Genomic DNA, 72,089 nt, shown 5'->3' with positions numbered 1-72,089 from the left:
TGCGGGGTCACCTCCGGTGCGCAAGCCGAGTCCCCAGAACCAGCAGGCGAGGACACCACTGTGTCGTCCGATTCTTCTTCAGAGGCTTCCGGGGGCGATGACTCTCCGCCCATCTTGGCCGCCGCTTCTAGGGCCTCTCTTTTGCCAGTCTCACTCTGTGCCCGCGTGGGCGCCAGTCGCCGGCGGTCCCCGGGCCTTTTCCCCCTCGGGGCCCACGGGATCCGCCCGCCCCACGGTTCTCTGGTGCAGGCCGCGCCGGCCTTGACCCTGCTCTCTCGAGCCACTCCCATGCCTCCTCCGGAGTTTGGAAGAAAGTGGTTTTCCCCTCCGCAATCACTCGTAGTCTTGCTGGGTAGAGCAGTGAGTACTGTATCCCCTCATCTCGCAAAGTTCTTTTAACGGCTAAGAAGGAGGCGCGCTTGTTTTGAACCTCCAAGGTGAAGTCAGGGAATAGTGTCGCTTCGCCATTGGCTACTTTAAACGGGCCCGTTTCCCTGGCTTTCTGCAAGAGGATGTCTCTGTCTCTGTAGTGCAGGAGTTTAGCAATTACAGCCCGGGGTGGCCTGCCAGGAGCGAGTGGTCTAGCCGGTACCCGATGTGCTCGTTCCAATGAGTAAAAGGGGGTCAGACATCCTGGTGCCACAACTGTGCATAGCCATTTCTCCAGGAACTCCACCATATTCGTCCCCTCGGCTCCTTCGGGGAGGCCCACCACGCGAATATTGTTCCTCCTGTTGCTACCTTCTGCGTCCTCAGCTCGTTGTTCGAGCTTCGCCACTCTGCTGGCCAAGGAGGTCACCTCCTCTGATACTTCTACTTGTTTTGGGACGACTTCCGCTAGCGTTGCTTCCACTTCTTTTACTCTGTCAGTCAATTTGTGGTGATCATCTCTCAGAAGGCCCACCTCTATCGCCACCTGATTGATGTCACGCTGTAATGTGGATTTGGTGTCTTCAATGGCACCCAGTATCTTGTCTAGGGTGTCTTGTACTTTGATTTGTGACTGGCCTTGCATGGTCGGCTCATTGTCCCCCATTGATGTCGGTGTCAGGGGGTCCATGACTTTGTTCTTATGCCTGCCCTTGGGGGGCATTGGTCAGGCAGAGAGGAGCGTCTCAGTGAGTCTGGCGCGCTGTGCAAGTGCCTATGCTGCTTGCTGTTGGTTTGTCCACTAGTCCAGGGCTCTGTTGCCACGGTCTCAGGTTCTGGTCGCTTCAGGGGGAGTCACAGGCACCCCGCCAGCCACCCCCAGCACGATGGGCGGCGGCAAGCGGGCGCGCCGAGAATCTCCGCCAGTGTTGCGTAGTCCATCCTCGTCGAGGGTCCCCACCGGCGCCGCAGTCTGGCCCCAGTGGCACCCCTCGTTCGCGCGGGCCACCGCGTCTGTCCCTCGTTAGGGAGTCATCTGGTCCAGTGTGCTCATTCCCAGGTCCGCCGGCAGTCCACCACGGACCAACAGATCCTACATGTGCTGTGCTCAGTCCCCCGGTCGCGTCCCAGCTACTCCATAGCTGAGAAAAAATTGTCTTAGGTTAAACCGGGGTTGATGTTTTCCTTTAGAATTGCGTCGTTGTGTATGGAAAGGGTAGGTGCGACAGGCCTTCAGCTCGGCGTTGGTCGTGGCAGTGAGAGGGGGCCCCGCTCCTGGCAACAAGGGTACACGGCCTCCAACCCTGACAGACGATGGCGACCGGCACAGGGTGATTCCGCGTTGCCACGCCCCGCAGTGGACAATCAATGGTCATCCCGGGCTGCCTCGGACACAGAGGGTTTCATCATTGGCATCTGGGGGCTCCCGGGCAGCAATCACCGATGCTTCGGTTGTATGTTCCCCAGGGGGTGCATAAGAGGCAGGTTCCTCACCGGACAGCGTCAGGTGGCCCCTCGTCCCCTCGTCCCTTCAGTGTCAGTAGTCCTGCAGTCGGGAGGCACCAGGCCGGTGCTCCGGCCTTTCCCCCACTCTTCAGGGTGGGCCCGTGACTGGTTTCGGTGCTGGGCGCTGCGCGCCACCCGGTTCGGGGCCGCGGCCGCAGTCCGCCGATGACCTCCCGGGCCTCGATCCTCGCCGGGACGCCCGAGTCCGCTGGGGGCCGCCCCCCGGGGCAACGGTCTTGCGCTAGCGGCACCGCCTGTGATAGCCGCACACCTACCCTGCTGTTACGGCTCGGGGGGCCTCCCGATTCAGCGCGATCTGGCCCCGCCTATCGACAGGGCCGCAGCCTCCTCGCAGCCCAGAGCAGCTCCAGCCGCCCGTGCGCCCGCTCCGGGGGCGAGACCGCAACTCCGCTGTCCCCCCCCGTCCACAGCGGTCGTGTCACTCTTTTCTGAGTGCAATACCTCCCGCCTCAGCGCGTCCAGGCACAAGTTTGTAGTCGGCCCCTCCGGAGCCGAGCGGTTAAGCGTGCGCCATGCTCGGCTCCATGGCCACGTCCCTCACATTTGCTACAGAGTTCACAATGAAAACCCTCTTGACTGTATTTCTCAAGATCAAAGTCACCATGCAATGCCCCTTTTTTGAATTTGACACAGAGTTTGCATTAATAATCAAACTATCAGTTATCAGTAATGCAACCAGTTGTAGGTAGGCCAACACAATATCTGCCCAATAGGATTCCTGTAAATAAGATCAACAAAAAGGCATAACTAATGCTAACGCCCTTTTCTTTTTTCACTGTTTTTTAATTTGTTTCTAATTTCATGAGCATTAGTAAATAGCTAAACATGTCTCTAGCCTGTCTGTAAAAGAGCCCATATCTCAGTGTTTTGCAGTAGGGAAATGGCCCTGGGTTTGCAGTTGAAGGGGTAGACAAACACACAATAGGAGAAAATTACAGTAACTTAATAAGGACAAGCTAGGCTATTCACATCAATTTGAATTTGCAGATTAGACTGTAATACATTGAGGCACCCCTGCATGATATTATTACTTGGAGGTGGAGCAGATTTATTTTTGCTCAGTCTGTTTGGCATGACTACTTAGCAGCTTGATCCCACAGCAATTTATATGCTATGTAAATGTTTAACATATAATAATGATGACAAGGATTATAAGTAATCGAGTGCATTCAACTTGTATGCATAAATTCATCATGTATCTAATCCTATACAGCTGGTGTGAGAAAGTAGAGTATAGCTTAGTTGGATGGTAGTTCACCACAAGAAATGCTAATATCTATGTTAGGTCCAGTAAAGGTTTGAGTGTGGTAAACCTGAGCTCAGCTTCTGGTAGATATGACACAGAGCAGAAAGTCTTGACTTAAGAAAATGTGTAAAGCCTTTAGAAGTACCAAACATTTAAAAAGCCACAACAAAAATCCTACTTCAATTTATTAAAGTAAAGAATGATTTAATAAGCAAAAAGATATCAAAATGACAAAAACCCAAAAAGGAGGAACCATACATATGAATTTTTAAAGGTTTAAATGAAAATAGTGCTAAGAAGCATTATGCTTCAACCGCAGTGATCTGATTGCACTTGACCCGGGCCTATGCGCAATTCAAGGACTACCACAATGTAGCACATGTCAGATACACAATGGAGCATGGGTCATACACAGAAACCATGTTCATCCCATTAGGAAGTTTTACCTCAACACAGCAAGGCAGCTGTCTTTGACCGCAAAGGGCTCCACGAGGTGAATAGTTGTCAGGTGAGGCTCCGGTGAAGCCATTAACTTTTGGCAGGAAAGCTGAAAGTGGGAGGAATTCAAAACTCCCCCTCAAGGAAAGACACTTGCTGGCCGGATACTTTTGGCACCTTCACCACTGAAGGTTCCTAAGTTCGGTCTTAGTCACTTTTTTTGGAGCTCGAAATACTCCCGGGGGGTAGGCTGCACGCTGTAGTGAACAGGGCTCCACAAGGCCAGACACTTTCTCCATGCTAAAGCCAATTTGCTGCTGTGAAAACGCTCCAAGCAAGAGCAACCTGAATCTTTGGCCCAGCGACAGAACACCTTTGTCGGATTAACGTGGCAAGTTTGGCTCAGTCCTCGAAAGGTCTTTGGAGCCAAAACGTTTCTAAGACCCAGGTTTTTCAGGATGTTACCAAAGTCAAGCCGCAGCACTCAAACTTAGTCCCAATTAGTATTCTTTGTATATTCAGAGTTGCAGAAGTTCCAGGCAAGTCCTTCAAGGAAGATAAGTTCTTCTTTACAGTGATCATATCAGATAGTAATACTTTATCTATATTACGTTTGAACACATGTAGGAGGTGCAGTTTATGTACCTTTACTACCCTTTTTTTTTGCTTTTTCAGGATGTTAGTAGACGTACACTTTGATGCAGCTGAGGGTCATAGGACCTCAGGAACAGAACTTAGTTGTCAAAACTCCCTCCAGCAGCAGGGTTCATGGCTTTTCAGGATAGGGGCTTCTAGCAGCTTCTTTTGTATATTTTTGCTTAACAAGAGATCAGCCAACTGATTCTTGGAGTCTGTTTCTCTGTCCCAGGACAAGGTGGGAGCAGGTCCTCCTTTCAGGTGTCCTCATAGGTCTCAACAGCAGGTGCAGTCCTTCTTCTGTCTTCCACAATTCCAGTAGTGTTCTGAAGAGGGTGCCCAGGAGTGCCACATTTATGCATGTGTCTGTCATGTGGTTGAGGGTGACTCTTGACACCTGCCTAACCAATAGGAAAAAAAATCCCAGGGGTAATCCTTCACATGTTTGCAGCAGTTAATGTGTGCCCTACTACAAACAATCCCACAGTGACCGCCTCTACCTAAATCCAAAATGGCTGAATGTTTCTTCCCTTGTTCAAAGCTCCTGTGCCCACCCTAGAGGTGTGGCAGGCAAATGAGCAACCCCTTCTCTGTGGTCACTCAAAACTGGTTCTGGGAACAGCCCCTCGCTTGCTGAAATTAGTGCCTGATTAGAGAGATAACGGATGGAGCATGCCCAGGTAAAAGCTCCATCTACTTATGACAAGGGAGGCCTTTTGAAGGTAATTATGTTCTTGGGCACAGACCAGATAGTCATCCTGCCAGAGAAACAGAGCACCACCCCACACCCAAGGCCTTTGTCTCAGCTTTGGGTGCAACGTCACACCTCAAACAGGAGCCTATACTGCTCCTGGGTGATAGATGGAAGTTTGTGCAAAATGGCTACCAGAGGATTTATATACGTAAAATATTACTTTCTGAAAGTACCCTTTGCAAAATATTTATTAAAATCTGACTTTACCACTGAATTGGACTTGAAATAAATATTTTAAAAAGTCCAATAATTGACACTGTAGCTGATTTAGAGGTAGAGATAACATTGTTCATTTTAATATGGTATGTCAATACGTTCCTTTACAACCACTAATCCTGCTACATTCAAAATAGCTTCTCGATCCTTGTCACTGTAAGGACATGTTTACTGCTGAACTTCTTTTTACATGTCCTTCATTTAAATGGCCATCAGTTGAAAAATGGGGGAGATCATACAAAACAAGCATTTTCCTACAACTGGTAGAAAAGATGTGACTGTATTTGAAACAAAACAACGGGGTGAAATAGGGTAAACTGGATTAGGGGAAGGTTAATTACTGTGAAAAATCACATCGGGCTCAATACCTCACTGGTGATGATGATGCAAATGGTGGGTTTTGGCAACCTGCTGAACATTTTGTGATGCAACTGAAATACAAGTCTTTTGCATCACGAAATGTGGACTTGCAGGACATTACAAATCATCCTGCATAAAGAATATTAATTAGATAGAAGGAATTTGGTGAACCCCTAATGTAATGAAATGCCTCTTTTTGCATGGTTACCCCCAAATGTTTGGACTGATGCCCCTAGTGTTTTGACTCTGAAAGTGCATTGAGTCCTGCCAACCTAATTGTCAGTGTTCTGACCTATAAAATTGTATTTGCCTAATTGGCTTATACACATGTGGTATAAGTAAAATTACTTATAGGTCCCTAGTATATGGTACCAGAGGAATGTAAGGCCTATATGTTGTGGACTGCAGATCTTATTATGACGCCATGAGTGTGACAAAGCAAATCATGACCCTTAGCCACCCATTACAGGCTGGCAGATTGTTTTTTAAACTGAGTATTCAACTTTACCATTCTCACCAATGTCAAATGCACTAAACCTTCATTTTTAAAAATTATGTCACCCCTAAGGCAGACTTATTGAGCCCTAAAGTCAGGGTGCATTAAATTAAAAAGAAGGACATGTGGTTTATTAACTTTACATGTCCGGACTCTAAAAAAAAAAACTGCATTTGTTGGTTTTACTGGAGCAAGGCTAGTAGACCCATTGGCGAGTATGGTGTTACACCCTGACAACTCAGCAGTGTTAGCTTCCAAACGGGACTACTAAATATGTTACTTCAGGGTATAGAACAGATTATTGCTCAAGTCAAATTTAAAGTAACTATTTGACAAATGGCATCTTAAGAAAGGTGTCACTTTGCTGGCCAAAGTTTCCAGTAGCCATTTAAGGTTACACACAGGCTGCTGTCCTTGGGATGGCCTTCTGCCCTGCTGGGAAGAGGTGCAAATGACTCTCAGGAAGGGGAACGAAGGACCTGCTGAAGGTTGAGGTGTGACCTCCTCTTGGTAGGATGGCCAGAGTGGGTGTAAGCCGAAAAGGCTAGCTTTAAGGCAGAAGCTGCCTTTGAAGTGCAAATGGTAGTCACAAATAGAAAGGCCTACTCTTTTGTTTTTGCAGACAGGCTGGCATCTTGAGCAGAGAGGGAGAAGCCATTGTCAAGCTGAATTTTCAGGGGGAGTGTAGCCCCCAGGAAGCTACACCTCTGGTTTGGGTAAGGAGCTCCACACACTGACAGAAGGGTTCTGCATGTTCGGAGTGGGCAGAATAGTGGATTCTGCGCTACTTAGATACCACACTTCAGAGGAAGTCATCATCAAGTGGGAGGGGACTTGGTAGCCCATTGGCTAGTTAGTTGCCAAATCCCCCTGGGCTCATAACTTGCATAAAAGTGGCACCCTTGGCACCAAGCCCTCAGATCATACCTCTATTGGAGAGATGACGAAAGAAGGACTGCCCTGCTGTTCCCTTGACCCAGCAAAGAGAGACTTCACCGAAGACTGGACTGCACCTGCTCCATCGTGTACTAGCATAGATAGGACATCCTCGCTCATGGAAAAGTTCCCATGAGCCCCAGACAGAGAAGGTGGATTCGAGATAAAAGCTGAGAAGCCTGCATTCTTAAGAGTCCAGCACCAAGAAACATGACTGCCGCTGGACGTTGATGTGCATCCTAGGAGACCTAGTCCTGACCCGCACAAGTTGCACCCAAGCTTGCAGGACCCTGGAGAGTCATCAGAGTGCATTTTGGTCACCCAGCATGGAAGTTACTGCAAGTTAAAGGAAACTGCTGGTTTTACTGTAACCAGAGCCTAATAGACCAGTGGCAACTGGTTTTGTGCTGGACTTCACCTGGAGTTAATGTATATCGACCATTGAGCCCAAAGGCCCAAGCTTGGGACCCTGGCATCGGCTCAGCATAATTGAGCATCTTCAGCATCCTGTATCCCCTGCACTAGGACCACTGCATTTACTTCTATTGGACTCAGAACTGGACTAGAGACTGCTTAATCTGACAGGTAACTGTTCCCCTGGACCAGGCTGGTCCCCTGACTGGCTCCCTATCAGGGTCAGCACCACCAAGAGTGCACATGTAGCAGTTTTCAACTTGCAAGTTGTTGCTAACCCTAAGCCACAATTGTAGCCTATTCCAAAGTTGTATCATTGAAAATCAGTGATTTATTGTTTCCTTGAAAGTTCATAGCTCCGGACCTTCCAGTGGATTTTCGTTAATAAAGTGTCTTTTTAAAGATAGAAATGTATCTTCTTTTTATAAATTGGTGTTGGATTTTTAGTGTGCTGTATTTTCTTCTTATTCAACTTTTTTGGTACTTCTTAATGCTTTACATGTGTTCCCTTGATAAAGCCTGACTGCTCTGAGTCAGAGCTACCCAGGACTGAGCTAAGGTTTTACAGACCAACCAGACTGCCCCTGATACGGTTTGTGTCATTATTACACAGTGAGATCACAGAACCACACCGTATAATAGTCCACATTTCCTCATACCTTCAAGAGGAAGTCTGCAATACATAACAGACCTCCATTTCTGGGTTGGCCTTCCTGACAGGAAAACATTTTAAAAGTGCTCCTATTAGGAATGACATTGAGAGAGCATGTTCACCCCAGGAGCAATGACGATTTCCAAAAGAGAAGCTATCCATTTAGAACAACTTCCCTTTTGTAAATCAGATCCCAATCCACGCCTGTGTTGATGCCTGATCAAAGGTATGTGAACACAATTCTGGTCGCAACCCACTGATACATTTCATTGCAACTCTCAAATTGGAGGAGGCACCTCTTTCACGCCGACGTTATTTTAACTCATAAAATCTGTGTTTTGTGATTCTGAGGCTCTGTGACTGCAAAAGTGTTTGCACATGAAGCCCATTTACACATCAGATAAGTAATTTATATTAAGTTAGGCTGTTTTTTTTTCTTGTCCATTTTAAATGTTATTTTCATTTGCCTCGCTATCTAAAATCCGAATTAGATAACTGTGAGTGTAAATATGAAATTATGCATTGCCAGGTTGTTTGTGTATTTGATATGTTGTGTTCGATTCCCATTTCAGGAGTCTAAGGAAATTCTGTACCAATGTTTGCTCGCTTGTTTCGCTTTCAAGTTACTACACTTTAGCTCTCTCAACACACCATCTCATATCCGCAGCCTCTCCATCTCTCTCTTGCTCTCTCTCTTCATTACCCTGTCTTCTTGTTCTTGGAGAGAAACATATGTCGAACATTTGGAGCTTAATTTATTGTTGATGACTATAGATTTCAAGAATCTGATGGCATCCCATTCAGAAGCGTAACATTACAGAGAGAATCGATAATAAAATACATAAATTGATAAATTGCAATGAATAGGTCTGGTTCACAAACAAAAGCATCACTCTCGCAAAAAGGCTCAACAAACTCTGGAATTTTTGGAATCTTTCATGACAAAATAAAAATCCAATCTTGCATCGTTGTTGAGAGGTGTGTACTTTGTATGGCTCTTATGTAAAAGAAAGGTTACCTGTGTTGCAACTCGTCGGCTACAGACTAGCTGCTAAATACGGCAGGGAATTCTCCAAGAGAAGCCATTTGAGGAAAATCACATTTGCTCCTATTTCCTTCTAGTCTTGGTGTAATTTTCAATAGGCTCCTATTTCTTGATCAATTCCGATAGTGTTTTATTATTAATACCTGTGTTTCCCTAGTGTGATTACTACTAGTCTTGGGCCTTAGTCACATGGAAAGTGGGCAGAGAGCTCCAACACTGCCCACACAAATTGTCAAGTTGGTGCCACTCACGTGAATAACCAGGAAGTAAAGATATTCCTCTAACTCCCCGAGAGGCTGAATGCTCAACATACAGGTTAGACTATTGCATGTGACGAGGTTAGCCCCAGGTGAAAGCATGGAGATTAATTCACCGAAATGTCAGGGGTAGCAGAAGTGACATCGGGAAACATCCTGAACAACTAGGTCTAAACCACTACTTGCCTGAACCACTACTGCTAAACAACTAAAAAGTCTCTATAACTAAGTACTGAACAACTACTGTCTAAACAACAATTGTGCCTGAATAACAATTGCCTGAACAACTAATTTTAAGGTAAGGTTTTCCTTTTGGTTTTTATGGTTTATTAGTTGTTTAGAATATATATATATATTAGTTGTTCAGGCAATTGTTATTCAGACACAGTAGTTGTTCAGACAGTAGTTGTTCAGTACTTAGTTGTAGAGACTTTTTAGTTGTTTAGCAGTAGTGGTTTAGGCTATAGTTGTTTAGGACCTAGTTGTTCTGTCACATATTCGTGACATCACATGTCCTTTGACCTCTACTTTCTCCCCCACACACATACTTACACATTCGCACAAATTTACATTTACATACATTCTAACATAAACACACTCACCCACAAGCACGCAGACAGCATACATTTAGAAGCATGTTTTACTTACTTCAGCTGCTGTACTCCATTTTTATTACACTAATAGTGAATAATATATTATACACTATTGGTGTAATAAAAATTGAGAGAAAACAAAGAAAGTGGAGACCCAACCGATGTCCATAAGGACGAGCTGCTACTGTTTCCTGTCAATGAAAGGCAGTGACAGGGGTCGCAAAGGGCAGCTGTGACCCCGGCGACCCCTAAATGATGTTGATGTTCATGGGTTAAGGGTGTTGGGATGGGAGAGAAAGAGAGCAGGCTTCTTAATTGCCTCGAGTTACTTGGGGCCAGATGTACCAAAGGATTTTACCCATTCTGTGACTATGGGAAAAAGGTTTAGTACATATGGCCCTTGGTTCCTTGAAGAGAAATCGCATACGTTTTCCTCTGAGTTCTTCCTCAATTGCTAGGGGGTTTGCAATATCATAGGATAATTCCTGAAGAGAACAGACAAAATAAGTAACTACATGTGCACTGCTGTTCGAGTTCTCTTGGCGCAAATCTAATTCCTAAACCAAGCTTTTCCTGAATTATTACACTTAATAGGACATAGGACACAGGCTCAACTTCCTTCTTGTGTGATTGTCTCACGCAATTGATGATAATGTCTTTTTTCTGCCAAAAACGTTCTATCAAGCCTGAATATTTAAATCCTAATGCAGAGCATAAGAAATAAATCACCACAAATACTCTAATGTTGCCTCACATACAATTATCCTGTTCTTAGGTTAAGTTGACACATTTGACTTTACCTTCTATTATCTTAAAGTCTCATAACCGATCTGGTTTCTTCCTCAAGAGGATTCACAAAGGAGAATTATGACTTTTGCAGTACAAGATCTTTTAGGGCCTTTCCCAATCTTTTTTTATTTTTTAGGCCTTACACTGTCTCTTTTAAAGCAATCATCAGCTGTCCAACTTGTCTGTAAAAAATAGCTTTAAGTAAATTACTTCTTTGATTGGTCCATTAACATTTTATATTGTTGCTGGTGTTCTGGTTGTTTTTGGTATGCATGTGGTAATCAGTCTTTCTGTTGTTTTTCTCCTTCGTTGAGGTATTTTTGTAACATTTTCCTGTATTCTCCTGCAGGTGCAGCTCAAGCTGTTCAGGATTCGAGGTGAAGTGCTCCAGGAAGAAGATGGGTGCGGTCAATGGAAGGAAAGCAAGGATTCAGCTGATGAATGCAGGAACTGAGGACCTCTGGATGCTCAAAGCTAAGCAAAGGCTAGGTCCCGGGCAAAAGTATAATTATGCTAGCATAATTGGAGTAATTTTGGTAAATTTGTGTAACAGAATTACCAGGATTTTGCAATTACATCATAATTTTGGGGATACATTTTCAAATGCGATATGCCATTTGGGTAATTTTTGAATGCTAGAGGCATTTCAGGTAGATTTTTACCCTAGCGGACCACTCAGGTAATTTTTGAGTGCAAAACTATAGCCCACATTTAAGAAGGCTTAGCGCCATTCTAACGACACATTAGCGTAATTTTGTATGCTAATGTGGCGTTAGATGGCCACAAATGCTGTGCCATATTTACAAAGTGGCGCAATGCATGCATTGAAACACTTTGTAACCCTTAGGGTTACATTATGCCTGCATCGGGCATAATGTATGCAAAGGGGGTGTTCCCCCATTGGGGGGGGGGCAAAAAAATAGTGCAAAAAAATCTATGAGATTTTCAGCACTTCTAACGCCTGCTCCGAGTGTGTGAATGAATGTATGCATGCGTGGGTGAATGTGGGTATGAGTGTGTGTATGCGTGTGTATGTTGGTGCATGAATGTGCATGTATGTCGGGGGTTTGGGAGGGGGCGATGGGGAAGGACTCTGGGGAGGGGGCGGGGGAGAACCTATCCGTGTCAGGGAAAGAATTCCCTGGCACTGATAGTGCCTACCGCCATGGTTTTCGTGATGGTAAGATTGCCACGAACAACATGGCGTTAGGCGGGGGTCATTATCCCGTGGGTGGTACAGTGATGCCTAGCGGCTGTTACCGACCTGGCGGACAGAGTGGTACATTGGGTGTTTGGCTTGAGCCAAACCGCCAATGTCATATTTTGGGGAAAGGTACCGCCAGCCAGTTGGCAGTACCTTTCTCCAAAATACCGCCATCCACCAGGGTCATAATGAGGGCCTTTATGTTTAATGATGTTACCTTTGGAATCTCTGAATACATTAAGGCACCAGTAGTATGTGTAAGTATTCATTAAAGGACTGGATGCAGTAGTATGAATCACACACTATTAAAGTTGAAAGTTCAGGATCCATGTGTTCCAGTGCCAAAATTAGAGCCTTAAGCTCTGAAAATTGTGCTGTGCAGTCCCCTAGGGTCTGCGTATAGGTAGTAAGAGGATAGAAATCACCATCCCTCATTACTCCATTGACAGCTGTGCAAGACGTGGAGAATTGGTGCTTGGTACCTACAGCTGGTTTTGCTGACCCATCAGTATAAAACATGACTCTATATTGATCAAGAGGCAAGATGTTAGTGGACATGGGGTACTTAAGTTCATATTGAAGGAATTCTTGGGTCTAAAGTTTTGGGTCAAAAACAGAATCAACATCAGTGGCAGTCAGACAAGTTGCCAATTGAATTCAACGCAGATGTAATGCTTTTGCATTTGGAATGCTTGCTTTTATAACAGCCCTTAGGGCTGGTATCGGGTGATGACAATAATGCATTTCTCCTGGGTAAGTAGCCTCTCCTTAATGGCAGCCATTTAAACAGCAGTCAGTATATTTTCTGTTGGTGGAAAACGTTGTTCTGCATTGGAATACAAATGTGATTTGTATGCTATGGGTACCGTGTCACACTCATTAAATGTTACATAGGTGAACCCAATTGCACCAGGAGTTACACTGATTTCCAAGTTTTTTTTGTTGTCATGTGTGTATAAATGATTTGCTTCAAGCATGTCAATCTGTAATGCTCTAAGAATGTGTGTGTGTTGTGGTGTCCAATGTTTGCTTGAGAAGTCTGGATGTATTAAATTGTATAATGGTTTTATGCATTGGGCATATTCTTGATTGTAGGTTCTGCCAAAATTCCAGAAATCCAGCAATGACTGTAGTTTCTTAATAAGGTGACTCCAGTGTTATCCTATGGGAGTGGCGAGCCTGGCACTAGTGAAAAGCAAATACACTGCATCCTACCCTCCAGGCTGTTCAGAACTTGACCTAGTGATGACGTGTATCAAAAAGGCAGGTTTAGGCCTGTCAAAAGGTTTACTATGCCAGGTTGAAGTGGCAGTTTAACAGTGTACATACATGCTGCAATAGCAGGCCTCAGACATATCTGAAGGGCTACTTAAGTGGGTGCCACTATCAGTGCTGCAGGGCTACTAGTAGCATTTAATTTACAGGCCCTGGGTAAATGTAGTACCACTTTACTAGTGACTTACAAGTAAACTAAATGTGCTTATTAGGTGTGAGGCAATTTTACCATCAGCACAAGCACTTTAGCACTGGTTAGCAGTGGTAAAGTTTTCGGAGTCCTAAAGCCAGCAAAATCAAAGTCAGGCAAACAGGAGAGTTGAAGGTAAAAAGGTTAAGGGAGAACCATGCAGAGGACGCAAGTCTAACAGTATTCATTTATTCTCTAAATACCTGTCCTTGATCCTTAGGAGTTGGTCTGGAGCATCCACCCTCCTTCTTCTCAAATGCTATATTGTTTGGCAAAGAGATAGCACTACAGGCCTGCAGCTAAAATCTCAAAAGAGCCCTGTTCTGTACATGGGTGCTCCCACTCCACAAACACAAAGCAGGACCTAGGGCCATGGATCCGCTGACAATTCTTTGACATGTACGCCTTACCAAGAGGACTACACACTTGACTGAGAAGGAGCTACCATGCCTCGCCTGCCTTTTGGCCACCAGTTAAACCATTAAGGGCCCTGAGGGCTAAAGCAAAGGGGGATGCAATATCCAAATGCTCTCAACTTAATTTGAGCCATCAGGCCCCCATGAAGGCAGAGGGTGCACTCTGACCTGTCACACATTCTGTCAGTTGAGGTGCTTTCACACCATCTCAGTGTTTGTGTATGGACAGAGAGATCTCCAATTCCATTGCATGACTGTACAATATGAATTTTCTGTTGCATGTGTGTGCATGCCACTACTCTCTCAGCATGCACGCAAGCAGCAAAGACTGCGCTTAACTTGAGCTGGTGGAGGGGTACTAGCTCTTATTTTTGGGCATTGGTGCTTATTTCCCACAGAAGATATTTACTGAGTGCAAGAGAGGGAGAACCAAACAGATCGGAAAGATGGAGGAAGAGAAAGTCAGCAAAACCATAACAAAGAAGGAAAGCAGGAAACTGAAAGAGCGGGAAAATAGGACAGGGACAGTCCAATGCCAGCCTTGGTATTAGGAAGCCAGCATTTAATTGCACTGACCGGTGGCTTCTGAGCAGAGCCTCGGATACTGGTGCTCATTCTTTCTCAAATTAAGCACTGGGTAAAGTCCAGCATTTACATGAGAACAGGCACATTGCACATGCTAAAGAGGGAAATCTTTCTTGTCAATGAGCTCTTGTAGCAAAAGCACAGCACATTTCTTACTAACAAGGAGCCTTGCGTCCATAGGACCTCAGTCAGTGCATAGAGTCAGTTGTGGCATCCCTGATATTTATTTTGGGAAATTTGAATTTGCACTGACAATAAATTCCTCAGAAGTAATCCTGATGTCAATTAGTATCCTTTTAAGGCTGTCTGCTACACCTCAGTACTATTCTGGCAATGCCATGGGAAGGAGTAAGCCACTGCATTAGTGTTCGTTTTTATCAAGATTTATCAGGATTGATGTGTGCAGGAGTGAAGCATTTGAAATCGATAAGCTTGTGCAATTTATTCATTAAAACAGACTTTGTCAGTGTGCATACACTCTCCCCTTCATTTTTGAAATTCTTCAGCTGGATTGGTTTCACGTTTCTCCTTATTCATTCTGTATCTAATAACAGGAGCCAAAGGGTTACGGCTGCTAAGTCAAGTGCTGAGCTTCTGAAATAAGTGCAGTAGCTGGTTGAGGAAAATGTTTGAACTTTTCCATTTTACTTTAATGTTGTCCTGTAGCTTGATATGTTCGTTGTGAGCACAAGAATAAAAATACACTCGCCAGAACTACTCAAACTTCTTGTGTAGTTAAGTAGTATAATATAGTTGTGCATTTCCCTGATCTTGAAGTTGTAGTGACAACCAAGCCCACTCAAATGTGAGTCTGCTGGTGTACCCACTAACTCGTACACTGGGGTACATAGTCTGTAAATAAAACTTTGCCTCCCAATCCTTATTGACTCTCCAGGTAGATATGGATGAGCAATCAAGTAAGGGTCATAGGAGGTGGTCAGGTGTTGAATAAAACACAACTGTTATATTTACAATAAATATTTGAATGTCCTTGCCAGAGTTGTGAGTTTTTTCGTAGAGAGACAACACTTTAATAATATCTCAAAGCATATAAATATATATTTATAGTACAAATTTAAGTTGAATGGTAAAAAGTATAAAAACACTCAGATCCATATTTATACTTTTTTAGCGCTGCATTTGCACCACTTTTTGACGCAAAAACGGCACAAACTTACAAAATGCAATTGTTTTTCGTAAGTTTGCACCGTTTTTGCGTATAAATATGGGCCTCAATGCACAGTACAATGCAATGAAACACAGTCCAGTGATAAATCATGACAATGGCTATTTTTAGAAACGGGGTCAGTTAATCCCCTGCTCACACCCTTGGTAGTTTGGCAGAAGCAGGCAGGCTTAACTCAGAGACAATCTGTTAAGTATTTGTACAAACACACACAGTAATACAGTGAACCACTAGAAAATGACACAACAGAGGTTTAGAAAAATAGTAAATATTTTATCTAAATAAACAAGACCAAGTACAATAAGAATCCACAATATACAGTTAAAAATACGAATTTAGCACTTAAAAGCAGGAAAACAGTGCCTTGAGGCATGAATACTGCAAGTTGGTATTATGCGGTGTTGTGACAGAGTCGTTTCCTACAATGTGATGCCAATGTTGCCGTTTACAGAGTTGTTCGACCCTCAGGTACAGTATTTTAAGAAACAAGTAGAAAACAGGCCGTTGCATGGAGTCGGGGAGAGTGGCTTCACTGGGTCCAATGCAGCATCAGTTTAGGTGCCACGGGGCAGAAGGACAGCAGCGTCGCGCAGTGGCGTCGGGTCCTCACTACAGGGCGGTGTAGGTGAAGCAGCATCAGATGTGAAGTCAGTCACTTGGTTCCAGCAGATGCGAGTTCTGGCGGAGTCACAATGGTGCGGGGCAACCTCACGGGGTCACAATGACATCACAGGGCCGTAGGTGCTGCAATGGCGTCGGATCTTCATGGACGTAAGACTTATGACACTCCGGTGTCAGTGAAGTGTGTGGGATCAGCGACTGCAGCAATGCAAGGCCCACAGGGTCGTCAGACTTCTGCGAGGTCCAAGGCCTCGGGGCAGGTGGCGTCACAGTTCCGGGGTAGCAGCATAAGCTCACAGGGTCATCGGATTCATCGCACTCAGCGAGGTCCATGGCATTGGGGCAAGCAACATCACAGTTCCAGGCAGCAGTGTCCTTTGTGAAGTCACACGGCATCGTCCGGCGTCGTTAGACTGTTTTTTCTCCAGTAATTCACTTCCAGGGGTCGAAGAACTGGAATGGCACCCTTTGGGAAGCTAGAGTCCACAGCAAGTAGACTCAGGTCTGGTTGGTGAAGCCTTTGCTGTCCCTGAGGCTTCAAAACAGGAGGCAAGCTCTACTCCAAGTCCATGGAGTCACTTCTCAAGCAGGAATATAAAAGGTCCAGTCTCTGTCCCCTTGCACAGGCAGAAGCAGCAATTGCAGGATAGCCCAACACAACACAGTCACAGGCCAGAGCAGCACTTCTCCTCAGCTCTTCAGCTCTTCAGCTCTTCTCCAGGCAGAGGTTCCTCTTGAATCCTTGAAGTAATCTAAAGTCTGGAATTTGGGGTCCACTACTTATATACCTTTCTGAATTTGTAGTTGGCAAACTTCAAAGTAAAGTCTCAAGTGTCTGTAAAATCCTTTCTTGTCCAGGCCAGGCCCCAGCCACACACCAGGAGGTTGGAGACTGCATTATGTGAGCGCAGGCACAGCCCATTCAGGTGTGAGTGACCACTCCTCCCGCCCCCTCCAGCCTGGATGGCTCATCAGGATATGTGGGCTACCCCCCAAACCCTTTTGTGTCATTGTCTAGAGAGAGGTGCACACAGCCCAACTGTCAAACTGACCCAGACAGGGAATCTTCAAACAGGCAGAGTCACAGAATGGTTTAAGCAAGAAAATGCTCACTTTCTAAAAGTGGCATTTTCAAACACGCAATCTCTAAATCAACTTTACTAAAAGATGCATTTTTTAATTGTGAGCTCAGAGACCCCAAACACCACATGTCCACCCACTCCCAAAGGGAATCTACACTTTAATTAGATTTAAAGGTAGCCCCCATGTTAACCTACGAGAGGGACAGGCCTTGCAACAGTGAAAAACGAATTTAGCAATATTTCACTGTCAGGACATATAAAACACATTACTATATGTCCTACCTCAACCATACACTTCACCCTGCCCTTGTGGCTACCTAGGGCCTACCTTAGGGGTGTCTGATATGTAGGAAAAGGGAAGGTTTAGGCCTGGCAAGTGGGTACACTTGCCAAGTCGAATTTACAGTTAAAACTGCATACACAGACACTGCAGTGGCAAGTCTGTGACATGAGTACACAGCTACTCATGTGCGTAGCACAACCAGTGCTGCAGGCCCACAAGTAGCATTTGATTTACAGGCCCTGGCACCTCTAGGGCACTTTACTAGCGGCTTACTAGTAAATCAAATATGCCAATCATGGAAAAACCAATCAACAATACAATTTACACAGCGAGCATATGCACTTTAGCACTGGTTAGCAGTGGTAAAGTGCTCAGAGTTCAAAAGCTCAGAATAAATAAGAGGCAGGAGGCAAAAAGATTGGGGATGACACTGCATAAGGAAAAAAAAGGCCAACAGTGACCGTTATGAGGCCCATTTGCACTGGAACTGGGCCCCTCGCTCAGAGAATCAGCACAAGCTGGCACAAGTTCATCTATTCACACAGCAAACATTGCCCGCCAGCGTGGATCGCCACTGCAGCACTCCAGTACACCCGTCTGCAATGCCTGGCCTGTTCTTCACACTCTGCCGACCCTTGCCAGCAACACTCCCCTTGCTCCTGGTGGACTTTTTCCCCTGTAAATGGGTCTGTTGGCTCAAAACTTGAGAAAGTAAGCCTTTAGCAAGCCTAATCTGGGACTGTATCCCATTGCAGATGTCTTGAACATTTGACTTTGAACCGATCCAGCACGACTAGATATCCCCAGCTGCCGCTTTACGTTTTTAGGTGCTGTTCATAACTCAAGTTCTACGGGTTGGATTTTTGTTGTTTTGGTCTTGTTTTACTTATTAGATTTTTCTCTATTTTTCTAACCTGGTGTGAGATATTTTTGTGTGGTGTTTCATTGTTTTTACTGTTTCATTGTTTGAAGTAGTTTGCACAAGTACTTTACACCAGTTTGCACACATACTTTACACGTTGCTTCAAAGGTAAGCCTGACACCTCTGTGCCAAACTACCAGGGGATTGAGCAAGGTTAATCTGGGGTTGCTTGTGAATTACCCTGACGATGATTGTGGTTACTGCTTGACAAGTACTCACACCCCAGTCAACCAACAACTCAATTTCTAATTGGCAGTAAGCGCTATACAAGTGCAAAAATTCAATACAATACAATTAACTAGATGATTGTCTGCCCATCTGCCCACACTCCTGCCATACATCGTTGCCTGCCAGGACATACTATCTCCTGCATCCCCTGACATTTCTACCCACCTACTTGCACACATTGCGTCTGACTGTCTCTGCATCTTTGGCTTCTCTTTCTTCATGAAGAGGCCACAACAAGGTCACATGGGAGAAGGAGGACCTCACCTCTTCCCACAATGTTTTGTGGGTGAGGCAAATATCCTGCCTACCATTCCAGGCTCTCTGTTGATCTCCACACAATACAATTATTTTGAGCGTGGTGATTTCTTCCCAGTGCATACAAAGCCCTCAAGCTCTCTGAAGATGCTGCTTATTTTGACCCCTAAATGCAACACCAACAAAAAGGATGCAGATAAGGCTTCCTAGAAAATGTATTTTTTAACACTTTGCATATTATTATTTTGCTTTGCATTTTGGACCATGTCATCCAGATGTAAACATCAGCATCCAAAAAACAAGTCCAAGAATCTAAAACAAAAACAGAAATGTGTGAAGTACTCTAAATTTAGGAAAATGAATAAGCTATCTTGGGGAGGCAGGTGAAATTTGAATGTATACTAACTATATGGAGTAATGCAACCCACATCTGTTCATTACAAAGGATATTCCTTTGGGGCTGGGCTGCCCATTTATTTCATCAGGCATTTCCCCAAGGGCTGGAGCCAATAGACGCTGTGTTTGTTTAAGGTCGAGGAACTTCTTCTGTCACCACTAGCACTTTCTCCAGCTCCCCCAGTTTATTGGCAAAGGAGGAAGGGATTAGGGTTGATCTGAAAATTCTTTTTTTGCAGGGCTGATTTAGGTTCCCAGGCTAGGCCTGGTCTCCTTGAAGTACCCTGGCCTGACATCATAAAGGCACTAGGCCGCTGGCTTTGTGCCTCTGTATGGTCACAGAACTCCTTTTTGAGTTGCAATATCATTATAATGCACAGTTGGAATACATTATTCCTATTCATTGTGATAAAACTGCCAAACAAAGAGCTTGGACCACATATACAAATCCAGCAGCACGGTGTTGGGTTTCAAGTAATGCTAAAGGAACCCAATGGATTATCGTCACATCTGATTGGATTAACAAGAGGTGGGAAGAGTAATAGCCAGATGCCTGTCTGGAAATTCCTACACTCCCTACCTAACTCACACACTATCCATAGTTTGTCCTAAGGATCTGATACCAAAGTGGACCAAGAACAGAAATAGAAGCAATGGGAATTAGATATAAGGGTTCTCCTTTAGGTGCCATTTCTTCTACATTGGATGAATGTCTCCATTGTGGCTAGGGGAATGTTCCTCGGGTAGCGTGGCCTGAAGAGCCACACTGTGAAGTAACGTTTATGACATCAGAGATCGTGTGCATGTTACCTATAGAGCAATTCACATTTTGATTATTTACGTCTTTCTTAGATTGCAGATTGGGTAAACACTTTAATAGAATCTTAATAAATGTCATACAATGAAGTTGTTGTGTTTGTAATCAAAGGTTTCCCATTCCCGAAACAATAAATCTAGCCTTTAACATTCGTTGAAGCCCACACCTTGACAAAATCCTACACCTAATTTAAATCCTAACCCTAATTTACCTCTTATCCTGATACTAGCTCTTAAACTAGCCCTTATCACTGACAGCATCAATGTGATGGTGCCTACGTGCTGATGTATCAATGTAGTGGATTGTTAGATCCTAATAATGAGTGCCCGGGAGGATGTTGTGATATTTATCGTACTAGGTAAACTCTTATACTTCAGGTTTCAGACTTGACAATGACAAGGTGCAATAAATAAAACCTATGACAGGTTCTCCCCTAAAAGCGGGGCACAACTTGCATATTTTAGTGCTTTCCGCACCAAAATATGTATGTTTCAGTATTTACTAGTTTTTTTCCCTTGTTCATTTCCAGTAGGTTTTTAATGTCTATATTTTTCTTGGATTGCAGACTTTATCACATCCAGTAGTTGCACGATGTGCATCAATTGTAATTGGGGTGACAATGCTAAGGGACAGGTACCCAACAATGGTCACAAATTGCACACTAACATTTTGCCCCGTCTCTGATTTTGCATTGCGACTTGTGTGCTAACAGTTCATGTCAAAAGGTTTTCAGTCACAGGTGGTCACGGAATGATCTGCCTAGTGTATATTGATTGACTGCAAACATACGGATGGTGGCCTGCAAGGAACAGCTGACTACCGTCATTGTGTTCACATTCCCAAATCAAAATCTTTTTTTAAGAGTAGTCCATGATCCCTAAACGACCCAGTGCTGCTTTAAAAAATAAAAGATTAATTTTCAAGATAAAAACAATGAGTGGAGCATATATTACTATTCTGTGCCATTACCTGTGCCACCTGAGGACACTCTGCATAATTCCCTTGCAAATCTGTTACCACCTCCTTTCAAACATCAGTAACATTTCAATGGTTTACATAAGATATTGTTTCAACAAGTTATAGGTACATCTCATACCACAATGCAACAACAATGGGACTCTCTTTTGATGAGCCTTCCTAGATGTCATTCAGAATGAGCCCCGAAACACATTTTGTAAATCAGAAAGCCTTTTTCAAACCACAAACCTTGTTTAGTAAATTATAAAGTTAAAATATGTGACTGCAAATCATATGTTTTTGTGAATCACAAAGACAAAAGCAACTGCAAAATGCCTTATATCAGGCCCTAAGCTCCCTTCACAAAGAGGTGTTTGTTCACAGATGAAAAAAATCTTGGACACTCGTAATCTATACTTTTGTGGTGGGGAGTGCAGGTTGCAGGAAATTACTTTGCATATAATTCCTATCCTTGTGTAATGCTTGTGAAACCTGTCAGCCTTTGGGTAGTCTTCCCCCAGACGTTTTGCCTTACTCCTTCATTATTTCTGATCTCCTTTTTGTTGGCCTTAGGACTGTGAGCCCTTTACCTCTGCTAACCAGTGCAAACCAGTGCTAAAGTGCTTGTGCTCTCTCTTTTAAATATGGTAGAATAGGATTACACTCAATTGACATATTTTATATACTTCTAAGCCCATAGTAAAGTGGTAGTACTTGTGCCCAGGACTTGGAAATAACAGTATACTACTGGACATGTAGCACTCACTGTGCCTCCGGCTAAAGTAGCCTTTTAAACATGTCTCAGGTCTTCCATTGCAGCCTGTTTATGCAATTTTAAAATGCCCTTTCAGCCTAGCAAAATAAACATATTTTTCAGACCTAATTCTTCATTTTTAATAGAGTTTGTCATCCTTAAAATAGACCCTTATCAGCCCACAGCCTGTTTATGCAATTTTAAACTGCCCTTTCAGCCTATCAAAATAAACATTTTGCCAGCCCTTATCTTGCATACAGTTAGTACAGTTTATGTCACCCCTAAAGTAGACCCTAAACAGCCCACAGGGCAAGGTGCAGTGTAATAAAAAGGTTGGGCTTGCACTTTTGACTTTTACATGCCCTGGTAGTAAAAGACTCTTACATTTGATTTTCACTTCTGCAAGGCTGTACTCTCCCATAGGATAGCATTGGGTTAACTTATTACATTTAATAAGTGATAACTTTCAATTCGGAGCAGATAGAAATATTGTGTTCAGTGTCTAAAGATTTGTAGTTTAAAACTACCTTTGATGGTAAAGTCAGATTCTAATTCTGGAAGTGCCACTTTTAGAAAGTTGGCCATTGCTTGTCCCCATCATTTGGTGCCTACAGTTCATATCCTAGATCACATGACTAGCTGTAGCAAGCAGCTGGTCTTTGTGTTTTACTCTCAGACAGTGAGACAAATGAAAATGAGTGTTTTGGCAGGATGGGACCTCTCTGACCATCTTTGACTTGTTGAGGAGCTGTACCCTGCCACACTTGAACATCACAAATCCTCTGCCTGAGAACATTCCCAAGGGGTTAGCCACTAGCCTTTTGTGACCCCACACAAGCTGGGGCCAAGACAGGGAGCCAGGAAATTCCAAACACCGCTGGGGGTAAAAATCCCCAGAACCTTCTCCTAATTCATAGTGCCCACAAGGTAAAAATAATGGAACCTCAGACACAACTCCTCAGTACACCTCTGGACTTGACTCACTGCTGTGCTGCTCTGCAAGAAGGTCTTCTACTCTGCTGCCTTGCTGACTGGGTAAAAGGACTGGACTTGCATCTTGATTCAAGGACCACCAGACTGACTCCACAGGCTAGTTGGCTGGCCTCCTGATCAGATGCTTAGACACAAAAAGGGCTCCAACCACCTTGAACCCAGTACATGGACTCTGCCTTCTGTAAGTCCTACTAACTAGGTGGTGCCATCACAGTCTGGGACCCTTGGAAGAGGGCTTGAAGGTGCTCTGCCAGCACAGCTTTAGTACTGTGGGCAGAACTGATGCCCCATGAGGCATCTCCTCGAAGTTCTAATTCGGAGCCACAGCTCCGCAACGCATTCCTGATGCCAGACCTCACATTACATTCCACAGTCTCTATGGAACTGCCACTATGTGCACATCCATGAAACTGGTCTTTACATCTCAAGCCCTTCGTCTATGGAATCCTCAATGACGAAGCAGGACTCTGCATTACAGCCCTGCAGCTTCTTCACAACCATTGGTACCGAAAGCATTGTCAACGCAGGACCTCGCACTGTAAGTCCTCCCTCAAAGCGTCCTTGACCACGATGCAGGACTCTGTATTGCAGCCCCACAGCTTCCTCAGAACTGCCACTGCACGTTGCATCTTCGACACAGGATCTGGCAATGCTCTCAAACCAGGATGCAAGGTAGTTTGTTCAGTGGGACTAACTTGGACCCTGTATCCAGCCCGTGCTCCATTGCAGTCAGCCTGAACTTGTGAATTTGTTCCAGTTCATCACAACCAGAGAAACATAGCTTGCAGTTTGTGCTTTTAGACACTCTTTTCACATAATTCTTCAAAATTACATCTCTCTAATTCTACTGATTAGATTTTTGTCATTTTTGCCTCAGATAATTGATTACATTTTTCTAAATTGGTGTTGGATTTTTCTTGTGTTGTTTTTTCACTTTATTACTTTTTGTGTGCTGCAAAAATACATTACAAGTTGCCTCTAAATTAAGCTGGACTGCTTTGTGCGAAGCTACCAGAGTGTTAAGCACAGGTTAATTTGGGGTTGCTTGTGACTGCATCCTGGCAGGAATTGTGGTTTCTGCTTGAGTAGGGTTTCACCCCCTCAATAACCCAATTTCCTCCAGAGCTGCAAAGATGTTTGCCCTCATAATAGGTCAGAGCTTGTCAATGTTCCTAGGCATTTCATCTAAACATACATCAAAATATTCTTACCATATGATCAGACAATGTAAACTTAAAATTGTCAAATACTTCACATTTGCTTCATACAAGTATGTAACATTAGACTGATGGCATGGTCAATATTATTCCACAGTCCAACATGTCAAAATTGGAATCAGGTGCAATTTGAGCACAATCACAAATTTGGGTAGTACGAGCACTACAAATTTGTTTCTGTCACTATCCAGATAATATACAGATTGTGTGTGTGTGTGTGTGTGCGCACGCATAGGCATGCCACGTAGGGCCAGATGAGACGCCATCATCGCAACTTACATTGCACCTCAATCAGAGCACATGTCCTAAAAAGTGTCGGGGTTAACCATGTTAGGCAGTATGCAAGTGACATCATGGCGCTTAATATCATGGTGTGTGACATCCCACGTGGCATTACGGGAAGTAGCACCACAACTCATTACCTCACAGGAAGTGACATCACAAGAAGTGACATCAGATCTTAAGATCTCACACATATGTTTAGCAAGTCTATCATGAGTACATTTGAATGCATTACAATATTCAAAAAATAAGATTTTGCTTTAGGGTTGTGCCAAAAAACTGAAACAATCCTTATGCAACATCTAAACCCTACCCACAGAAATTGTCGACAAGGAGAAATGTGGCAGTAAGTCTGTTAGGCCTAACTGATTGCATTTTAAAATAACTTATGGGGTTGAGGCACCTGGTGCAGATATCCTTGTGTGCCAGTAAATATCAGGGAATAATAATGGTGAGATTACTCTAGAGGTTAACATAGCTGCTGGAGAGGTTTATGTTTTGTCTAGTCCCAGTTTTGAATAAAAATAGCATAGAGGGGTAATATGTCTCCTCCACAGCCCATCATATGACACGCAGGTGAAAGATTTTTTTTTTAATTTATGAAAATGGGTAAGTGGGTTACTGCTATCAACCCAGATATCCTTTTGTTACTTGCAGTTCATAAATTGTAATCCTTCTAATATAGCATTGTGAGCTATGAAGGACATACGACTCCTCTGCTTGTAACCCTCACTGTCTTATATAACACTTCCTGTGCATTGATTTACACATAAATAATGCATTGTTAAAGTATAATGTGTACTTATAATGTAAAGTGCTCAAACACCCTGCATTGGGATGAGTAGCACTTTAGTGCTGAAAAAGAAATAAAACAAAATAGTGGTATTTAAGTAGTAAATTGAGTAAATACTTGGGCAGGCCAACACATCTGACATTCTTACAGTGCATGCTCTTATATACAAGGCCTGAAAAAGGCAAAGCCATGCCTCTTTTAAGTACTTGTGAAGTAATAGCAAGCTGTGTGCCTTTGTTCCCCTCCTTTGCATTTGCATCTAGGTGTGAGGCTCAAGACAGCTCCCAACCAGGACACTACAACAAAAGGTGGCCTAATGGCCTTTTAGCTTTTGCTTTTGTTTTGGGCCCAGCTGGCACTTAAAATAACAAGGCCCCCCTCTCTGTCTACAGGTTGCTGAGCAGAAGGTAAGCAGACAAGGAAAGCAGACCATGTGCAGCACTGCTGAATGTGTCCCTATGTTGAAAATTACACCAAAGCAGGTTTATCATATTTCTGTGGGCCCCAGCTTCTTGACAGCGTAGAAGGCGTCCGCCATGTGAAAAGAGTGGGTTGACCCCCTTTACCCGCATGTATCTTCGACTCGTGCCCTGACCTGAATAAGTCTTCGTGCTCCACCTCAATGGTTACAAAACATAAATGACCCCGAGAAAAGAATAATTACTTTTGGCAACAGATTTTAGAGCAAAACATGGTCATTAGACTGGTTAGCACACAAGCGTAAAGTGTTGGTTCCATCTTTCATGCAGAGATGACACTCGTCCCAGAAACCATCTCAAGTACTCCCTTGTGCATGTGGTGTTTGCAGACGGTATCAGCAAGCAGACACCAAAATAAGGCCCTCTGATCTACTCAGAACTAAACTGAATTCCTTCAACCTCTCCAGAATAGGAGCCAATGACCTATTTTCACCTTGGCTGAAACTAGAGACAGCTTATATTTAGATGCACTGCGCAGGCTCTGAGAAAATTAAATGCCAGTTCCTGTTCAAAGACACTTCCAGCAGTTCAGAGGTGTGCTGTATTCTTCTTACAAACTGCTTGTGATACACTGCACCTTGGGATTCAACAAATTAAAACACAATATTAAAAGCGTAGGTATTATTTGTAAGGTAGCTGAGGGTTGTCTATTGCTGTGTCTTCCACCCAGAGCATCAGAGGATATCTGAAATGTAGCCTCCTAAATGGAGAATTGGTCCAAATCGTTAGTAAGTCAGTATATTCCAGGTCCTAAAGCTATTAACTGAGCATTAAAACTATTCAAAACACTTCTCTATTAGGAACCTGCAAGAGGGAAAGTTATACACGGTACTGGCAACTAAGGGCCTGATTTGAGACGCCCTAGCGCCACCTTAGCGCCGCCATAGCGTCATTTTTTTATGCTGAGGCAGTGCTAAAGTGGCTTTTTACACATGCATATTTACAAAATGGTGCAATGCATGCATTGCGCCACTTTGTAAACTGTTGCGCCACATTATGCCTGTGGCAGGCATAATGTATGCAAGGGGAGCATTCCCCTGTTAGGGGGGGGACAAAAAAAAGGGGCAAGGAAATCAAAGAGATTTCCTTGCGTAATTTTGGTCGGCACTTTTAATGCCTGCTCAGAGCAGGCGTTAAAAGGGGGCATGCATTCTGCAGCACACATAGAAAGAGGAAAACGCCTCCCCGGATTGTATTTGAGCAGGAAGGTGTCCCTTCCTGCACAAAAACAATCCTGCATACAACGCAGACACCCTTGCACCATGCTGCAATGGTGCCTGCATTGGTGCTTGGCAGCCAAAATGGCACCAGCGCAGTGGGAAAGGACAGGAATGTGCCATATTGCATAGATACGGTGCATTCCTGTCCTCTCCCTTTGACGCTGACCACTGCAGCAATGTGACTTGCTCTACTGCCCTGCGTCAAAGCCCATAACTATGGGCCTTAGAGTATAAAAATCTTCTGCATTTTAAGTGGTTTAAATTACAAAGCCCCTGCCTTGCATGCATTTTCCCACAGCTATACCACCCCCCTTGTCTCTAATATTGATAATTTGGGTTGGTACCAGTGTGTGAGATCAGCTGCACTTCTGAAGAACTCTTGAATCTTGGAGAAGACTGACATGAGAATCCAAGACCGAAGGATAACATATTTGTACTCCCTATTTGGTACCACTTCTAAGTTTATGCAGGAACCACAGCTAGGCAACTTGGAATGTCAAGAGCCCCAGAGATGAGGTTACTCCACCTTTCCGAGAGAAGTGGAGGTGTTGAGGGATCAGAATGCAACCAACCAGCTAGAGTGATGAGGTGAGGCATCAATTATATCTTAACTATACAAAGGCAAACAGGCCTTTTGTTAGCCTTTGTCCCTGCAGAATGTTAAAGAAAGGATGCTGTAGTTTGAACCCGATTAACCGATGACCTGAAAGAACTAACCATGCACACAGCATTGTCTAAACCAAGATGTACATAGACTTATCCGTTGCAAAACAAGGGCACTCTGGAATTCAAGGGCTTCTCTCACCTCCATTGAAGACATGCAGGATGGAATGTACTTTGCCACACTGGAATCCTCCTGTCACAGTGAACTGAAGGGAAATGGTATGTTTGGTAGATCGTTGATCCTAGTCAAACCTGGTTTATTGGTTCTGTACAAATACCATGCGAGCAAATTGAGAATGCGTTGGGTCCTAAAATTGCCCACTTACAAAATGTGCGCATTTGCACAAACTATAATTGTGGCTGCTGACATCTTGTCTGAGCATCAACAACACTTCAAGAAATAGATTTACTCTGCAACTTGCCTACATAATTTTTCGTTTGTGTTTATTTGCTTCAAAACTATCGATTTGCAAGGAGATGATTAGGTAACTTACAAAAAAAAAGTAGATTGTGAAGGTTACAACGCCATTCTTATGATAGAGTTACTGTGCTGAGAACGCTGACAGTTCTGAACACATCTTGACAAACATTGCATAGCAATATTTAGGCGAGCAAATTTCAGAGGCAAGTGAGCTTGAGTTTCCGGAGCAATAACTCGGTCAGCCAGACACCTGCTTGGTCTGCCTGAAGAAACAGAAGCCCACAAACCTGTGAAGCAAGAGGTCCTGCGTTTGGCAGCCTAACCTCTGTAGAGCAGGGAGGCCATCATGTTGCCGTAGATGAAAGTCAGACGCAGTTAGAACCAACGATAATACTGTGCTTGCCATTTTCGTAGATCATTTAATATAATTATGAAAACTACTACGCCATTGTGGTCACACCCAGAGGCCCCTTCTCCATTTCTCAGTTGGCTGCTATTCAGGTAAGGATGAATCTACTTATATATTAACAGTGATGATTCACACCTGAGGTCTGACGCTGCTGTCAGTTTTATGTTCCCACAGACACAATGGACACCTACCTAAAGGAAAGAGCCGTCCAATCGTAAAAGGACAAATCAGCCTGCGGGCAAATCAGATTTTAGCAATGTACTGTACTTGGACACAAGCCAAAATCAGAAATATCTCAATATAAATATAAATAGGCCAAATGCATAACTCTACTGATCGGCAGGTAGCACATTTGATGCACGACGTTCTGATGGTGTAATAAGGTCCCCTCCCAGACTGGTAATATCCTTGTAATTCTTTTAATTGTAGAAACGTTGCCCGTGTAGCATCAGCCCTGGCCTCTCGGGCCAGTGGGAGGGGACAGGTGACTGAGCTGTATAAATAGCGAGTCCCCGGTCGCAGAAGTTCCCATCCAAAGTCGGAGCACTTTCCCAGCACGGAAGACAAGTGCAGGTGGGAGGCCAGGTAAGGCTGTCATCGCTCTGCTGGGAGCTCACCTGCAGCCAGGTGAGGCTTGGGCTCGGGTTACATGCGAAGGAATCTGAAACAAACAAGGGAAGGGCTCAGTGAGCAGCCAGGAGTCGGCGCGAGCCTGCTCCCACCCCAACAGATTCAAGGAGCTTTGCAAGATCCGCCGATTACATCAAATTATAGCAAAATATCACCGCTCCGGTAGCCATTATAATGCACCCTATTTATGGAGGGATTTTTCCATCGTCGAATAATGTCCTTTGTTTACAAAGAGCTGCTGCAGGTTGAGCCTAAGGTTCTCTGCACACTGTGGTAGCTGCTGTGTTTATTTTCAGGGTGAGGCTTACTTTGCATGAGTCAGCCTCTAAAAGCAGATTATGTGCCGGTTTAGTACCCACTGCTGTATTCAGAATGGGTTAATCTTGAATCAAATTGTATTTTATGTCTGAAAATTAAATCTGACTTTTTTTTCCAACCGCTTGTTTAAACTGTTAGCTGGGGGTGGGATGCACAGTGCTATGTTGAACCCTTATGGAAACACCTATATGACAATAGGGTCATAGTTGAACCTATATGTCCCTGCTTCATTCAGTCCTATACTTGCTATTCATGTCCTGGATGCCCCTCCTTAACAGTCAACATTGCCTCTCCACAACCTGAGTTTGTTACCCACATAAAATGTTGTCTTTTGGCGACTTTCCGAAGCAGTTTAAGTTTTGGTGAATTGTGGGAGGCCTTTAGGTATTTTAAAGGGCGCTGTTGTTGCTACGTGTGTTACTTGTGAACTGATAAGGTCGGTAGGTGGCACGGTTTGCGCATTCTTGCTGTGCGATCACGCTTTGAAGATTAAGGTAGCACTTGTGTTTCTGTTTATTTCCACAGTCATCGCTCAACATGGTGAAAGGTTACCTGTCAGCTCTTCTGCTCCTAGTGCTTTCTTCATACAGCCTAGCCAAAGAGAGCGCCAAGAAACCGGAAGTGAAGAAGGTCCAGACTCTTTCCAGGGGTAGGTCGAATGTTTGTAATTTTAGTTTCTTCCTTGTTTTGTATTTCCACTGTTTCAAACTGTCGCGTGCTAGGGGATGACATGACTCATGTCACAGGTACACATAACGCTCCCTAGTCCCTGGTTCATGAAATGAATGCATTCTGAAAATTGTAGTCGTGGTTTGCCTCAGTTGAGTGTATGGGTCACATACAAACAATCACTTTTAAAAGAAAAGCCCAGGTGTGTTCTGAATTGTGCCCGCAGAACTCGCGCGTTTCCCTGGTCCATGGCTCATCCAGTCGATGGTTTGACTTTGTATTCTGGGACTTGTAATGCTCGCTGTGTAAGAGGACTACCAGGACTCCAAGTACCAGAATGCAAAACTAAAACCGGGACAGGATAATCTACTTGTGCCTGGACCAGGGAAGCAGAGAGCTCTGCGCCTCAAATACTCTCATATATAATTAGCACTTCAATGTTCCTCCTCAACGGTGCTGAACCTGCTTTATTTGCAATGCCTTTAATATAAAGACACCGCATTACCCGATTTTTTTTTTACATGTGATGTGGAGGCAGAAAGCATAGTAGTTTCAGAGTTTCAGCATTCTCCACCTAGTGCCTCATGAACCGCCCCACCGACCCCCGCCCCTCCCTCCGTCGTACCAGGTCCAGATCCTGCGCTTTGTTTCATTCTCAGGGTCTGGATCTGCACTTAAGATCTGGAAAAAAGGATCTGGGAATATATCACAACATTCCCAGAGATGTGAGACAAGACCTTTTGTTCGTCTGTCCCGAAAACAGACTCAGAACCTCCTGCAGCAAACAGAACCCATCAATGTCTTTAGAACCGTGACCGTGTACCACTGATTTCACTCCCCTTGACCCTGGGTACCCTTGTTTCACCGTCTCCCTTCGACTTGCAGCCGTCTCTTCTCCACATCTTTTGGTTCACGTTACCACTTGTCCCTCCCGATCCCAGTACTCTACTCCCTCCCACCTCCACCCTGACCCCATCCCCTCTTGTCGCTCCCTTTCCCAGTTCTGTACCCTTCTCACCTCTCCCCTGAGTCCACACCCCCTTTGTATTTCCCATTCCCCTTTCTCTACCCCTTCACACCTCTCCTCTGACACCACTGCCCTTCTCGTCTCTCCTATCCCCACCTCTGTCACTTCCCACCTCTCTCCTGACTCCCCACCCCCTCTTGTTTCTCACATTCTGTTTCTCCCACCACTCCCATGACACTGCACCCCCTCTTGTCTCTCCCATTCCCAGCTCTCTACCTCTTCTCAATTCTCCCGACACCATCTCTCTTCTTGTCTCTCCCATCCCCACCTCTCCATCATTTCACACCTCTCTTCTGACCCCCCCCCCGCCTCTTGTTTCTCTCATTCCCGTTTCTGTACCGCTTCCCAACCCCACCTGACACTGCACCCCCTCTTGTCTCTCCCATTCCCAGCTCTCCCCTGTCAGCCCATCCCCTCTTGCCTCTGCCACACGTAGATCTCTACTCACTCCCAACTCTCGTCTGACACCATCCTCTTGTTTCTCCCATCACTGTCTTCTCCTTCCCACTTCTCCCCTCGGAGCCCCCGTCCCCAGCTCCCTACTCCTCATCTGTCCCCTGACACCCCCATTCCTAGTTCTCTATCCCCTCCCATCTCTCCCCTGAGACCAGCTTTCTACTCCTCCCATCCCTTCCGTGACACCCCGTTCCCAGCACTCTCCCCCTTCCCACCGCTCCCTGAAACCTCGTCCCCAGACCTCTACCCCTTCCCATCTCTCCCCTGATGCCCCATCCCCGCAAGAGCAAACTTGTTTGTGCATCATGGAATGGGGATAACTTATGACCCGGACACATTAGTCCACAGTCCAACATGTGAAACTTGGAATTGGGTGCAGTTTGAGTACCAGTTAATTTGCGAACCATAATCGCAAATTTGGGGGCTACGAGCTCTACAAATGTGTTTCTGTCACCACCTATATAAAACACGGAGTGCGTATGTGGTGCATGCCCACGTCGCCTCTCCACTAAGGCCGCATTCCCCGCTCTCCACCCCTTCCCACCGCCCCCCTGAACCCCCGTACCCGCCTCTCTACCCCTTCTGACTTTTCTCTGACTCTAGCTCTCTATTCCTTCCTATCGCTCCCCGAACACCCTGCCTTGTTTCCCACCTTCTGTTCCAATACTGACAGCAACACTGCAAATCCCGGTCAATCTGCCCTGGTGCCCAGCAGTGAAATAACTCCAGGTTCTGTAACATGCGTCACTCTCTCAGGTGCACCGTCCTTCTCCCTCGTGAAGGCGGCTCTCGGTATCTCATTGGATGAATAATTCCCTGGCCAGGCCTATGATTCTCAGAAGTTGTCTGATGTTTTTTGGAACCTGCTCCACAGTCGTATACTCTTTAGCTGTACATTTTGAAATTTCGAGTCTGTGTTTTGTTTAATCTACCAAAGGCGTGCTGGCGTTCATTTGAAATATGTTTGCGTTGAATAAAAACTGAAACAAGTGACTTCCAGCACATTCCCTTACACCTGTCTCAATTCCTCCATAGGGTGGGGCGACAGTCTCGAATGGGTTCAGACGTATGAGGAAGGCCTATTCAAAGCCAAGACCAGGTGAGAAAGTAAATACAAACAGTACACCCCAATAGCGCCATCTAGTGTCAATGTTCTTGGCATTTCGCAGTTAAAAAACTACCCTGTTAATCTTCTGTATCGTTAATGTGTATTATCATGAGAAATGTATTTGCCGTGACAGATATCAAAATGTGCAACGCAGCCACGTCTAGTGCATCTATTTTTTTGTTTCACATTTTTGTTTGCTTCTAATTCCAACTTTCCATTAGTTACGTGTATGTTGGTACTGTCCGTATAGATGTGGCTTAAAGGTTCTCTAAATGGGCCACGTTGTGTGATTACGTAGCTTTTTGCATAATTATGAATGCTGCATAATTTCCTTATTTAAACCAACAACAAAAATATTTCTAGATCAAATGACGGAACACACAGGGGGTGGGGAGCAGAAGGAGGAAGAGAACGATGGGAAAACGCACAAATGGAGAAAGTGGGAATGAAAAAGAGCCTGCTAGAGTGGGTTTAATGGGCAGGGAGTGTCTGGTGGTGGATTAAAGAGGCTTGAGAAAAATCAACAATAGGCAGCCTTTGTATTCAGCAGCTAACATTCAATAGCGCCGGCCACAGGCTTCTGAGCAAAACTTTGGGCCCTGGCACTTACTGATTTACAAATTAAGTACTGGTCAAAAATTACTTTAACGTGATACAAATCAGTTTCAGACACTTTTCACAAGTTGGCTCCTCAGGCTTTCACCTGTTGATAGCTGTATTAATTTGTCACACGGTACCTTTGAGGTGAAACCTTTGTTCAGACAGCAATGACTTCTCCAGCTGATGGACTGTAGATGAGCTTTGTTCCCGCAGCATTAAGAATCCTTAGATATGTACCTTTAATTCGAGCAGTGTGGAAATCATGATCACTTCTTTGTCAGGAAAATATTTTGTTTCATTGTTCATGCACACTGATGTTACATCACAAACAGTGATCTCAGCGCAACAGAAATTTGAACACAGCACTCAAAGTACAGAGTCATCAAATGTTTTATTTTCTTTTTTAAGATCTGTTGTCTACAACCTTGCATTTCATCCCTCTGAAACACGTATACTGTGTGTATGCAGTATGCAATTTGCAATTTCTTGCTGCATAATTCAGTGAATGTGATTCATCTTCCACTGCTGTGCATTGATTGTCGTTCTGCTAATGTAACACATTTTGTATGTAAGGTGCATGGTTTCAACATCCATGAACAATGTGGCTCACTACTCAACACGAGTCACAGACAAGACTATTCTGTATCTTACACAACACATCTTATCCATGTTTTTTCTTTAACAGCAACAAACCACTGCTCGTTATCAACCACAGAGATGACTGTCCACACTCTCAAGGTAATGGCATTTATCAAAATAACTTATAACAAAGTCATGAGATGGATTTGTAGTGTAATGCAGTTTGTCACGCATGCACATGCCTTTACCATGCAGAAACCTGAAGGGCTATATTTTGACGGGTTCTCTGGCTGACGGTTGAACCAATCAGTTATTTGTTTATTCAAAAATGTTGAATAGTGCCCGCCAATGAAAGTGATCAATTGTAGACGCTTGTGCATTGATTAGAGTGCAGCTGAAACCTATTTTGTGCAGGAAAAAAGGATTTACACTGGTTTTCCCATTTACAAAGAGATAAATGTAGTGGTAAACGAGTTCTGCAGGATGAGTATCTCCATACCATGATCAATAAAACTGCAACAAGATCGCCTCACAAGATGCAGAACGTGTATGACAAAACCACTTGTGGAGCTGCATTATAAAAAAGCACTTCGGGGCATGTTTAAGAGCCCCCAGTGCCATTCTGATGCCACATTAGAATCATTTTTTTATGCTAATGTGGCTTTAGAAGGCCAAAAACGCTGCAACATATTGCATCCATTGGGCCACTTTGTAACTCATTGTGCTATATTATGCCTGCGCCAGGCATAATGTATGCAAAGGGGGCGTTTCCCCATTAGGAGAGCCAAAAAAGAGATTTCTTTGCGTCATTGTTTTCAGCACTTTTAACGCCTGCTCAGAGCAGACATTAAAAGGAGGCGTCCATTGGTTACAATGGGCCTCTGGCTGCTTTGCAGGGTTAGCATAAAACTGTTTAATGCTAATCCTGCAAAGCGCTGGACTAGTATAAAAAATTCTGATGCTAGTCTCCTAACTACCGCCATGGTGTGGCGTATTTTAAATACGGCGCACACATGGTGGCGTTAGGAGGGCGCTCAGGGGCACAAGAAAAGGGGCGCTGCAATGTGTGCAGGCATAATGTAGCGCAAAGGGTTACAAAGTGGTCCAGTACATTCATTGCGCCACATTGTAAATATGGTGCAGTGTTTTTGGCCTTCTAACGCCACATTAGGGTAAAAAAAATGACACTAATGTGGCATCACAATGGTGCTAGGGGCTCTTAAATATGCCCCTTAATCGGGTGGTAACTCTGTTACTGACTATTATCCTAAATTTCACCCACCATCTTAACTGTAAATTGATCACAAAAGCTTAACCCCACTATAAATTACACATCACGGTTTTCTCTCCTGACACGTAAATCATTAACTTTGCTGGTGAAACATTAAATCATTCGCCATTAAATTGAGAAATTTAGAAATTGTGTGGTAATGACATTTAAAAATAAATGGTGGTCAAAATGTTTAGGATCACACTTTTTGTGGCTTTCCAGTATAATGCCTGACTCACTCCAGGTCATTACAGACACTGCTTTCAGTCCTGGACTATTGTTTGTTAGCCTAGGGCTTTCTGGGTGTTACAGTCTTCTTTTGCTTTCGTTCAAATGATTAGACTAAACACACCTGAAATCAATGATTTATAGGTGAAATGTTAGGGCTGGAGACAGTGGCCCAGATTTCTGAGGGCCTAGCGCCATTCTGATGCCACATTAGTGTCATTTTTTTTTACGCTAATGAGGCGTTGGAAGGCCAAAAACTCAGTGCCATATTTACAAAGTGGCTCAATGCTTGCATTGCGGCATTTTGTAACCCCTTGTGCCACCTTATGCCTGCACCAGGCATAATGTATGCAAGGGAGCCATTCCAGCACTAGGGGGGGGGGAGGCTTTGGGGGAGAAAAAATGTCACAAAGAAATCGAAGAGATTTTTTTGCGTCATATTTATCTGCATTTTTAACTGCTGCTAAGACCAAACGTTAAAAAGAGGCTCCCATTGTTTTCAGTGGGCCTCTGGGTGCTTTGCAAGATTAGCGTCAACATTTTTTACGCTAATCCTGCAAAGCGCCGGACTAGCATCAAAATTTATGAAGCTAGTCCCCCTGACTACTGCCGTGGTGCACCGTATTTTAAACACAGCGCACACATGATGGTGTTGGGGGGCACTAAGGGGCACAAGAAAAGTGGCGCTGCACTAAATGCAGCGCCACTTTTCACAAATCTGCCCCTGTGTCTGTAATGACCTGGAGTGATGTGGCCCCGCAAGTACGTCTTAACCTAGTTTGCTTTTCTGACACAAGAAATTGCCTCATCATTGCCCGTTGTTTAAGATTAAGATTACCGCACGGTATTTGTAGTCTTGGTAGGGTTCCTAGGTGGCTCTTGTCATCTTCACCTTTTCTTCCCTGTCTGGAGCTGTCCTTTAGCAAATCAGAGTTTGCGGGGACTTGTCTGGTTGGTGTGCAATCGAACGAATTAGATTAACACACCCGATCACAAGCATTTGTGAAGATAAGGTCGAGGTTTGGACAAATTGGCGTTCTTCTGTCCTCCCCAATGGATCACTCGAGAGCACGGATCCCTTTCTATGCAGAAGCCCTGGCCCCAGTCCGAGGCATGTGTAACTTCATTCTGGGGCTGAGCAGGTGCTACCAACGTGCAGCCTTGCAGTCTTTTATTGCAGATCCGGTAACAGGTACAGATATGGAAGGCCCAATTGGAACAGATGCACAAGTAGGTGCAAAATGTTTTGTGCGCCTAGAAAGTCAAAATAAGTTGCAACGCCCTTGGCAAAACGCTCGTGTGTCATTGTAGCTACCGAAGAGGGTTCAAAAGAAAACAGACGTTGGGTATGAATGAACAAACCCACAAATAGAAGGAGGCAGCCTCCCAGCATGTTCGTAAAACAACCGGTCTGGTGACAGGGAGTGCCTCGGTTTGCATCCTAGCAACCCACAGATATGAGTCTGACTAAGCAGGTAATTGACCTGCTCTGAGCTCCCTCAGCACACGCACCTGCACTCGATTATCACGTAGACCCGTTCTACTCGTTCAGCAGATTAAAAAAAGAATCCACTTGACAAATATCAAAAGTGCTTTCACCTTAGTCTTTATTTAGAAACATGCGTAATTATCGACAGGGCCATTTATTCCTCTCTGTTTGGTTAAAGGAAGTAGACTGTATACTCTCCATCTCTGCCTTGATTTTTAATCCTTTAAATGATGGGACCTTTCCTGTAATGTAGATAATTCTCTGGACACCGAGTATCAGGAAAATCGTTATTCTTTAAAACGAATGACCACTTCCAGCATGGAATAGCAAAGTATATAACTGCTTTCAATGCACCAAATAAATAGAAGGGTTTTGAGAAAGATATGATATTTTTTCCAGACGGGAGATGTTACCCACCATCTCCTCCGTCTAGACAGGAGGTGTTGCATTATCCTAAAGCTGCCGGAAACATGGGTGCATGTCAGTTACCTACTACTGTTGGATCTAGATATATGGGCTTCCTATTTAGTGGCGCTTTTTGGTCACTGGTATAACATAGGCGTCATTCCTAGCTCTTGGAGGGGTAGTGTTATTTACGCCTTGGATAAAAACAGCTTTTTAAATCCCCCTAGCAATTATAGGCAGATTACTCTGTTGGATGCCACAGAAAAAAACTTTAAATGTGTATTAGGCAACCTTCTAGAATGGCCGGAGGCAAAAAAAAAAAACACTGGAGCAGGCATGGTTTAGAGTAGGCCATTTAGATAATATAACTGGTATACATTTTATACTGGAGAAGTATGTGAATCATTGGGGGGTGCCTGCTTATGCAGCCATTTAACCACGTTTGATAGGGTTGACAAGCAGACCTTCTGGAGAAAGTTGAATGCCATGGTAATACTTGAGGGTCTTTTGAAACTTGTTATCTCCCTTCATTCCGAAACTTGGTGTCATGTTATGTTAGGAGCTAGACCGGTATGAACACAAGAATTCCTATCAGAAATGGTCTGAAACATGGTTGGCTGTTTCCCCCCACTCCCTTTTTTCACTCTCTATGGCAGATTTACCTGATGTGCTGAGTAAGGTAGCCTGTGATGCGCCAAACTATGTTTGTATTTTTTAGACACACTCCTTTATCCAGATGACATTGTTTTGTTAGATTTGAACCTAAAGGTTGTCAGAGATGCCTCAACACCACATCATCATACTCAGACGCTCAATTCCTCAAGGTTAATATAAATAAAACCAAGGTTGTGAGGTTTTGGCAAAAGGGGTGTCGGACAAATATAAAGTTCAACCAGATGCATACTAACTCCACCTTAAAAGTGGTAAATTCTACCCATATCTTCACAAAAAAGGATGTAAATTTGAGTGACAATGAGCATTTCAGACATGTATCGAATAAGGCACTGGCCCGTTGAAATGCACTTAAGTTACTTTATGCAGCAAGTGCATTAAGATTCCTCCATCACTCTTATATGCTATAGAGACAAGGGGAAAATTATACGCACTATTTGCACCTTAACCTCTATGGTCTTCTATAGGAGCCCTAAGGCTGGAATTAGGATTGGTAAGCATTTTTATGGGTGTGCCGGCTGCTATTTTAGGGTGGTATCATTGTCTATTACAAGCTAAAGAAAAATCCCTAAGGAGCATTATAGTTTCAGATTTTTTTACCTATTAAAGAGTCTGGGACATTTTTAACCAACATTTTATCTGCACCCCAGTACTTTCCCTTTACTAAATCTAAGTTATGCCCATTTAAAAAAACTATTTAACTCATACTATGAAAAACTGTTCCATGGAAAAAGATATTGAGGTATGCAGACTAGAGGGTCATTTTAAAAATTGAATTCAATCTTGTCAGCCAGCAGTCCCTCAAATATATTTAAAGAGAAATCTGGAACATAAAGTGAGAAGGTGTATAATGTTACGTAGATTGAATAGTTTGTCATTAAAAACAGTCATGGATGCCTGGCAAAATGTAATTTGGTAGAAAAGAATATGGGCTTTGTGTTATACTGATGTACAGACTATTAAACATTTCATATTTGCTTATCATGCATTAAAAATTTATTAACAGAGATTTTTAAAGCCACTTTTTAAAAATATGGTATTGCATCGGCAGGAACTGCAATGGAGATGATTAACTGTCCAGCTAATTAATTATTGTGTTGGAATATTTTAAAATGTATTAGCTCCTTTTGAAATTTGTTCTAATGAATGCTATTTATGGTATACTGTAAATCTCATTGTTAGACGTAAATCTTTAATAAAGCTTGAAACTTGACTTCAGTGATCACTTCTATGGCGTGCAACGTTTTGTTCCAATGCTGCAAAGTCCATATTTGAGAGGTGAGATGTTTCCTAGGTCCATCCTTGAGCAGCACAGCCAGTTCAAGATTTTTCCATACATTGTGTGATTTCCCACTTTGACGTCTAAGTACCTAATCGAAAAGAACAGTTGATGGACGGAATGAAGACCAAATCAAACATTCACCCCAGTCACAGATCTGTGCTTAATCTATCAGTTTTTTTGCTCACCATGCCATTCCAGTTTGGACCTAGCCATATGCAAATCAGTCTTGACCCTGTTGTCCATGGGAACAGTCCAGCCCGAACTGCCAGGCCAGGTCCTCCCTGAGCCAGAAACAAGTATCCTGGGACCGGTTTCTGGGTATCACTCCTCTTCAGCCAGGCTAGCTTGAATCTGGTGGCATAGAGAGCACGGGACCCAGGTCAGGGCATACCCTTCCCACTTGGGGTGACAAACACAAAAAGAACAGTTGATGGATGGAATGTAGACCAAATCAAACATTCACCCCCAATCACAGGTCTGGGTTTAATCTATCAGTTTTTTTTGCTTACCATGCCATTCCAGTTTGGACTCAGCCCTATGCAAAATCACTCTTGACCCATCCATCATTTGTGTTTGTTGGCTTAAGTAGCTCATCGAAGCATGTTGTTTTTTTCTTTGCATTCTGAGGCTTGTAGCACAGATTGTATAGTCATAAAATCAGGACAGCAAGTCCCAGACAGAAAGAAACAAAAGCTGAGGACCACGACATAACCAAAGTCCCAGATAAAAAGAAATGAACGGGACAGAATCAGCTAGTCTTGTGAATTTGGGATAAATTGATCTCTGTCTCAGCTGACAAGGGATCAGATTGGTTTGGTTGAAAGGCACAACCTATTTACATGTATTTGTGTTTTTTTACAGCTTTGAAGAAATCATTTGCTGAGCATAAAGGCATCCAGAAACTGGCAGAAAAATTCATTCTTCTTAACGTCGTTGTAAGTTCCCTTGATGGCATGTTTGGTTACATTTTCGAGGTTCTTTTCCTGATGTAAATACTGGTGGCATTTAGTAGCAATTGTTTGCTGGGCTTCTTTAGTTGTTCCGTGTCAGCAGTGAGCAGCTGAGCCAATGATGCTTTTAATGTTTGCAATGTGCTACTTGTGGTTTGGAATTTTCCATTTAAAAAAGCATGAATACAAGTTCAAGGATATTAAGAAAGATTAATGTCAGTATGAGCTAATAACACAGACACAAATGTAATTAGTCCCATATAAAGAGGGTCATTTTCGCCACTCCCGGATTTTTCAGCCAACAGCAATAAACACGCTGGGAGTTGTAGGTGCTTAATTAGGGTTGTAATTTGAGTCGCATCAGAGGGAGGTTGGAAGTTATTTTAATTAAAAGTGGCTACTGCAGGAATTTCAACTTGTCTCATGACAGCTACGAGTCGCTCATTCGTTTCTTGTTTTAACTTAGTTCTCATTCCAATACTTGTAATTCTGGAGCCGGAAGTACATCCCAGGTCCCCGCCAATGACACTGGACACCACTTCCTGCCTGAGGGCGGAAGTGAGAGAAGGAGAACTGGCAGTGTCTAGCAGAGAATCATAGGGACTGCACGGGTGAAGGCAAGCACCCCCAGATGTGAAGGAATAATGTGATAGAGCAGTGATTCCCAACCTTTTTACTTCTGTGGACCCCCATTGTATCATTACTGGGACCCTGGGACCCCCACTGGATCATTAAGGGAATCTGGGGACTTCCCCCTCCCCTAACTAAGTCATTACTGAAATCTGGGCACCTAATCTGTTAATATTATTTAATTTTGTAAGCAGTCGCGGACCCCCTGAGGAGGCTGTTTAGACCCCGAGGGGTCCCCGGACCACAGGGTGGGAACCACTGTGAAAGAGGGTAACTATGCTAAAGCGCAGTGCAGTATAAATAGTTGTCTCCATTTCACCTGTTCAAGGCCAAAACATGGTGGTACATTTTTGCCATGTGCTCAAGCATTCTACATTCCCAGATCATGCTGATTTTACCTCATGCTGCGATTTTGGGCACAAAATACTGACTTCTTGCTGGCTGCACCTCCATAAAGTCTAATTGATGGCCTGTGCACATATATTTCAGAATTCCCAAACAAGTTTTTCGTGAAATGAATGTGACTACCCAAGTCACAAAAATGCAATCTTTTTTTGTTAAAACACAAAGCTTACACACAGAAAGAGTTGGCTCTGTGATGTCATATTCTCATTGTTAAAATGCAATAATAATCACATTTCTGTCAAGTTGCAGGCAGTACAGCTTTAGCCATGGGTATCAGTGCAGCCAAGGGTTTCAATTAGGGGTAAGCCAGGAGAGCAGTAGCTGCCCCTGGTTATGCCTTCCACCCCCCTGCTCTTCTTCCAGCCCACAGCATGAAATAAGAGGTTATTCAGTAGGACATCAACCCTTTGATGTCATTTAGGGGTCAAAGTTTGCGTGATCTTTCTTTTGCTTTCCTTGCCAATTTGGTAAATCGATGTCCTTGGTTTTAACTTTGCAACCTACTCATAGATTGAACATTTTGAAGGATACATTACCCAGAATCCACATATCTGAAACGCGTGGATGCCTGGCTAATGAGAATAGGTCTGCATGGTAATATAAAGACACTTATTTCTAGAATGTGATAGTAAATAGTATGTCTCTTTTATTTCCAGCATGATCCGACTGACAAGAACCTTTTACTTGATGGCCAGTATGTCCCTAAGCTTGTTTTCGTAGGTAAGTTCTCTTTGTAATTAAAGTCATTCAGTGAATATATGAAGGAGGCGCATACCAGTATTAGAAGACATTATATATTCAAATGCAGATAACTATTTTTCTATGACTTTTGGAAAAAAAAGTATTGAGGGATCGTAAGAATGACTTCACAAAGGCGTCAGTGACTTTGAGATGAGTCAAGTGTAAAAGACGTGTTGGGAGATGTTTTATTTTTCAGATGAGCGTGAAATATTCTTATGTACACTACATTAATACGAAGTTGTTGTAACATGTACTTTTGAGGTCTCTATGGATCTTCCCCTGTGAGGCTCAAAGCAAAATCCATTCTGATGTGAACTACTAGTTCCAGATGGAATTGAGAGAGAAAATGTGCACATAGTGGGAAGAATATTCAAAATAATTTACGGATAGGAAACAAAACTTAGGTTGAAGCAGCCTTTCTATTTGCTATGCAGTCGCAGCTGACAGAGCATGGAAGATGCGGGCTAGGGTGCGGGGGAGAGGAGGGTGGAATAAACATTTAATTAATAATTAAAAAAAACACACTCACCTTAATCACCATCCCCTCACTTATCCATCCGCTCCTCTGCTGCAGACACAGGCTCCCAGCCTGCCTTGCGCCAATCCTGAGGCTGCTCAGAGCAGCGTTAGGATTGGCTGGGAGAGCCCAGCTGGAGCGCTCCCAGGCAGACTGGGAGCCTGTGCATCCTCTGCCCATCCCGGCAACTGTGATTGCTGGGCTGGAGAGAGCCTACTGCCCATGTGTGTTAGCCCGAGATGGCTGGCCAAACATACATGCGCAGTGAGGAGGAGTGCTGTGGCCCCACCCCTTTACCAGAAAACGATAATAAACTCAGGCCCATATTTATACTTTTTTAGCGCCACATTTGCATAATTTATTTACACAAAAGCGACACAAACGTACAAAATACAATTGTATTTTGTAAGTTTGCGAGGCTTTTGTGTCAAAAAGCGGCGCAAATACAGCGCTAAAAAAGTATAAATATGGGCCTCAGTTTATTGTCGTTTTCTGGTAAAGGTTTTGCAGCTGCCGCTGCTGGCAGGTGAGGCAACATTCATCCACTCTAAAGGAAGAGCCGCCCCTGTTACTACGTGTGCCATAACCCAAATCACTAAGGATGGTCAAGGATGGGCGAAAGAAAGCAGAGAAGAGGAAGAAGGGCAACATGGTTAAGCAAGGGAGAATACAATGGGGAGGTTTTAATGCAATTTAGAAAAGAAATGCTAGCAAAAAACAAAGAGGGTACTGGAGTGAAAACCCCATCCACATGACTCCAAGGGCAGGATAGAGCAACAGTCCTAATGTGATCTGTGACTCAGTGCACTCCCTTCCCTACAAAGGGGATTCAAAATGGAAAAACAAGCTTTCCCCATGGGTATCTTTTGGCTGACATTTCATAGCTTGGGAGGTCCAAAGATTACTTTTTAGGGATATATGAATAGGAGGGGTGTGTGCTGTAAAACACATAATACAACAATACATTTAAGAGATAAAGAAAACAGAGATCAAAACCAAGGGGCTTATTTAGAGTTTCATGCACAAGTTACTCTGTTGTAAATGTGATGGAGCGCCCTGTCAGCCAAACTCTTGGTCCGCCAGTCTCATTTAGAGATGGACAAAACCTAAGTTTTCGTACGATGAAGCCACCCCCTCCCCTTGGCTCTGTTGACAGAAAGCTCCCTCTGACACCCTGGCCTTTACAGGGTAGATAGCTTATTGTTTATTGTCCAGATAAAACCTGGCAGTAAGAGAAGAAAAGAAACAATGACACACCACCTTGAGAGAAAACTCTTAGAGTTTTTGGGCCATTAGTTTTTGTTTTGTATTTCGGAAATTTATTTTCGCCTTGGGAGTTTGTTTTTTAAAAACAAAACAAAAACAGTTTAAAAGTTCGATAGACAGCCATCACACCTGTGAGCACACGACTGGATAGAGCCAGGGTCTTCTGCAACCAATGGTTTTTCCTTCAGACTTTTAAATGGAACAGCAATATATCCAGTGGAGTACAGACTGAAGTTTTCTCCAACTTCTCACAGGTCTAGATACTATCAGAAGGAGTTCTTGATGAGAAAAGAAAATCCAAATTTAAAACATGCTCCTAGGATAAGGTGTCTAGCCACAGACGAGGCACCATGAGACGTTATCAGATGGCGCTAGTGGGGTCCCCTGACCATTCCTAATTTACAAGTTTTCATGCGCTCCTACAGGTCCGGTGGGCAATGCCAACAGTTGTATCCAGTGAGGGCATCAATAATCCAAGCTTCATCTTGAGAAGTTTTATGAACTTGGATTTTCTCCAGACAATGAATTTCTTGAGTCCATGAAAGTTGAGTCTTTCTTGAATGTTTGCCATAATGTTCTCATAGCCCACTCCGTAAAGGAGTAGTGTTCTATCAGATGTAAGAGTACTACATATATGGCTAACTGATCTTCTGAGCTAGTTCTCGCAAGCCTACTTCACTTGGGTGCTGATAATGTGGGACCACCAAAGACTGGGCAATGTGTGACACAGTTGTTAACAACTGCCACCAGGTTATCCAGTTGGAATTCTTCTTTTAAGGAAACTGACTCCTGCACAACAGGATGATGCAACTAGGAACTTTAAGCTTGGACAGCATGCCCCAAATAGTAGATTACAGGAACTACTACAGACCAGAGACTGAACATGGAGCCAATCAATAGGCTAGATTTTCTCTTACAAGAAGCAATATCTTCCTCCAGCAAAAACTAGGGTACCGGTTAGGACACTTATTTTATGTGTGAATGGGTCCATAACTGTAAATGTATTAAATTGGAGGGTTCCCAAAACACAGCCTCTGACAGACCCCCACAAGTGATTTAAAGCAAATTGTGTGCCATGTAACTTACGATTAAGTGCTCTCTGCCTATTTGCTGTTCCAATAACAATGGTAGAGGTCTCTCATGGGAAACAAAACCTCTACCTTGGCCAGTATAGATGCCCCCTCATACAGGAAGGGGTACAGAAAGTGGAATTCCCTCCCCTCCTCTCAAAAGTAGTGAAGCTGGAGTATTCAGTGTGGACCCACACAACCAAAGAGAGAAGATGGACCATAACAACTTCCACAAATGTAAAACGAAGAATGAATACATTAATTTAGTAGACAGCCAGCTGTGGCTTGTAGTGGCCTGCAGCTGCATGCCTGCTGGCAGATCACTGTCTGCAAATTGTGACTAGCTAATACCACGTTACTCAATATTAACAATTGAAGAGAACGTTACACACTACCCAGCCTTCTAGCACAAGTACAAATCTGATGATGTTCGATTATCTTCAACAAACAGCCAAATTACAGCACACTGCTTATTAATATTATATTTAACAACATGGTATTCTGTGAACCACCTAGCCATTCCATTGTTAACAAAGACCTGCGCTGAAGGGAAAGAGAGAGTAATTTTCAATCTACTGTATAGGTGCCTGTTCACCTGGTCTCAAGCCCCAGCAAAGAAAAACAATTAGGGTACACACCACAAATATGGAGATACACCATTGGCATGAAGAAGTCAGTACAGTAATATTCTAAATAATCTTTCTTTTAGCTTTTGTAAAAGTACACTTTAAAGATGAGACCCAATATGCCTCCAAAACCTATTTTTTTGTGTGTTCCCCAAGCAGAGGTCACATGGTTAACGGTCTGGGCTGAATTCATACTTGGAGATGCAGCCAAGACTGATTTACAAATTGGCCACTGTTAAACCATGCAGTGGAATCTATCTAGATCTGTAATCTATAAGTATTATGTACATCACCATGCCAGACTATTGAATTTTCTGTGCTGAGGAAATCCATCAAAAGGTCACTGAAACCCAATGCACCTCAATTTCTCCTGGTTTGCTTGTGTGCTCACACAAAGAGGATGCAGCCTTGCAATTCAGAGTGGACTACTTCTTTGGGGTTGAGGCAAGAATGATATGCATAGGCATGTTACTTACATGCAGTGGCACGGACAAACTAAAAAGTGATAGAATGCTATCATGAGAAATTCCCCAAGGTCGAGGAGCACAGGATCAAGCATTTCCCTGAGCCCAAATGCAAAACTTGTTCATGATACAGCTCCAGAACGGAAAGTGTTGTTAGACTCATGCTCAAACTGCAAGAAAGAAAAACCAGGAAGCTAGGCCTTTTCAGTCTTTAGTTGTTAGAAATGGGGTTTCTGGTTGGCTAGGGTATGTACCTCAGCCAGGCAGAACTTACCCACTCTAGTCAGGGCAAGGGAGTTACACGTCCAAGATAACCCCTGCTCACCCCCTTGGTAGCTTGGCACGAGCAGTCAGGCTTAACCCGGAGGCAATGCGTAAAGCGTCTGCCCAACACACACATACATGTGACGCAATATTCCCACCACACAGGAAACACAACACTAGATTATATGAAAATATACTGTATTGTACACAACGTAATTATTAGACCAACATCACATAACAGTACTATCCTGCTACCTTAGCAGTTGTCAGAACGTTACACATTAGTTACTCTGCAAACTAGCAGTAGTCACACATAACACACAGGTTACTCAGTATTCTGCAACATAAGCAGTAGTCAGGAAACACGTTATCACATTAGCACACTTGTCATAAGAATATCATAAAACGCCCATAGTAGGAACATTAGAAAACCTATGGCAAGTTAAGCAAACATATTAGCAAGTCATGCCCATAAAAGGAACATGTGCACACATATGTAAACACATCATAGGACAGGCAGGCAATATAACATAATTACAAAGTCTGTAAAAAGAACTTTAAATCAACGTTACATTAGTCCGTTTTAAAGTACCTGAAAAATGATGAAAAGGCACCTCCAGTGCCTAAAACGAATAATGGGGCGGCACTTCCAGTGCCTAAACAACCAATGGGGCCCCCGGTGCTCCTCTGCGCAAAACGGGGGCCTCCTGTGCATATTTGGGCCAAAGAGGGGCGGCACACACCCTCTCAGCGTTCCTGACGGGCCCCTCCTGGGACCCGTAATCACTGGGGGCCCCCCGGGCCTCCACCGGCCCTCCTGTGGGGGGCCAAGGTCAGGGAAATCCTGAGGATCTGGAGGGGGGCGCCACGCACCCCCTCCACTCTGCGAACAGGCCCCTCTGGGGGCCCGTCAACTCCTGGGGTCTCCCGGGGCCTCCGCTGGCCCTTTCAGAGGGGAGACCCCTTCACAATTGCCCTGGGCCCACGAGGGGGCCCACCAGAAAGCCGGCGGCACGGGCGAGCCTCCGATGAGGCTGCTGCCCCGCCCGCACGCGCCGAGAGAGCCCTCCGGGGCTGGAGCAGGTGAGGGAGAGGCGTCCTCCTCTCCCTCCTGCTCGCACACAACGCCGGCACCCGGTCGGGCCAGCCGGTGCCCCGGGGGCGCTCCTCGGAGCGATCCCTACCCCGGGGGCACCGCTAGGAGCAGGCTTGCTCCTTGTCACGTCCCAGGTGGATTTCTTGTGCCCCGGGGGCACGGAACGGAGCGCGATCCTCGCGCTTTACAGAATTAAGTTCCCCGGGCTGCGGCGGTGATTTTCTTTCACGAAGCGCTTTTCACAGCGCTTCCGAAAATTATGCAGCCTGGGCTGCGGCGGTGATTTCCTCTCAGCAGAAACGCGCTCCAGGAAGCGCAAGGGCACAATTTAAAAGCCCGGGCTGCGGCGGTGATTTCTTTTAGGAAAAGAAAAGCGCTTTCCAAGCGCTATAGTGCATCAGCAGCCCAGCACTTAAAAGAATGCCTGTTTCTCCTCCAGCATCCTGTCAAAGATGTAGAAGATCGTTGCAGGGGTCAGGGGCCACAGCACCCTGCCCCTGGGAACAACTTAACAAGAGGGAGCACAGGGCTGGTGGGCTCAGCTACAGGCCAGCACAAAGGGTGCAGATGGTGGCAGTTCCTCCTAGTGACCAGGCAGGTCACAGGTCAGCACAGCAGCAGCAGTCCATGGCGGTTTCCTGGTGAATCCATTCATCAGCGTTCTGTGTCCAGTTCCAAGTTCCAAGAATGTTCAAATTGTGGGGAAAATTCCCCTGTACTTATAGTCAGTTCTTACAGTGTTTTACAGTGGTAGGGAGAGGAGGTTCCAGCCAGTTACAACTGGTTCTGGGAGTGCCCCCTCTCTCCTTTCAGCACAGGCTCCAAACATCAGTGGGGGGTTAACGACCCTATTGTGTGAGGCCAGGGCACAGCCTTTACAAATGTAGGTGTGCCCCGCCTCTCCCTTCTCTCAGCCCAGGAAGACTATTCAGTATGTAGATGCACCTCAGTGACACCTCCACCCTCCCTGTGTACAGGCTGTCTGAAAAGTATGCACAAAGCCCCAACTGTCACTCTGCCCAGACGTGGATTGGAGTCAAGCTGCAAAACACCAGAATCATAAGCACAGATAAATGCGCACTTTCTAGAAGTGGCATTTCTGTGATAGTAATAAAAAATACACCCACACCAGTAAGCAGTATCTATTATCACCATCACAACCATACCAAACACGCCTACGCTAGCCCTCATAAATCAGACAATACCCCTACACATAAGGCAGGGCATTTCTAATGCAATCCTATGAGAAGGCAGCACTCACAGCAGTGAGACACCAAGTTAGGCTGTTTGTCACTACCAGGACAGGCCATGCAATATGGCACATGTCCTGCCTTTCTACATACATGGCACCCTGTCCACAGGGCGTACTTTAGGGGTGACTTACATGTAGTAAAAGGGGAGTCCTGGGCCTGGCAAGTAAATTTAGATGCCAGGTCCCTGTGGCAGAAAACTGCGCACACAGGCCCTGCGCTAGCAGGCCTGAGACAGGTTTGAAAGTCTACTTCAGTGGGTGGCGCAAGCAGCGCTGCAGGCCCACTAGTAGTATTTAATTTACAGGCCCTGGGTATAGAGATACCACTGTACAAGGGACTTATAGGTAAATTAAATATGCCAATCAGGTATAAGCCAATCATACCAACTTTAGATGGGAGAGCACCTGCACTTTAACACTGGTCAGCAGTGATAAAGTGCTCAGAGTCCTAGAGCCAACAGCGAAAGGTCAGAAAAACCAGGAGGAAGGAGGCAAAAAGACTAGGGATGACCATGCGTATGGCCAAAAGTCCAACACAACCCCCTACCAGCCAAAAGCCAGGGGAGAACAATCAATACCTTGATGGACTTCCCTGATTGGGGCGATAGAACAAGGACCCAGGCCCACAACAGCAGGGGCATGTTCCAGTTCTACGCCTTCCTGACTCCACTGGGATCTCTCTGTCAATGCGTCCCAGGCAGCCTAGACCAACCCACGGGGATTCTCTAGCTGCCAATGGCCAGAACCAGGCCCCAGGCCATCTAGGAGCCTCTGGTCTCTGAAACCATAATGAGTGGGGGGCGGTAGCCCCAGGTGCAAAGCAACCTGTCTCCACTCCATTTCCGATCAGTTCAGGGGCTCTACCCTGCCACTGATCCACCAACCTAGGGTCCGCACCCATAGGTTCTACAGGGGCTAGAGGCGAGGCTCTCCTCCCTCTACCCCTCCTTCTAGGATCCCGCCCTCCTCTCCTAGGAGGGGTATCACCAGAATCCACACTTGCCAGGGTGCTGGGTACAGCAGCCCTGCACAACTTTCTCGCCAGCCCAGGATCACTACCTGGCGACTGACCACCCAACCTAGGGACGACACCCTTGGGTTGCACCGGGGTCCGGGGTGGGCTTCCCCCTCCCTGAACCCCACTTCTAGAGTCCTGCGTCTCCCCACCTCGGGAGAAGCCACCAGAAGTTTCACACGGGGGGATGAGCACTCTAACCGCCCCCCCAACCAGGTCAGAGTTTACCCCCTGAAACTGTCTATCTAGTCCAGGGACGACACCCTTAGACTGGACCATTGCCCAGCGAACCAGGACTTCCTTGGGAGCACACCTACCCCCTACCAGATCAGAGCTTACCCCCTGAATCTGGCAATCCAACCCAGAGTCACTACCCTGCGGTTGAACCACTGCCTGGCGCACCAGGACTTCCTTGGGAGCACACCTACTCCCCATCAGGCCAGAGTTTACCCCCTGGACCTGATCATCCAACCCAGAGTCACCACCCTGCGGTTGAATCATTGCCTGGCGCACCAGGACTTCCTGGGGGCCACACCTACCCCCCACCAGGGAAACACCTTCCCCAAGGGCCACACAAGAGTCTGGCTGGTGCAGGTCTCCTGACCTCTGCCCATCTGACAGAGTCTGGATTCCTCCCAGCCCAGAAATGGTCTCACCAAGGTCATTCCTGGGGGGCTCTGCTCTCAGAGCTGACCCCTGACCCTCCAGGTTCTCCACTGGGGCCCGCAGCCCCCTCTCAACCCTATGCCTGGATTTCTGCCTCCTCCGCGGTAGAGCGAGACTACCAGACACCAGGACCGGCGGAACGCTATCACCAGCCACCCGCCTAAGTCCTAATGACAAAATGGGATCCTTCTGAACAGCTGGCCCTACGGCACAGGTTAGGCTCACCTCCTGGCGTTCACTCATGGAACCTTCAGGGGCCTGGGACGGTATCTTGGGCACCTTGGGCCTCAGCCCAGCCCCATTCCCTCTCCTCTGAGATGGGACATGGTGTCCCTCACCCACCCCAGTCCACTGGGACCTACCTGGGACACTCCATTCCTTTCCCACCACACCTTGTTGGGAAACACCTAGACCACTCTCATTAGGAACACCCCCTAATGTCACACCAGACCCTCTGGTACGCAACCAGAAGTCTGCCTCCTTTGCAAGCTCCCTGGGGTCAGAGAGCTCACACACTGACAAGTGTTGGCGTAACTCTGAAAAACAACAACGAAACAGGTGCTCTCTGAGAATCAGATTAAACAGCCCTTCAAAATGGTTTACTGTGCTACCCTTCACCCATCCATCTAGTGCAATGCAGCAAGCCTCCACAAACTCCTCCCAAGACTGGTGGGACAGTTTCTTACCACCCCTAAACCTTTTTCTGTATTCCTCAGGGGAAAAACCATACTTCACAATCAGTGCGTTCTTCACAGCGGAGTACCCCTCCCTGTCACTCTCTTCTAGAGTCAGTAGGGCATCCCTCCCCTCCTCAGGAATAAAACTCCCTAGGCCAGTTCCCCAATCCTTCTCAGGGATCCTGCGCTCTACCAGAGCCCTCTCATATTCCTTTAACCACTGACGTATGTCACCCCCCTCTTGGAACCTAGGTACCAGATCTATGGGTATGTGAGGAACATCTTTGCTACAGCACTGTACATTGCTGCCACCACTGGACTCCACCTGCAGCGCTGGTGAGTCCAGATCCTTCAGACTGCGCTCTAGAGCGAGTCTTTCTCTGGCAAAGGCCCTCTCTGCCTCTGCCATTCTCTCCTGTACTAAGGCCTTCTCTACCTCAGCCCTTCTCTCCTCAACAGCTAGGCGCGCTAACTGCAACTTCAGGTCCCTCTCTTCCCGCCTATCTCTTAGCTCATCAGGCGTCAAGGAATGAGAGGTAGCCCTGCTTCTTACACTGGACCCAGCAAGGGACTCCCTATCACTGGGGCCTTCCCTGCCAACTGGCGTCCCCAACCGGTCATTCTCACCCTCCTGATCAGTCTCTCTACCACTCTCTAGGGATGAGGTCTGGGAGCCCTCCCATTGGGAACCCTCGCTACACTCAGGATCCTCTGGGTACCCCCTACGCACACTCCCTCCCTGGGTAAATGTCACAAACCTTTCAAAGAAATTCAGAGATCTCCTGAGGTCCCCTTCTACAGGCAGCCCTCTCTCTCTACAGAACCCCTCTAATTCCCCCTGCGTGTAAAACGGCAGGTCCTCTAAATCAAAGGTAAGCCCCATCTTGAAAAGGTACAAATAACTCAACTGTGACAACCACAATACCCAAGCGTGAGAACTGAAAACAGGTAAAATGACCAAAGAGAGAAAGTTAAGAGAAGCCAAACATGTGATGGTCTAAACGCAATCCTTGTAGTGAAATAATGAGTCACAATGGTATTGTGCAAGCGCAAGTCCTATCCTCACCGCTGACTTCCAATGTTAGAAATGGGGTTTCTGGTTGGCTAGGGTATGTACCTCAGCCAGGCAGAACTTACCCACTCTAGTCAGGGCAAGGGAGTTACACGTCCAAGATAACCCCTGCTCACCCCCTTGGTAGCTTGGCACGAGCAGTCAGGCTTAACCCGGAGGCAATGCGTAAAGCGTCTGCCCAACACACACATACATGTGACGCAATATTCCCACCACACAGGAAACACAACACTAGATTATATGAAAATTTACTGTATTGTACACAACGTAATTATTAGACCAACATCACATAACAGTACTATCCTGCTACCTTAGCAGTTGTCAGAACGTTACACATTAGTTACTCTGCAAACTAGCAGTAGTCACACATAACACACAGGTTACTCAGTATTCTGCAACATAAGCAGTAGTCAGGAAACACGTTATCACATTAGCACACTTGTCATAAGAATATCATAAAACGCCCATAGTAGGAACATTAGAAAACCTATGGCAAGTTAAGCAAACATATTAGCAAGTCATGCCCATAAAAGGAACATGTGCACACATATGTAAACACATCATAGGACAGGCAGGCAATATAACATAATTACAAAGTCTGTAAAAAGAACTTTAAATCAACGTTACATTAGTCCGTTTTAAAGTACCTGAAAAATGATGAAAAGGCACCTCCAGTGCCTAAAACGAATAATGGGGCGGCACTTCCAGTGCCTAAACAACCAATGGGGCCCCCGGTGCTCCTCTGCGCAAAACGGGGGCCTCCTGTGCATATTTGGGCCAAAGAGGGGCGGCACACACCCTCTCAGCGTTCCTGACGGGCCCCTCCTGGGACCCGTAATCACTGGGGGCCCCCCGGGCCTCCACCGGCCCTCCTGTGGGGGGCCAAGGTCAGGGAAATCCTGAGGATCTGGAGGGGGGCGCCACGCACCCCCTCCACTCTGCGAACAGGCCCCTCTGGGGGCCCGTCAACTCCTGGGGTCTCCCGGGGCCTCCGCTGGCCCTTTCAGAGGGGAGACCCCTTCACAATTGCCCTGGGCCCACGAGGGGGCCCACCAGAAAGCCGGCGGCACGGGCGAGCCTCCGATGAGGCTGCTGCCCCGCCCGCACGCGCCGAGAGAGCCCTCCGGGGCTGGAGCAGGTGAGGGAGAGGCGTCCTCCTCTCCCTCCTGCTCGCACACAACGCCGGCACCCGGTCGGGCCAGCCGGTGCCCCGGGGGCGCTCCTCGGAGCGATCCCTACCCCGGGGGCACCGCTAGGAGCAGGCTTGCTCCTTGTCACGTCCCAGGTGGATTTCTTGTGCCCCGGGGGCACGGAACGGAGCGCGATCCTCGCGCTTTACAGAATTAAGTTCCCCGGGCTGCGGCGGTGATTTTCTTTCACGAAGCGCTTTTCACAGCGCTTCCGAAAATTATGCAGCCTGGGCTGCGGCGGTGATTTCCTCTCAGCAGAAACGCGCTCCAGGAAGCGCAAGGGCACAATTTAAAAGCCCGGGCTGCGGCGGTGATTTCTTTTAGGAAAAGAAAAGCGCTTTCCAAGCGCTATAGTGCATCAGCAGCCCAGCACTTAAAAGAATGCCTGTTTCTCCTCCAGCATCCTGTCAAAGATGTAGAAGATCGTTGCAGGGGTCAGGGGCCACAGCACCCTGCCCCTGGGAACAACTTAACAAGAGGGAGCACAGGGCTGGTGGGCTCAGCTACAGGCCAGCACAAAGGGTGCAGATGGTGGCAGTTCCTCCTAGTGACCAGGCAGGTCACAGGTCAGCACAGCAGCAGCAGTCCATGGCGGTTTCCTGGTGAGTCCATTCATCAGCGTTCTGTGTCCAGTTCCAAGTTCCAAGAATGTTCAAATTGTGGGGAAAATTCCCCTGTACTTATAGTCAGTTCTTACAGTGTTTTACAGTGGTAGGGAGAGGAGGTTCCAGCCAGTTACAACTGGTTCTGGGAGTGCCCCCTCTCTCCTTTCAGCACAGGCTCCAAACATCAGTGGGGGGTTAACGACCCTATTGTGTGAGGCCAGGGCACAGCCTTTACAAATGTAGGTGTGCCCCGCCTCTCCCTTCTCTCAGCCCAGGAAGACTATTCAGTATGTAGATGCACCTCAGTGACACCTCCACCCTCCCTGTGTACAGGCTGTCTGAAAAGTATGCACAAAGCCCCAACTGTCACTCTGCCCAGACGTGGATTGGAGTCAAGCTGCAAAACACCAGAATCATAAGCACAGATAAATGCGCACTTTCTAGAAGTGGCATTTCTGTGATAGTAATAAAAAATACACCCACACCAGTAAGCAGTATCTATTATCACCATCACAACCATACCAAACACGCCTACGCTAGCCCTCATAAATCAGACAATACCCCTACACATAAGGCAGGGCATTTCTAATGCAATCCTATGAGAAGGCAGCACTCACAGCAGTGAGACACCAAGTTAGGCTGTTTGTCACTACCAGGACAGGCCATGCAATATGGCACATGTCCTGCCTTTCTACATACATGGCACCCTGTCCACAGGGCGTACTTTAGGGGTGACTTACATGTAGTAAAAGGGGAGTCCTGGGCCTGGCAAGTAAATTTAGATGCCAGGTCCCTGTGGCAGAAAACTGCGCACACAGGCCCTGCGCTAGCAGGCCTGAGACAGGTTTGAAAGTCTACTTCAGTGGGTGGCGCAAGCAGCGCTGCAGGCCCACTAGTAGTATTTAATTTACAGGCCCTGGGTATAGAGATACCACTGTACAAGGGACTTATAGGTAAATTAAATATGCCAATCAGGTATAAGCCAATCATACCAACTTTAGATGGGAGAGCACCTGCACTTTAACACTGGTCAGCAGTGATAAAGTGCTCAGAGTCCTAGAGCCAACAGCGAAAGGTCAGAAAAACCAGGAGGAAGGAGGCAAAAAGACTAGGGATGACCATGCGTATGGCCAAAAGTCCAACACAACCCCCTACCAGCCAAAAGCCAGGGGAGAACAATCAATACCTTGATGGACTTCCCTGATTGGGGCGATAGAACAAGGACCCAGGCCCACAACAGCAGGGGCATGTTCCAGTTCTACGCCTTCCTGACTCCACTGGGATCTCTCTGTCAATGCGTCCCAGGCAGCCTAGACCAACCCACGGGGATTCTCTAGCTGCCAATGGCCAGAACCAGGCCCCAGGCCATCTAGGAGCCTCTGGTCTCTGAAACCATAATGAGTGGGGGGCGGTAGCCCCAGGTGCAAAGCAACCTGTCTCCACTCCATTTCCGATCAGTTCAGGGGCTCTACCCTGCCACTGATCCACCAACCTAGGGTCCGCACCCATAGGTTCTACAGGGGCTAGAGGCGAGGCTCTCCTCCCTCTACCCCTCCTTCTAGGATCCCGCCCTCCTCTCCTAGGAGGGGTATCACCAGAATCCACACTTGCCAGGGTGCTGGGTACAGCAGCCCTGCACAACTTTCTCGCCAGCCCAGGATCACTACCTGGCGACTGACCACCCAACCTAGGGACGACACCCTTGGGTTGCACCGGGGTCCGGGGTGGGCTTCCCCCTCCCTGAACCCCACTTCTAGAGTCCTGCGTCTCCCCACCTCGGGAGAAGCCACCAGAAGTTTCACACGGGGGGATGAGCACTCTAACCGCCCCCCCAACCAGGTCAGAGTTTACCCCCTGAAACTGTCTATCTAGTCCAGGGACGACACCCTTAGACTGGACCATTGCCCAGCGAACCAGGACTTCCTTGGGAGCACACCTACCCCCTACCAGATCAGAGCTTACCCCCTGAATCTGGCAATCCAACCCAGAGTCACTACCCTGCGGTTGAACCACTGCCTGGCGCACCAGGACTTCCTTGGGAGCACACCTACTCCCCATCAGGCCAGAGTTTACCCCCTGGACCTGATCATCCAACCCAGAGTCACCACCCTGCGGTTGAATCATTGCCTGGCGCACCAGGACTTCCTGGGGGCCACACCTACCCCCCACCAGGGAAACACCTTCCCCAAGGGCCACACAAGAGTCTGGCTGGTGCAGGTCTCCTGACCTCTGCCCATCTGACAGAGTCTGGATTCCTCCCAGCCCAGAAATGGTCTCACCAAGGTCATTCCTGGGGGGCTCTGCTCTCAGAGCTGACCCCTGACCCTCCAGGTTCTCCACTGGGGCCCGCAGCCCCCTCTCAACCCTATGCCTGGATTTCTGCCTCCTCCGCGGTAGAGCGAGACTACCAGACACCAGGACCGGCGGAACGCTATCACCAGCCACCCGCCTAAGTCCTAATGACAAAATGGGATCCTTCTGAACAGCTGGCCCTACGGCACAGGTTAGGCTCACCTCCTGGCGTTCACTCATGGAACCTTCAGGGGCCTGGGACGGTATCTTGGGCACCTTGGGCCTCAGCCCAGCCCCATTCCCTCTCCTCTGAGATGGGACATGGTGTCCCTCACCCACCCCAGTCCACTGGGACCTACCTGGGACACTCCATTCCTTTCCCACCACACCTTGTTGGGAAACACCTAGACCACTCTCATTAGGAACACCCCCTAATGTCACACCAGACCCTCTGGTACGCAACCAGAAGTCTGCCTCCTTTGCAAGCTCCCTGGGGTCAGAGAGCTCACACACTGACAAGTGTTGGCGTAACTCTGAAAAACAACAACGAAACAGGTGCTCTCTGAGAATCAGATTAAACAGCCCTTCAAAATGGTTTACTGTGCTACCCTTCACCCATCCATCTAGTGCAATGCAGCAAGCCTCCACAAACTCCTCCCAAGACTGGTGGGACAGTTTCTTACCACCCCTAAACCTTTTTCTGTATTCCTCAGGGGAAAAACCATACTTCACAATCAGTGCGTTCTTCACAGCGGAGTACCCCTCCCTGTCACTCTCTTCTAGAGTCAGTAGGGCATCCCTCCCCTCCTCAGGAATAAAACTCCCTAGGCCAGTTCCCCAATCCTTCTCAGGGATCCTGCGCTCTACCAGAGCCCTCTCATATTCCTTTAACCACTGACGTATGTCACCCCCCTCTTGGAACCTAGGTACCAGATCTATGGGTATGTGAGGAACATCTTTGCTACAGCACTGTACATTGCTGCCACCACTGGACTCCACCTGCAGCGCTGGTGAGTCCAGATCCTTCAGACTGCGCTCTAGAGCGAGTCTTTCTCTGGCAAAGGCCCTCTCTGCCTCTGCCATTCTCTCCTGTACTAAGGCCTTCTCTACCTCAGCCCTTCTCTCCTCAACAGCTAGGCGCGCTAACTGCAACTTCAGGTCCCTCTCTTCCCGCCTATCTCTTAGCTCATCAGGCGTCAAGGAATGAGAGGTAGCCCTGCTTCTTACACTGGACCCAGCAAGGGACTCCCTATCACTGGGGCCTTCCCTGCCAACTGGCGTCCCCAACCGGTCATTCTCACCCTCCTGATCAGTCTCTCTACCACTCTCTAGGGATGAGGTCTGGGAGCCCTCCCATTGGGAACCCTCGCTACACTCAGGATCCTCTGGGTACCCCCTACGCACACTCCCTCCCTGGGTAAATGTCACAAACCTTTCAAAGAAATTCAGAGATCTCCTGAGGTCCCCTTCTACAGGCAGCCCTCTCTCTCTACAGAACCCCTCTAATTCCCCCTGCGTGTAAAACGGCAGGTCCTCTAAATCAAAGGTAAGCCCCATCTTGAAAAGGTACAAATAACTCAACTGTGACAACCACAATACCCAAGCGTGAGAACTGAAAACAGGTAAAATGACCAAAGAGAGAAAGTTAAGAGAAGCCAAACATGTGATGGTCTAAACGCAATCCTTGTAGTGAAATAATGAGTCACAATGGTATTGTGCAAGCGCAAGTCCTATCCTCACCGCTGACTTCCAATGTTAGAAATGGGGTTTCTGGTTGGCTAGGGTATGTACCTCAGCCAGGCAGAACTTACCCACTCTAGTCAGGGCAAGGGAGTTACACGTCCAAGATAACCCCTGCTCACCCCCTTGGTAGCTTGGCACGAGCAGTCAGGCTTAACCCGGAGGCAATGCGTAAAGCGTCTGCCCAACACACACATACATGTGACGCAATATTCCCACCACACAGGAAACACAACACTAGATTATATGAAAATTTACTGTATTGTACACAACGTAATTATTAGACCAACATCACATAACAGTACTATCCTGCTACCTTAGCAGTTGTCAGAACGTTACACATTAGTTACTCTGCAAACTAGCAGTAGTCACACATAACACACAGGTTACTCAGTATTCTGCAACATAAGCAGTAGTCAGGAAACACGTTATCACATTAGCACACTTGTCATAAGAATATCATAAAACGCCCATAGTAGGAACATTAGAAAACCTATGGCAAGTTAAGCAAACATATTAGCAAGTCATGCCCATAAAAGGAACATGTGCACACATATGTAAACACATCATAGGACAGGCAGGCAATATAACATAATTACAAAGTCTGTAAAAAGAACTTTAAATCAACGTTACATTAGTCCGTTTTAAAGTACCTGAAAAATGATGAAAAGGCACCTCCAGTGCCTAAAACGAATAATGGGGCGGCACTTCCAGTGCCTAAACAACCAATGGGGCCCCCGGTGCTCCTCTGCGCAAAACGGGGGCCTCCTGTGCATATTTGGGCCAAAGAGGGGCGGCACACACCCTCTCAGCGTTCCTGACGGGCCCCTCCTGGGACCCGTAATCACTGGGGGCCCCCCGGGCCTCCACCGGCCCTCCTGTGGGGGGCCAAGGTCAGGGAAATCCTGAGGATCTGGAGGGGGGCGCCACGCACCCCCTCCACTCTGCGAACAGGCCCCTCTGGGGGCCCGTCAACTCCTGGGGTCTCCCGGGGCCTCCGCTGGCCCTTTCAGAGGGGAGACCCCTTCACAATTGCCCTGGGCCCACGAGGGGGCCCACCAGAAAGCCGGCGGCACGGGCGAGCCTCCGATGAGGCTGCTGCCCCGCCCGCACGCGCCGAGAGAGCCCTCCGGGGCTGGAGCAGGTGAGGGAGAGGCGTCCTCCTCTCCCTCCTGCTCGCACACAACGCCGGCACCCGGTCGGGCCAGCCGGTGCCCCGGGGGCGCTCCTCGGAGCGATCCCTACCCCGGGGGCACCGCTAGGAGCAGGCTTGCTCCTTGTCACGTCCCAGGTGGATTTCTTGTGCCCCGGGGGCACGGAACGGAGCGCGATCCTCGCGCTTTACAGAATTAAGTTCCCCGGGCTGCGGCGGTGATTTTCTTTCACGAAGCGCTTTTCACAGCGCTTCCGAAAATTATGCAGCCTGGGCTGCGGCGGTGATTTCCTCTCAGCAGAAACGCGCTCCAGGAAGCGCAAGGGCACAATTTAAAAGCCCGGGCTGCGGCGGTGATTTCTTTTAGGAAAAGAAAAGCGCTTTCCAAGCGCTATAGTGCATCAGCAGCCCAGCACTTAAAAGAATGCCTGTTTCTCCTCCAGCATCCTGTCAAAGATGTAGAAGATCGTTGCAGGGGTCAGGGGCCACAGCACCCTGCCCCTGGGAACAACTTAACAAGAGGGAGCACAGGGCTGGTGGGCTCAGCTACAGGCCAGCACAAAGGGTGCAGATGGTGGCAGTTCCTCCTAGTGACCAGGCAGGTCACAGGTCAGCACAGCAGCAGCAGTCCATGGCGGTTTCCTGGTGAGTCCATTCATCAGCGTTCTGTGTCCAGTTCCAAGTTCCAAGAATGTTCAAATTGTGGGGAAAATTCCCCTGTACTTATAGTCAGTTCTTACAGTGTTTTACAGTGGTAGGGAGAGGAGGTTCCAGCCAGTTACAACTGGTTCTGGGAGTGCCCCCTCTCTCCTTTCAGCACAGGCTCCAAACATCAGTGGGGGGTTAACGACCCTATTGTGTGAGGCCAGGGCACAGCCTTTACAAATGTAGGTGTGCCCCGCCTCTCCCTTCTCTCAGCCCAGGAAGACTATTCAGTATGTAGATGCACCTCAGTGACACCTCCACCCTCCCTGTGTACAGGCTGTCTGAAAAGTATGCACAAAGCCCCAACTGTCACTCTGCCCAGACGTGGATTGGAGTCAAGCTGCAAAACACCAGAATCATAAGCACAGATAAATGCGCACTTTCTAGAAGTGGCATTTCTGTGATAGTAATAAAAAATACACCCACACCAGTAAGCAGTATCTATTATCACCATCACAACCATACCAAACACGCCTACGCTAGCCCTCATAAATCAGACAATACCCCTACACATAAGGCAGGGCATTTCTAATGCAATCCTATGAGAAGGCAGCACTCACAGCAGTGAGACACCAAGTTAGGCTGTTTGTCACTACCAGGACAGGCCATGCAATATGGCACATGTCCTGCCTTTCTACATACATGGCACCCTGTCCACAGGGCGTACTTTAGGGGTGACTTACATGTAGTAAAAGGGGAGTCCTGGGCCTGGCAAGTAAATTTAGATGCCAGGTCCCTGTGGCAGAAAACTGCGCACACAGGCCCTGCGCTAGCAGGCCTGAGACAGGTTTGAAAGTCTACTTCAGTGGGTGGCGCAAGCAGCGCTGCAGGCCCACTAGTAGTATTTAATTTACAGGCCCTGGGTATAGAGATACCACTGTACAAGGGACTTATAGGTAAATTAAATATGCCAATCAGGTATAAGCCAATCATACCAACTTTAGATGGGAGAGCACCTGCACTTTAACACTGGTCAGCAGTGATAAAGTGCTCAGAGTCCTAGAGCCAACAGCGAAAGGTCAGAAAAACCAGGAGGAAGGAGGCAAAAAGACTAGGGATGACCATGCGTATGGCCAAAAGTCCAACATTAGTCATAAGTGATGGAACAATATCCTCCTCCCTCATGTGCATTAGACCGACCATGGCTCTAGTGCAATTCAGAATGTAGCACAAAATGTTTTTTAATTCTTTTTATCACATTTCACATGGAGGATATACAGCAAGCAAACCAACATGTGAGGCACACCAGTCATCATAAAGTATTGACCTTACTCAACAGCACTGTACACATTTGCACAATCGCCCCTTCCTCTTATTCAATCCTCCTTGGTTCACATACATGTGTTTAAGAAATCATAAATTGTGTCAAATAATGATATGCAATTTGCAATTCCTTTATTGGAATGTAACAAAATGGATTTGTAAGAAGCAGGGGCAGCTCCTCTGCTATGGCGGAGTAGCGTAGCCCCCCGCGTCAGCAGCAGGAGCTACAAACCTTTAAAAATAAAATAATAATAAACAATGTTTATTATCATTTTATTTTTAAAGAGGCGGGGCCCTGGAGGGGATGACGAGCACTGAGGGGAGTGCACAGAGCACTCCCCTCAGTGCCTATGTATGTTTGGCCTGCTTTCTCGGACAGGCCAAACACACATGTGCACAGGGCTCTTTCCAACTCAGACCTGTGTTGCCAGGTTGAAAAGAGCAGGCCCAGGCTCCTAGTCTGCATTGCAGCACCCAGCTAGGGTGCTCCAGCCAATCATAACCCTGCTCTGAGCAATGTCATGATTGGCCGCAGAGCAGGCTGGGAGCCTGTGCCTTGAGTGCGGCAGAGAGCAGTGGTGCAGCGGTGAGGTTCAGGTAAGTTTTTATTTTACATTTTTATTTTATTTTTGTTTTATTCCCCCCGCCCAGTCACCAGTCGCAACTGGTAAGAAGTGGTTGCAATTCGCACACCGACTTCTAACAAATCCATTGGTATTTGAGAACCTACCTATTTATTAGTAGGCTGGTTCTCGAAATACCCATTTGTAGTGGTTCACAATTCACCCTACCTCATTATTATGCATTAGGCAGATGATAAATTGAGAGCGACTGAGAAGGGCAACAAAAACTGGCATGGTGGCCTGCTGGGGTCAGCAAACTACCATGGCTGGACAGTTTTTTAAATAGAGCACTTTTTTTTTTTGTTTGTTTTTTTTACAAGCAGCCCGTTTTTCTTAAAGGAAAACAGGATGTGTTTAAAAAAAAAAAAAAAAGATATGCAAACCTTTTTGGCTCGTGGGGCCCTCTTCCTATTTGGGAATGGCTTATCACCTCCTTTGAGGAGGTGGTAAAATAATAATGTTTTGCAACCAGATTTCTGTCTCAAAACATTAATACATAGATTAAAGATTCAGTATTTGGAAAAGGCGCCCTTAACACGCCCCTTCCAAACAAGGAATCAGTATTTATTCCCAAACCCAGTTAGCAACATCTTACCAAAACGCAAATTGGGTTTGGTGAATGAAAAATCCCATTTCACAGTCAGAAAGGTTCTGTCTTGTGAATCAGAGCCTTAACGACCATAAAATAGCTTCGTACATGAGGGCCTAAATCTCTGTTCACTTCCCATCTGAATTCAGCATCCCTGTTCACTCCAACCTGGAAAGACCCTGGACAGCCATCCGCTGCCTTTGACTACTTTTATACTGTGTAACTACCCTAGTCATTAATACAGGTGTGGGAAATTCCTTTATCCTTGTTTCACGCTTTGTGATTCACACTTTATTTCCTATCAGGATGCATGTTCTACATCTGGAAATACAGGAATGCATGCGAATATAAAAAAATGTGTCAAACTGCATCTGCAAAATGCAAACTATCAGTCAGCTAGCTAGTACTATTCAGAAGATGTGAATTTTGCTGTATTATTTCTCTTTTTAGATCCATCTCTGGTAGTCAGAGCCGATCTTCCTGGAAAATACTCCAATCATCGGTACACCTACGAGCCTTCAGACACTGAACTCTGTAAGTAATAGGCAATGCCAAGCCCGCAGAACGGATAGCTTCTACGCAGGTAGAGATTAAGGCCCATATTTATACTTTTTGACGCTAAACTGCGCTAACGCAGTTTAGCGTCAAAAAGTTTTGCGCCGTCTAACGCCATTCTGAAGCGCCAAGCGGGCGCCGTATTTATGGAATGGCGTTAGACGGCGCAATCAGACCGGCGCTGCCTGGTTTGCGTGGGAAAAAACCACGTAGACCAGACAGCGCCGGCGTAGGGGGAAAATGGCGCATGGGCGTCTTAAAATGGGGCAAGTCAGGTTACGTCGAAAAAATCGTCTTAACCCGACTTGCGCCATTTTCTAACGACGCCCATCCCCCATCAACATGACTCCTATCATTGTAAAGATAGGAGTCATGCCCCCTTGCCCAATGGCCATGCCCAGGGGACTTCTGTCCCCTGGGCATGGTCATTGGGCATAGTGGCATGTAGGGGGGCACAAATAAGGCCCCCCTATGCCACCAAAATAAAATATAAAAAATAAAAAATTATACTTACCTGAACTTACCTGAATGTCCCTGGGGTGGGTCCCTCCATCCTTGGGGGTCCTCCTGGGGTGGGCAAGGGTGGCAGGGGGGGTCCCTGGGGGCATGGGAGGGCACCTGTGGGCTCATTTTGAGCCCACAGGCCCCTTAACGCCTGCCCTGAGCAGGCGTTAAAAAGTGGCGCAAATGCGCCGTTTTTAGCCACGCCAACTCCCGGGCGTCTCTTTTGCCCGGGAGTATAAATACCACGTAAAGGCCTGGGAGTCATTTTTTAGACGGGAACGCCTCCCTTGCATATCATTAACGCAAGGAAGGGGTTCACGCTAAAAAATGACGCACATTCCGGGAACTTTGGCGCTATTCGCCTCTAACGCCATAGTATAAATATGGCGTTAGTTGGCGTTAGTTTTGCGTCGAAATTGCGTCAAAAAAACGACGCAATTTTGGCGCAAACGGAGTATAAATATGGCCCTAAAGGCTGAGAACACGAACGCTAAGAAGCTATCGACAGGCGTTTGCACCAAAAAAAAGATATGTTTGTCAGTTCTTGGATAAACAAGACAATCATAACAGTGGAGATAAACTGCTGCTGGTGTAAACGTTTAGTGGTGGCCTTTCAAAATCTTGTTACCTTTCTGTCTCATGTTACCAAGTTTGAGGCCTTTCACACTTAGGATTTAATGCAGAATTGACCAGCTACACTTGACATAGTCAGTGATGCATGCAACATCTACTGTGGTGTTTTTTAGATAATTTATTATCTTTGCACCTATTTAGTGATCTATTTATCCACTACCCGTGACTACACTAGGGTCAAAGGCTACGTGATGACACAGTGTCCTGCGAGGTCATCAGTGGATCAATTGTTGTGCTATGTTGCTTTCACTTCCATTTTTTGTGTAAAAAATTCCAGATGATTACCTCACATTTACAAGATAGAGAATTACATATCATTGCCCTTTGAAATGTATGCAAATGTGCGCTTAGATCGCCATTTCGCATCTAAAAACGTTTATTTTCTTTAGGTTTTTTCTCTATAGCTCTTTTTATACTATATCTGTGATGACGTTATGCTGACCCAATGAAAATACAAATATTATGTTGCTCTCTTTTTGTTTTTAGTGTATACTAACATGCAGAAAGCACTTAAACTTCTGAAAACTGAACTGTGAGTGAAGAATGCATAGACACGTGACCCCTGCATCCTGTTTCGTCATGAGACTTCACAACCACAAAGCTGACTTCAGCTGATTTGAAATTCATGAAGACACTTTAAAAGCATAACTGGGATTATGATTCATCTGGATGTAAACACTTCCTGGCATCTTGGCATTTGACTGTGCAAATTTTTTTTAATATTTTCTTTATGCTTCATCTGTAAGCAACACATTTTTAAATAAAACCATTTGTGGGTATTTATTATCTATTCTCCGGACACTGTGCTTTATTAACCGGATTTCCACGTGAAGTGTTTTCATAATTACTGTGATTGTTCTCACCGGCAGTGCCACCAATAGAAACTGAACATTCTTGAAAGATAAAACAACAAAATCTGTTTTACACTTCCAAAATCAAGCCACATCACTGCTGGTGGGATTGAATCCACCATCACATATGTGGCTCAGGAATTACAGCTCTTGAATTCACTTTCTGAAATTCATGTAAAAATACACCTTGACAAAGCCGCAGGGTCTGGCCTTGGTAAGCCTTCAATGTTGTCATTTATTTTCAAATGCATACAATAGTCATTAAAGTGCTATAATAATAAAAATAGAAAATGCTGCTGTTCATATGTTTGCAAAACAGCAAAAAGTTACCGATTGAAAAAAGGAATCAAAACAACACGAACTCAGAAAAATAGTTTGGGCTGGCATGGACTGGCATTACTACTTAGGTGGATATGCACTTGTGCACAAATGCAAATGCCACCCCTCACAGAAAAGAGAGCCAGTGGCTGAAGTGAACTGACCTATTGCCCCATTTTGCAGTGGTGAGCAGAAGGAAAATGTGAATGACATTTGAACAAACCAAATGATAAGAAACATTGTCAAAGTCAATAGGTCTCGCTTTAAAGACCTATTGGCTCTGCTAATGTGTTTTCTTCATGCTGTACAGCATGAATTAAAGCGTTTTAAACAAAGGAATAAAATATAAGCACAATGATGAAGCCGCTGGGCTATGTCATTTTGTAGGCATATGCATGCTTTAAACATTTAAACTAGTGATCATGCTTTTCTTTTCGTTGTTTTATGCATTATGGGATTTATAGTCCTAATTTAACAAGGGGACCAGCTGGACTACAATTCCCACAATGCACGGAAATATCTGGCTTGGTACAGCTTCAACACCAATAGCACTTGGCAACTTCATATGTCTGGTACCAGGTACTAGTAAAGTGGCATAGAATGGTGATCTTGAGAAATCTGTGGTTTTAGGCGGAGATCAGTGTTTATGTTCTCTGTAGTAATGTTCACTAGCAAAGGTTCTACTTCGAACATTCACCCATTCGTGCAGAAATCCCAATGTCTCATTCTCACAGAGCATATATATATATATATATATATATATATATATATATATATATATATATTTCCCCTGAAGCAGATTTCTGTAGCCCCACAAAGTAAAGCCAAGGACCCAGATTACTACCTTTTTTTACAGCGCAGAAGCTCAAACACAGCACATACGCGTTACATTCTGCCGGAGGAGAGACATGCAAAGGGGTCCGAGTGTCTTGTTCTCATGAAGCAGAGAGAACCAGGGAACCTGCAGTCTCATGCACACTGATTAGCGACATGTAGAGACAAGGAGCCAGGGTACTTTTCGTCCAGTGTAAATGAACACGCTGGGAAGCTGAGCGCCACTTTCTGTTGCATGAGAGGCATGCAAAGGGATCCCAAGTGTCTCAGTCTCATGGAGCAGAAACAGAGTAGGAACTTGGGGCCATATTTATGGACCAGTTCGTGTTGCTCTTGCACCATGCAATGTGGTGCAAGAGTGATGCAAACCTTAAGTGAGATTTATGAAGCCACGCAAGTCCACCTTGCGTGCCCTGCTTGGCTTCATAAATCTCGAGTAATGTAACAAGGTTCAAATCACTGAGTTACATCACTCTGCGCCGGGGAGTGTTTCAATGAGTGTTGTGTGGGTGTTCCCATGCAGCATCCATCAGGAGCCCCTGTACAAAAACAATCCTGCATGCAACACAGGCACCCTTGCACCATGGTGCAAGGGTACCTGCATTGGGGCTAGGCAGCCAAAATGGCGCCACCGCCGGGGGAAAGGACAGGAATGTGCCATGTTGGATAAATACAGCATATTCCTGTCCTTTCCCTGTGATGCGGGGCAGCGCAGCAAGGCGACTTGCTATGCTGCCCTGCACCACAAAGCCCATAAATATGGGCTTGATGTCTCATTCTCATAGACTAGAGACACGTGGGAATATTGAGGTGTTATGGTTTAAAACATTCCATTCTACAGAAATTCTGAAAGCAATGGTGAGCAGACGTGATTGGGCACCACCTCACTGGCTAGAGTTGGGATGGGGAACAACAGCACAGAGGTAATACAGAGCAGGAGGTGGGCAAACACCCATGGAGAGTTTCAGCAACAGAGAAAAAAGTAGCTCCAAAATGCCAGCAATGGAAGGATACAAGTACTTGGACCGTGCCCCAGTGACCCCAGGGAAGCGCCAATATAAGAACAGGAATTGACGCCCGCATAAACTTCATAAACCACAAGAAAGCAAGTGCAAATGATGGTGAAGACAACCAATGGTAAGGCGGACTCTGAGCCCACGGTACACTAATAAAATGTGTCACAAGCGACATCATATGCGCTGCCTCCGGCAAAACCTGAAAAGAAATATTGTAAGATGTGGTGTGTCACAATAAGGTGTTTCTGATAACATAGCTGCTGGAAATACAGCACTTCTGCTCCCTCTAATTGAAGTAAGGGGAACCAGCAGGATGGGGGCGGAGCAACATTTGATGAACGCCCTGTTGCCGCCAACGTCTAATAGCTGTCCTTTGTGGGTGTCATTGTGTGTCATTTGTCTTTACTCCAGATGTTGGGTCTGAGATCTTGGGTCAGTTAGATGGAATGACTGAGCAGTGGAAAGGGGGAGTGAGTATTTGTGTGAATGTGTGAATAATGTCAGGTTGTCTGTCGTAAGGGCAAGTGGTATCAGGAGCTTGGCCTATGCAACGGCTGCAGAGCATAGCGGGGAAGGGTGGCAACTCTTCAGGAGCCGCCAAACCATTCAGAGGCACCCCACTCCGACCAAGGCCAATGAACATCCGTGAGCTATAGGAAACCCATGGTCCACTCTTCACATTTAGGAGGGGACCTCATTATTTTACGTTACACCGATGACTAGCATTGTCTGAATTTAAAATGTCCCTGTAACACATGATATGCTCACCTCTAAGACATCAATAAATATCCACATTAAAAAATTCATGTACCATTCTTAAAGCATCCCATCAAAATCTGTTACATTGCGTGCTTCGGTTTGATAGTTGGAGCATCAAGATATTTGTTATATTCAAATTATTGGTGTGTTTGCGACTTTTAACTGGGTTTTGCTCGCCATTCACTTTGTCTAAACTTGCACAGATAACGATGGACAAACACTTCGCGTGACATACAGTCTGCCAGATGGTTTGGTGTGGTACAGTATACGCATATGCTCTGATATCAATAACGCCACTGTGTGCGAGATGTTGAAGGGGGGGGGTACGTGGGCGGGCGAGGGGGTTACAAGCAAAGTTGCTATCCCCCGGATGTCTCCAGTATTTATTCATCCGGTTCCTGTCAATCGAGTGAAGATTGCAGTCCCGTTGTGCACCTATCACAGGTGCTGATCATTAAAGAGCCGTTACAGGAGTTCGTTCGGCTGCTGACAACTCAGTTTCCCACTGATCCAGCTCGCGTGTCAGGTGGGAATTGTGGCATATCTCATGTGACAAAACACATCACCCTACTTTTTTTTTTTTTTTAATTTTCCTGCCTCTCGGTTTCTTCTCTTTACCAGGCATTCCCCTTCTATTAGAAAGACAATATCTGGGAACTTAGAAGTAAGAAGGTATAATTAATTACCCAGCTTGCTCTAATTAGGAATTAATAAATTGTGTCCCTCTCATCATCACAGCTGGGTGATAGGTAACACCAGTTTACGGGGTATTAACTGCAAATATGCTGACTTCGGAACTGAAGAACCAGGTTCAAGGCTCAGTGCCGCCTCAACAGCCTGTGATTCTGAGCCAATCACTTAATCGCCTCGTGCCAATAAAAAAAAAAAAAATGTATCCGTATGTAATGTAACCAGGTGCTCATGTAAAGCACTCCAGTACTATACAGTCGGGTCGCGTTAGTGCTATTTAAAAAAGAAAATAAGAAACAGTACCCCAATCACAGCCAGAGCTGTGGCCAGACACTAATCAAATTGTATCACTCTGTAGTTGGTTCATGCTCTTCACCAGTGGTTCCCAACCTTTTGCCTTCTGTGGACCCCCACTTTATCGTTACTGGAGCCCGGGGACCCCCACTGAATCTTTTTTGGAGTCTGGGGACCCCCCACTGACTCATTATTGAAAGGCGGGGACCTAATCTGGTAATATTATTTCATTTTCTAAGCAGTCACGGACCCCCTGAAGAGGCTTCACAGACTCCCAGTGGTCCCCGGACCACAGGTTGGGAACCACTGCTCCAAACAAAGACAAGATAGTGATGCATGGCAGGCGTTCACAAATCAGAAAGCAGCAAAGAAGAAGAGTGATAATGATACCATTGAAAGGTAAGTAATGGGCGGGCTAAAAGAATTTTTTTTTTTTTTAGATGCAGCAGGTCATTACCAAGTGACAGCGCAAAGCTCATGAATCCATGTGCATTTTTATTCTGATCTTTTTAAAACAGGAGGCTGCCAAGACACTTACGGGCATATTTATACTCTGTTTGCGCCGAATGTACGTCAAAAATTTGGACGCACAATCGGCGCAAACCATGCACCATATTTAAACTTTGATGCCCAAGTCCGCGAACACCAAAATCCCACCATATGCGCCATATTCTGGATGAGGGAAACCGCCTTGCGTTAATGACATGCAAGGTAGGCGTTCCCATCCAAAAAATGACTTAAACACCCGTGCGCCTTATTTATGCTACCACGCAAAAATGACGCACGACCGGGAGGGGGAGTCGGAAAATGACGCACAACCTGATTTGTGTAAAAAAATAGCGCCTGGATCAGGGCAGGCATTAAAATGGGGCAAACACACCACTACTTAAGGAAAACACACAGAAGCAACAGCAGAGCTCCACAAGGAAGACATGGAGGTGCTTTTCATCCAGCATGCACACAGACGCAGAGCACAGGACCAACAACAGCAGTTTCCACAACACCAGCAGGGACCCCAAAGGCAATGCAGAAGGCAGAAGAGGATATTCCGCACCAGGACAACCCTTCTGGGACTCCGCCAACAAGACATCATTCAGAGGTACAGGCTTTACTGGCAAGCCATTCAGTAGCTGCAGCGCAACATTGAGTCACAGTTGGCACCCAGTTTGCAGACACCCCGCACTATTCCACCAGAAACCATGCTGCTAGCTGTACTACACATGTTGGCAAGTGGCTCCTTTCAAACCACTGGCGCCCTGGTTGCTGGGATCTCACAGCCATCCTTCTCTGCCTTTCTACCCAAGGTACTGGATACCATCATCTCACTCACACCCGCCACATCAGCTTCCCCAACACACAGCAGAAGCAGCAGGAGACAAAACAGGGGTTTTATCAAATTAATGGCTTCCCACACGTCCTTGGTGCCATTGACTGCACACATGTACGCACTGTGCCACCTGCTGCAACCGAACATCTATACAGCAACAGGAAGCACACACACTCCATCAATGTGCAGGCCATTGTCGATCACCGGGGTTTGATCACCAACATCGTGGCAACGTATCCTGGGAGTGTACATGATTCATTCATCTTCCATCACTGCACCATCAATCAACACTTCCAGGATGGACGATATGGCAATGGCCTACTTGTTGGTAAGTACAGAAACCTACTTATATACACACTGGACAGCAACCCTCTAGGACACACAACACATACACCACAACATCAACACGTGGACAGGTAAGGATAAGGAAACAACCCAATGCTGATGATACATCCTAGAAGCCTAGGAATCCACACAATAACACAAACACAGATGAGTCACAGACAACACATGAGAACAACTGCCATGTAAAGAGATATTTATGGTGCAAGCTACATCAACACGTTCTCACTCATTTTCTCTTTCAGCTGATCAGGGGTATGGGATCCAGCCATGGATCATGACCCCATTTGCAAACCCAAGCACTGCAGCAGAGCGTGCCTATAAGGAGGCACATAGGAGGACACGCACAATAGTCGAGAGGACCTTTGGCATCCTGAAGTCAAGATTCAGGTGCCTCGACATCACCGGAGGCAGCCTCCTATACTCACCTGAAATGGTGTGCAGAATAATTTTGACCTGTGCCATCCTGCACAACATATGTGTAAGAAGGAACATTCCCCATAAATGAAGCCGACCCACAAATGCCTGAAGAGGAGGAAGAGGAGGATGCTGTCCATCAACATGAGGGGGACCATCCAAACACAGCTGCAGGATTGCGTCCGAGACAACATATTGCCCAAAATTTCTTTTAACTCTACTCACCCATCACCACTCTCTTACCATATGTAAATAAACACCTATACTAATCACTATATCATGGTCTGGATTATCATTTTTGCATAACATTATCTCTAACTATCAGAATCAGAGTGTAGCCTCATGGAGCATTGCTGAAATACCGATTAGGACACAGAACATTCCTAAACTACTTTGATGCGAATGAATGTACAACCACATTCACTCACACTGTAAATGACATATATCCTGCCCATTACACATTTGAAGGGCAATAGCAGAGGACCACACCTATTTCACACATACATGTTGGCAACGTGGTTCATCGCAGCATATGGCACACAACTAAGACACCATAAGGTAAAAGGTAAAAGTCAATAAGGTAAAAAATGCCTCATACATGAGGCAGTGGATGTGCTATTGCATTGGTTACAGGAATGTATGATCAGACCCTTGACAGCAGTAAGTCGTACATCACCTATCTTTGCAAAAGGACTATGTGTGAATAGATTTCCACATAAGCAGCAAATTCATAGCACAAGTGCCCCAGGTATGACTAGCATTTCTCACATGACATCCCCTGCACATGGCAGCCGATGTCCTAAGTCCTGACACACCCATGTTCCAGGTCTCACCCCACCCTTCTTCAGAGGTCCCTGGAATGATAATATGTGTCCCCTGATAATCCCTCCTCTACACACTCCCAGACTCACAATGTAAATCCAGTGTGCTTCCCTCTTTAGTATGGTATGCCATAGTCATTGTACTTCTGTCTGCATGGACGTCAGGTTAAATAATGCAGTGGCTTGTAGTCTCTAAGACCTGTTATCACCTGTACATTGCTTCCTATGTGAAAGGTACTGTTGGCCCTTTGAACTTGAATCTCACCTACAGGACTTGTGAGAGACGGATGCTGCACACACCTGTGAGCACCTCCATGGAGACCAGCCATTTGAACATGCACTGCCCCTGCAGCTGCTTGGAACAGAATAGAAGCAGCCATTTCACCTATAACACTGTTATGCCTTGCTGTATAAACCAGCTGTGTAACACAGCCCTTGGGTTAATGTGTTACGTTCCAAAACACAGGACAAACACACTTTTCCGTTTCCTCTGTTTTGTTCCTCCTTTGACCACTCTCAGTCTGACCACTGTGTATTTACCTTGTGAAATGTTTGGATCCTGATTGACTCTGCAACCTGTTAGCCTGACTGGCTCCTGTCTTTGTGTTACCCTAAAGGTTCCTTGGGCTACATTTGTATCATAGTTGCTTTCCCAACCCTCATATTCCTCCTGGGGTATTGTGTCAGGTGGGTCTACAATGCACACTCAAATACATTGTATAGCATAATCAGTTTATTTATTGTACCA

General features: G+C 45.9%; 1 protein-coding gene across 1 annotated transcript; it reads left to right on the top strand.

The window, feature by feature from the left end:
• The first annotated feature begins 28,822 nt into the window (after window positions 1-28,822).
• LOC138262081 (anterior gradient protein 2-A-like) lies at window positions 28,823-64,462 on the top strand. The gene is made up of 8 exons (XM_069211812.1): window positions 28,823-28,961; window positions 29,850-29,973; window positions 32,512-32,575; window positions 33,870-33,922; window positions 39,971-40,044; window positions 41,751-41,814; window positions 62,431-62,514; window positions 64,159-64,462. The coding sequence occupies exons 2-8, from the start codon at window positions 29,862-29,864 to the stop codon at window positions 64,206-64,208; spliced, it is 501 nt and encodes a 166-aa protein (XP_069067913.1). The 5' UTR covers window positions 28,823-28,961; window positions 29,850-29,861; the 3' UTR covers window positions 64,209-64,462.
• Window positions 64,463-72,089: the final 7,627 nt, after the last annotated feature.

Source organism: Pleurodeles waltl, chromosome 10, assembly GCF_031143425.1.
Source record: "Pleurodeles waltl isolate 20211129_DDA chromosome 10, aPleWal1.hap1.20221129, whole genome shotgun sequence".
NCBI lineage: Eukaryota > Metazoa > Chordata > Amphibia > Caudata > Salamandridae > Pleurodeles > Pleurodeles waltl.
This window is presented reverse-complemented; position numbering and strand designations above follow the sequence as displayed.

Coding starts and splice junctions, on each gene's coding strand:
- LOC138262081 (XM_069211812.1), top strand. CDS start 29,862: ATGGTGAAAGGTTACCTGTCAGCTCTTCTGCTCCTAGTGCTTTCTTCA. Junction 32,576..33,869: donor CTATTCAAAGCCAAGACCAG/GTGAGAAAGTAA, acceptor TTTCTTTAACAG/CAACAAACCACTGCTCGTTA. Junction 33,923..39,970: donor TGACTGTCCACACTCTCAAG/GTAATGGCATTT, acceptor GTTTTTTTACAG/CTTTGAAGAAATCATTTGCT.